Source organism: Lampetra fluviatilis, chromosome 21, assembly GCF_964198595.1.
Source record: "Lampetra fluviatilis chromosome 21, kcLamFluv1.1, whole genome shotgun sequence".
NCBI classification, from domain to species: Eukaryota; Metazoa; Chordata; class Hyperoartia; order Petromyzontiformes; family Petromyzontidae; genus Lampetra; species Lampetra fluviatilis.
This window is the reverse complement of record NC_136295.1, coordinates 4273816-4334763: the sequence shown is the minus strand read 5'-3', so window position 1 is coordinate 4334763 and position 60948 is coordinate 4273816. Positions and strand designations below refer to the sequence as shown.

The window sequence follows — 60948 nt, the reverse complement described above, 5'->3', positions numbered from 1 at the left end:
AGGCTATAGATTCAAGAACGTCGCCGGTGAAAGCCAGAATTGTCGGCCGAGGATTTTTCGATGATTCATTGGCTTTTTTGGTAACAAATGGCTCACTCATGAATGCCAGCGTAAAAGCTGTGCCATGTTTTGACATGAGCCTGATCTGTTGCCAAGATAAAATATCCACTCTTTTCTCTCACCCTGCGTTGTGTTTTTTTTAAACGTGCCCAATAATTTGTCAATGCAACATCATTGCATCTCAACTAAAATCAAAACCAACTTAATCCAAATACTGTCATACTTCTATTGAATCGTTGCCATCAAGTTCATGAGACATTTTACGTGAAGGGCGACAATTACAGTTTTTTTTTCATAATCAACCAGCTGCATAGCGCCGTGGTTGAAGCGCTTGACTAACAATCAGGAATATCAACAGTTCTAATCCCAGTTGGGTATCAACCAGTCTCGGGTCTTCGAGGCCAGACCTTGGCCTCAGCACTGGCTTGAGGACATTATCTCAACTCTCATCCCTGACCTTGGCTTTGTGGGTGCAGCCTCGTTCTGAGGACTCGTCCTCGAGGGTCAGGCACCGACTGGCCTTGACACTGGCCTCGTCCTCGAGGGTCTGGCCTTGACTGGTGTTGACTCTGGCCTCAACCTGAAAGGCTCCAAACCCTTTTATGCGGCTCGGCCTTGTTGCTCCTGGCCTTGAATACAATACTGCAGTCAACTAATATATATGTTGTAGGCGTCATAAAAATGAGTATTGTACCACGTTGTCCAAAAATGACTTGGACAGAATCGCTTCGTCCTTGAGAATGTGGAATTTCCAACATTGACTCAGGCATTCCACAGAAAGTGGAAAATGTTCAAAGCTCATTGAAGCAGGGAGACACTTTGACTTAACTCTTTCGATATTAATTGTTAACTCGACAATGTTATACACTTGACTGTGAATGCGATTGGATAAACAAAAATATCGGGTGTACACCTTTTTTCCATTAACTTGAATGTGGTTGGTGGATCACATTAAGATGGATACATCGTGTGTGAGAATCCCACATTCAGGGGTATCGAGGTGCATATGGCAGGCAATACAGAAAGTAGGTTGCTGTGTCTGTGCATATATTTTAAATATGTTAATTACGTGTTTGCATGAGGAAGGGAGGAATTGGTCAAACATTCAAATGGGATCGCTATCATACTTGACGTTCACCCTCTACTTAAAAAATACACCTACGTTAATGCGTGCATTTATTAGTGAGTGGACGTCTCATACAATGCATAAGAAGGTTAATTAATATTATAATGGGAAAGCAATGATAATGTATGTCTAATTGACTGCTGGAATGAGCCCTGATGAAATTCCATCCATTGCATGCAGTTAATCAATTAACTCACGTGTTAATTCCAATTAGCAACAGCGCTTGTGTGCATGAGCCTCAGATCCATCCACTGGCTCCAAATCCAATTCCAGACTCACTACGAAATTGCCCTCACTGTTTACGAAAACCACTCCCATCGAAGTTCCCCCTGCTTCAGCGATCGGGACTTCCCCTCGAATATGCCCTGCCAATTGCCAATCGATAGGCGGTTTCTCCTTCTCTGCTGCCCTACGATCTGGAATTCCCTCTCTTTGGCCATCCACACTAAGATCCCTACCTGCCTCCCAATAAGGAGTTGGCCACCTGGGAAATAGTTCCATGCCCAGCACACCACATTGAGCATACCCCTCGCTCTGGCTGTGACAGCCAGTCACGTGACATATGCTCCAGCCTACTGGCGACCTGGAAACTGTTGAGTGATCACAGCTTTCCTGCTCAGCTTGTGTCCCGTCGCTCTTGCGCAGCCTCTTGGGACGGGGTGCTGCTTTAGATGATCTATTAATCTACATTGTGTTGCATTTTGTTGTTGTATAGGTATACGGTATCTTTTCTGTAGGCATATTGGCATGCGGCTTTTCACTTTCAAGCTCCAAGGGTACTTCCACTTGCTCTCATTCATGTCTTAAGTTGTGGGTACCGTGGTGAAGAGATGTTAACTCCCTCACCTGGCATGCAGGATATTATGGGTTCGATCCCGACCCTGACACCTGTATATGTGGAGTTTGCATGTTCTCCCCGTGATCGCGCGGAATTCCTCCAGGTCCTCCGGTTTTCCCTCCGCATTTAGAAGCATGCATTTACAGTATTTGGCTGCTATACATTTTTACATGATAAGCCACTTCGTTGAGCCGTCATTTGTGGCCAGGTCGCATCTGAAAAAGAGCTATATAGCTCAGTGGGCCTTACCTGGTAAAATAAAAAGATAGTTTACTTGTAAAGTGTTTAATCGGTGTATGTGTAACTGCTTTGACGCATGAACTATCTTGCTCTTGTCCCAAAAGTCTGTTTAGACGATAAGGGGGGTATTTGCCTTTGTATGTAAACGAGATGCAAACAAATCATTGCCTCTGCTCCAAAAAGCATGGGGTGAATGCAGTGTTCGAAATTCCACATTATCATGGCAGGGAGCAAGAGCGTGTTAATACGTTTTTTTATATTTGCTGGTTTATTCCAGGATGTTTCTGTTACGCGTCGTCACTTTAAGATGTTCTGTGTTCATATTTTGTTTGTTGCGGTTGCACCCGACTTAAGAGCCGCATGGTTCACAGGGCTATACCTAAAAAATGAACTTGAACTTGAAGAGAGGTTATAGGAAAACTGTTGCCTTTCCTCAAACTGTTATTTATTGCATACATAAGAAATTGAAAAACGTTATCAATGGAACCGTGACATTTTTATTTTGTTTGTTTGTCTGTTTGTTTCAGCAGGTGAGGTTACGTAAGCCTGAAACCCAACTACTTGGCGGCAGGGTTGGCGGATCACACAGAGATGGAGGCATTCGGTGCATAAGACATCCACCTGTCAGATGCAATAATGCTGTTTTAGGAGGCGGTACAGCAAGTAGATTTCAGGCTTTGTCAAGTTCAAGCGTGGTTTTTCTTCATAGGTCCTCAGTGTTTCTCTCGCGTACAAGCGTTCTCAAGTTGTTGGCCAAATAACATGTGCACTTCTTGACTTGCATCATCAAAACTGTTGTCAAAGAGCAGATGGTGGGGGACGATGGGTTTCGTCCGTGGAGGTTGGGAGGCCCTGGAAATTATTCCATGAGGAATGAATCCCCGGTTTATTCCCACAAACAGTCGACACGCGCATTGATTGGAATGTCATCAGTACACTTTATTTTGGTCTTGTTGATGTACAGTTATAACGTGTATGTATCAACAGTGCTTAGCGAGTCTGTATTAGCCTCTTTCTGAAACAGTAAATAGTGCCTCGTACTTACAGAAGCAGAGCCGTACATGAAACTATGCACACAGCGCACGTGGGAGCCAAAGCATCGCCCTGCCCACGTGATCAGTGGGGCATCTCTCATCTGTGTAGGTGGCCCTGAACCAGCAGTGGAACATTCCACATTCCCATGGTAGGGACCAGTCCCGCTTATAAGACAACCACTCTTGGCTTGCCACAAAGTGGTACTCACTTTTTGGATTGTGTAAGAGGAGTCGATCCCTGACTGGGATTTCAACTCAGTGTTCAGTTTAGCCGGACAGATGCTCCCACAGCAATGCCATCTGGTCGGATGTGTTTCAACAATGAGACATATAGAACAGCAATCATGATTGTTGATATGGTGTATGCTTTCTTCGGCGAAGGTTGCAAGCCTGCGAATGTTTGTTCATGAACTATGAACTTTTTTTTTATTTCACCAGCTAAGGCCCGCTGAATTATATAGCTTTTTTTCAGAAGGAACCTGGCCACAAATGATTGCTCAACGAAGAGGCTTATGTGGAAATGTATAGCAGCCAAATACTCGAAATGCACGTTGATCCTAAATGTGGAGGGAAAAACGGGAGGATCCATAAAAAAAATTCACGCGACCACAGAGAGAACTAGATTTGAAGCTTTCGTGACTGCAATGATTCATATTCTCAGGTTTTTTCGGTAAAGTCACGTAGTTAAAAACATTAAAACTAATGAAAGTAAAATAAAACAAAACAAAATAAAATTCACGACGTTTCGGAGGCAACACAAGTCTCCGTCATCAGGTGGGACCGTCACAGCCGAATTAGCTGCATCAAGTGAAGCAATGATTCAAGATGTAATCCCTTATAAGCAAGTTGGAGGGAGGTGGAGAGGGGGGGAGAGCTTATCAGGCTGTGGTAGCCAATGAATGGAAACGTATCGGGAGGGAGGAGGAGCGGTGATCAAAGACTGCACGCAGTGCTCAACACAATGAATGGAGACGTGTCGGGACGGAGGGCGAGCGGCGATCAAAGACTGCACGCAGTGCTCAACACAATGAATGGAGACGCGCCGGGACGGAGGGCGAGCGGTGATCAAAGACATCACGTAGTGCTCAACACAATGAATGGAAACGTGGCGAGCGGTGATCAAAGAACAATGAAGAGATTACTGTTAAACACTGTGGATGTTAACACTCGGTGAAGTAAATTAAAATAGTGCCTGTCAGATAAGATGGTCCAAAAAGTGTAATTAAGTCTTTTTTGCGTGGTTAATAACATCTTTCCAGTGATTACTGAGTTTGTACCCATCATCACGGTTGAAATTATGTCTGTGTTTGTATATTTGTATGGCTTCGTGTACAAACCTTTGATGGTAGCCCGGAGGTTTGCAGAGAACCTTGGTCTCGGAAAAGACAATTTCATGAGAGCCCGCCGAGTTGTAGCAATGATCGGCAACGGCCGAAGAATCAGTTCTGCCGTGTTTCAGATCTGACTTGTGCTCGCGGACACGATCAGCAACATGACGTTTTGTTTCTCCAATGTAGCAATCACCACAAATGCAACTCAATTTGTAGACTCCAGGATACTGTAAGTCAGGAACGACATCCTTCACAGATGGAATCAGATCACGGATTTTATGCACTGTACTGAATCGGACTTGGATCTTATGTTTGTTTAGAATTTTGGAGATCTTTTTGGTCACGCCTGCTATGTATGGTAACGTGATAGTTTTGGTCAGAGTTTCATGTGGTTGTTTCTGTGTGGTGGGAGAGACAGCTTGGCGGATAGTGCGGTCAGAGTATCCGTTCATCCTGAGGGCCCGATGTACATGTCTTAATTCATCAACACCACCTGACTGATGAATTAAGACATGTACATCGGGCCCTCAGGATGAACGGATACTCTGACCGCACTATCCGCCAAGCTGTCTCTCCCACCACACAGAAACAACCACATGAAACTCTGACCAAAACTATCACGTTACCATACATAGCAGGCGTGACCAAAAAGATCTCCAAAATTCTAAACAAACATAAGATCCAAGTCCGATTCAGTACAGTGCATAAAATCCGTGATCTGATTCCATCTATGAAGGATGTCGTTCCTGACTTACAGTATCCTGGAGTCTACAAATTGAGTTGCATTTGTGGTGATTGCTACATTGGAGAAACAAAACGTCATGTTGCTGATCGTGTCCGCGAGCACAAGTCAGATCTGAAACACGGCAGAACTGATTCTTCGGCCGTTGCCGATCATTGCTACAACTCGGCGGGCTCTCATGAAATTGTCTTTTCCGAGACCAAGGTTCTCTGCAAACCTCCGGGCTACCATCAAAGGTTTGTACACGAAGCCATACAAATATACAAACACAGACATAATTTCAACCGTGATGATGGGTACAAACTCAGTAATCACTGGAAAGATGTTATTAACCACGCAAAAAAGACTTAATTACACTTTTTGGACCATCTTATCTGACAGGCACTATTTTAATTTACTTCACCGAGTGTTAACATCCACAGTGTTTAACAGTAATCTCTTCATTGTTCTTTGATCACCGCTCGCCACGTTTCCATTCATTGTGTTGAGCACTACGTGATGTCTTTGATCACCGCTCGCCCTCCGTCCCGGCGCGTCTCCATTCATTGTGTTGAGCACTGCGTGCAGTCTTTGATCGCCGCTCGCCCTCCGTCCCGACACGTCTCCATTCATTGTGTTGAGCACTGCGTGCAGTCTTTGATCACCGCTCCTCCTCCCTCCCGATACGTTTCCATTCATTGGCTACCACAGCCTGATAAGCTCTCCCCCCCTCTCCACCTCCCTCCAACTTGCTTATAAGGGATTACATCTTGAATCATTGCTTCACTTGATGCAGCTAATTCGGCTGTGACGGTCCCACCTGATGACGGAGACTTGTGTTGCCTCCGAAACGTCGTGAATTTTATTTTGTTTTGTTTTATTTTACTTTCATTAGTTTTAATGTTTTTAACTACGTGACTTTACCGAAAAAACCTGAGAACACAGAGAGAACGTTCAAACTACAAATATACAGGCGTCAGGGTCGGGATCGGGATCGGGATCGAACCCACAGTCTCCTGTGTACCAGGCGAGGTAGTTAACATCTCGCCACCGTGGCACCCCGGAGGGAGAGAGCCGAGAGAGCCATTCTAGAGGGCATTTTGGCCTACTCTTCCACAGTGGCCGAATGTGTTGGAAGAGTTGGGAGTATCCACACTTTAGCCCACCAGATACGCCCTGCCAATAAACTACGTAATTTTTACTGATGGGTGGAAAGTATTTAAAAAACTTGCAGCATCGTTTTGACTGCCACGTCGGAAGATCAAACCGGCGACCTCTGGATTGTCCATCTTCATCCTTCCATTGTGAGGTTAAACAGGCAACACCTCATGAAGAACGTCCCAATCAGTGAGTGGTAAGTCAACAGTGGCTGGGGCAATACCTTGGCTCTGCCATAGCAACATGGACATTGTATAACCAGCTTCGAACCAACAAGCGATGAGCACCACCCAATGCTTGGAATAGCACAAGAGGCGATGCATATCTTTTAAAAATACAAAAGTGCTTTTACAAAGCCCAGGAAGATCTTCTAAATACTACACTTACATATGTTAAATAATTTTTAATTTTAACTCGGTGATATTTCTTGATATACAAGTCATGCGCAAGTGCATTCAAAATGTTTTGTCATTTAATTCAAATATATTCGACTGTAAATGAATATCGATACATTGTGTAAACTCTACATAGCACTGCGAATGACTATGTATGAATGTTTAATCAAACACTTGGGTACACGTTATAAAAGATGCCTCCTGTACACGTTTTAAACTTAACGCTTCCCGACCTGCACGAATGCACAAAACCAGGGGATGCATTTGAGTTCAAGTCAAACGACGTACGATTAGCCCAACTCACTTGTCGACTGACACGATGAGACGAAATGTGATTGTATCTCGATACGCAACAAGCATGGGGACGGTGCGCATCTGTTGATGGCCGTTTCAAAGTAGTGTACATTAAATTCCACATTGCCAAGACGGAGAACAGTCGATATTCACAAAGGCAACACCTTGCGGACTTCCCACAAAGTGGTTACAGTACTCACTTTATCAAAAACAAAGCGATGATTATGATGGGCTGAGTCGAAAGCCAAACCGGGATTTGAACTTGCAACCTTGAGCCGATATCTCGAGCCACAATCGCCTCTCGTCAGATGCCAACTATTCTTTTTGTTCTCCGTGTGTCGCCGAGCTGTGACAGGGCCTACCGATTGTTGCAGAATGTGCACAGCTCCAATACAATGGCCGCCATGATAATAATTAATACAAGTATTAGACAACTTAGATGAACTAAAATGACTCGAATAAAAATTATATTTCGTTTCATCTGCTGCACAGCGGACGTTGAAGATCCACCGATGGCATTCGCATGAGTGGTCTATTTTTGCCACATTTAAAAAAAATTAACCCCTCAAACTACTCAATTGAGATTACACAAAGCATTGAGCGCCTCCCGCCATTACTGGCACATTAATGGCCCAGGTTACTCTCGCAAACGGCCTCTTGATTTTCTCACCCGGTTGAACAAAATCAACTTCCCAGTAAACATAGAACGTTGGTCGAACGGTTGCAACCGCGTACTAACGTTGACCCAACGTCGGCATGGCTACTGGGTCGAAACTTGAACTTCAAGCTGTGAATGAATTAAATACAATGTGGTGAAAGAGGCCAATACTGAACGTACATTTCGGGACTCACGGACACACATGCGCACACGCACACGCATGTCACTACATACACACTATAGTGCACATGTACTGAACACAACAGAGAATAGGATATTGTTTTGTACAGATGTGCTGCTTTTAAGATGGTTTTCTATTTACGTGACTTTACCGAAAGAACCAAGAATATGGTCTTTACATATATATATGTATTGCCGTTGTGGTCACGCAACCATTGTATTATCAAAGGCCGGATGGATTATATAGATTCATAGATTTCACACGGCGATGATTGTATTCATGACCAACGATGATGTTAATAGAGTAGTCTTAGATTGGTGGGGTGGGGGGGGTTGTTAACATCAACAATCACAAAAGCTAAATTTGACACCCTTCCAAACGCATCAGTTGTTCCAAACGAGCAAACCGTCCAGAACACATGGTTGTGAGCGCATTTACAAAGGCTAAATGAAAAAAAAAACCCACCGCACTCTTCCCGGTCACCCTCGTGATCACCGGTCATTCTCTATCTACTGTCGTGTGAAGAATGTCACCGCATAACGTGATCGATCATCATCATTCTCATCATTGTCTTCCTCATCATCATCATCATTCTCATCATTGTCTTCCTCATCATCATCATTCTCATCATTGTCTTCCTCATCATCATCATCATTCTCATCATTGTCTTCCTCATCATCATCATCATTCTCATCATTGTCTTCCTCATCATCATCATCATTCTCATCATTGTCTTCCTCATCATCATCATCATTCTCATCATTGTCTTCCTCATCATCATCATCATTCTCATCATTGTCTTCCTCATCATCATCATCATTCTCATCATTGTCTTCCTCATCATCATCATCATTCTCATCATTGTCTTCCTCATCATCATCATCATTACTCACTTAGAGTTCCCTCGAAATCCAGAAATTAGCAAAAAAAATCCAGCGTGAAGCTATGCACATTTAATTTGTACACACACGCACACACGCATCTGCATACACTCTACAGACATTCACTCTTGCTGCTGATCTGTCACCTCCCGGTCCTTTTGCCACTGCTACTATCGCCGTCTCTCAATACAGCCACTCACTGTCGATCTGATACCGCCTTTGTCTCTCTTGCTATCACCGCTGTCACTGCCGTTGCTTTCAGGCGCTGTATTCCCCCTAATTCCACATCCGATTTCGAGCTCTCGATCACCATCTCATCCACGCTGCGTTTGTTTGACCTTCACCAGTACAACGGGACATCTCTTCTCCTTCGTCGTTGCCTCGAACAGCTCTCGTGAACGTGAAGCGCAACCCGCTCGTCACGTAACCCGGCGCTGCCCATTGACCGCACTTACGCACGGAGGTGTGGACGCTATACACCAAGCAGCTGCGGGTGCCATCGACTGAATGAAGAGACGAACGAACCCAACTTGCAGTGAAAACGTTTGCCGTCGGTTGCTCTTCAAATGGCACAGGAAAGCGAGGGGCAGCTCTGCTCTGAGGCGCCCTCCTTTGAATCTCTCTTTGCAGCCTCATTTAATCTGACTCTTCCCAAGAATCTTCCCATCCTGGACTGGCACCAGGGGGCTGCTGGGGTTGGGCCCTGCACGACGCATGTCCCTTTGGTCCCTCAAACCAAGTTCACTCTCCTTAGCGGCGAACCACTGTTATGGTGACCCCCCCCCCCCGCCACACACGACTAAAACTATAAACTACTTTCTTTTTTACCAGGTAAGGCCCACTGAGCTATGTAGCTCTTTTTTTCAGAAGCAACCTGGCCACGAATGATAGCTCAACGAAGTGGCTTATCGTGTGGAAACTTAAAGCAGCCAAATAGTCGAAAAGCATGTTTGATACATGTGGAGGGAAAAACCGGAGAAGAATCCACGCGGACACTGGGAGAACATGCAAACTCCAAATATACAGACATCGTGGTCTGGATCAAACCCGAGACCTCATGTATACTAGGCGAGGGAGTTAACATCTCGCCACCGCGGCGCCCCAACAGCGCTACTGCCACACCCCCATCCGAGAGGAGTCGGAGCCGTGCCTGCTCCTGCTATGATGTAATATCCGTTCTCGAGCTCTATCCATTGCTATTCCCTTTGCATTGTGGGTATCCAGGTCGACTTCGAACTATATTTGAAGGTGTGTTGTGGGGGCAGCACATTGTCACCTGTTCGCATTATCCATTGAAGACGACGATGATGACGGATAGATATTGGGGGTTATTTTCAGATTTCATATTTTCATAGATTGAGATGTTGAGGCCCAACTTTATGTTTGAGCGTCATGAATACAATTCATAATTTGAGGGGAAAAATAAATGCAACATTTCATATTACAGCTATAATAATTATGTCATTCATGATGCAGTAGTTTGATACACATTTTGCATTGTAATGATGGTGCTGGTAATATCGTAGGTAAATATGAAAAAAATCAAAGTTGAACATTTGTGAATTGAATCTTGCACATTCAGTACACTCGCTGTCATGAGATTCCCATGCCCTTTGATTAACCGGCAGTGCGAGTGTGACTGGACTGAGATGTCTCCACTCCAATAACCTCAGTCAAACGCCGCCACCCAATTTCTAACCTGCACATCGGCAAACAAGACCGCATCACCACAATACTCTAACCCCTCCTTCAGCTCACGATCCAATCCCAGATCAATTTCGAACATCGCACTCACCGGCTTCAAGATCCTCCACGGACTCGCCCCTGCTCATCCTTCCCCTCCCATCTCACTCGACTCTGTCAACACTCTCTCTCCTACCTCTCCCCTCTCATCTCATTCTATTCCCTCAACTCTCTCTCTCCTACCTCTCCCCTCTCATCTCATTCTATTCCCTCAACACTCTCTCCTACCTCTCCCCTCTCATCTCATTCTATTCCCTCAACACTCTCTCTCCTACCTCTCCCCTCTCATCTCATTCTATTCCCTCAACACTCTCTCTCCTACCTCTCCCCTCTCAACTCACTCTACTCCCCTCCACACACTCTCCTACCTCTCCCCTCTCAACTCACTCTACTCCCCTCCACACACTCTCCTACCTCTCCCCTCTCACCTAACTCTATTCCCTCAACGCTCTCTCTCCTACCTCTCACCTCTCATCTCACTTTACTCCCATGTCAATAGATAGGTTGACGAGCAGCAAGGAGAGGCGGGTAGATAGGTAGGTGGGAGGGCAGAAAAGAGGTAGGTCTATAGGTCAGTCTGAGTGGTGGTTAGATAGGTAGGCATGCATGCAGGTGACCATAATCTAGAGGTAGCTATAGAGATTTGTAAGGGGTTTTGATTGGCAGGATGCTACGTGGGCACACGGGAAAGGTAGGTGACACAATAATATAGGTGCGGTAAGAAAGGTGCGTTGCTTCGATAAGGGTGTTGCTAGCGGTGTTGCTCAGAGTCTATATGCCAGAGTATAAATTGGTGACACCTGAGGTGGCAAATATTGAATAGTTCCAATGTATGAATACAGTTAGTACAAGTTAAATGTTTGATAACCCACTCATTCGAAATGGGTCATCACACACATCACTGTTTTCGGCCACATAATGAGATTGGGACCTCTAAAGTTGTGCCACTTCAGGTGGTAGCAACGAGCGATATTTCTTGTCTGGGCTCATGGACTAGGAGGCAAGGCATGTGAGTGGAAAGAAGCCACGGTAGGTGGATAGGTTAGTGAGCAGTAAAGATAGGCATGTATGCATGTAGGTCGATTTTGGAAGCGTAGGATAGATAGGTAAAAAGAGGGGAGCAATTATTCACCTGCCTGGCGTTTTTGGTGACTTATCGCGATGTAATAATTGAAAAAAATATTATATATTTTACTTTTTTGGTGAATTTAGCAGCCTCTAGTGACTGCAAGGGGTCACACGAACTGAGGAACGTCCATTCTTGCATACGTAATTTGATGCCTTTGCTGTGGCTTAAGAATGAAGTGTTCTTGTCGGACGCAGAATGATACTTCGAGTAGGTGGGTGAGCAAAACTAAAATAGACTGGGAATTTGGTGGACAGCTGTGCAACCAGCTAGACAAACAGGCAGGCAGGTACGTACGTTGAACTTCTTTCGCACCGTACGTAGCCAACCGCGCTCATCGGAGGTGCGGGGGACGGTTAACAAACTTAACTCAAAAAAGCAGATCTAAAGAAATTAGTTTTCAATATCGATTTAAAAGTGCCTAGCTCCCAGGGTCTTCCGAATATCGAAGGTAGGTAGTTGGGATGCGCTCCCAAAGTTCAGATCAATCCAAAAAGAATCGGAAAATTGATCGAGATACAACATTTGGGATGATTCGTTTCGGAGTGATCCATCAAGTAGGACATCACAGGAACTGAAACCCACTTACATTGCGTCGTGCCTGTGCTTTTCCTCACCAAAAGTGTCGTCACGTATCACCGAGTGACGTCACTTGTGCTCGCAAGAAGACGGGTTCAATGATCAGGTCATGAACACCTGAACAAAAGACCCTAAATTTAGTTGGACAATCTGAAAATGTTAAATTGTTCAGTCCAAAACCTATCCCCGGTTGGTATTTACAAAAGCAGTCAGGCATACAGGCATGTAGGTAGGTAGATACGTACGTATGTTGAACTTCTTTCGCACCGTACGTAGCCAACTGCGCTAATCGGAGGTGCGGGGGAAGGACAACAAACTAAGACACAAAATGCAATTGTGGTCGGTGCGTGTCCAGGTAGATTTGGTGGATGTGCAGGTCGACGTGCCCCTTCATTTAAGCCAGTCCGGAGCCCATGGAGACTACGCAACTATTTTGCAACGCAGACTCGCATTACCCTTTTCGCTTTTCTCCGGAGGAGTTTGGATTTGTTTTTTTCTTTCTTATTTCCTTGCTCATTACGGCTAATGGGCTGCTTTTGAACGCGTGGTTTGACGCCGTGAAAATCGCCAACAAGCAAACAAAACGGGGGGGAGGGGGGGGCAGAGGAATAAATAATGCTGACCGCTGCTTAAAATGAAGAGACACCGCTGAGGCTTTACAGAATCGTTCAGTGCCTCAAGGGTTTTCAGGTAGCCCTGGAAACCACTATATGTCATGATTTCTGGTGGTGGGGGACGTAAGCAGCGTTGTGTGAAGTGATTGTACTGTCTGCGTTCCCTACAAAGTGGCAAATGTGTGCATTGTTGAGTTATTGTGATATGCAGTACGTGTTACATTTCTGGAGGTAATTTGGAAATGTAGCGTGTGCGTAGCGTGTGCACAGGGCAGTGGGCGGAGGGGAGTAGTGGCGTCGTGGTTCCAACACTGCTCCGTGATTTTGGCCGCCTCTGACCTCTGGCTGTGATCTACAAACTTGAGCTGCGGGAGGAATGTGAGCCTGGCTTGGATCTCCCATAGGTTGACTCGGCCTCAAATAAATAAAAAGAGGCATGGCGAGTGATCACGATGGCGGCCAGGCATGATGCGGTGCCACGTGACCGGCTATCTGGACTGTGCCGGTGTTGAATTGGCGTTTTATAGCCCAGTTGACGTTTTACCGACTATGAGAATACATTGTTATCTTTATCTTCATGATTGTGTGTGTGTGTAATCAGGTGGCTAAGATACAGCAAGTTGGCAAGGTTGGGACATGTCGGTGGGGTGATTAGAATGGTGATGTATTTGCATCGCGCCGGTTGCCTGCATCGCTAGTTCTGCTGCCCGTGTGGTGATGCGTGGTCGATACAGGACGCTGCAGCTTGGACAGGTCTCATCAGCTAAGCAGGTTGTAGCCTCGTTGGTCCGTGGACTGGTGGCCACCAGGGCTTGCCGGGTGCCCTGGGTGTGGGGGCGGCGAGGCGTAGCCAACAAATTGCAAGTGCCGATTCTCACACCCGCTCAAGAAACGCGGTGGATTTTCTGCGGGTCCTCTGGTTTCCTCCGCATGACACCAAACTCTCATTAATGACACTGGTCGAACATGCCGAGATGGCAACCTCCCAAAAAAACGAGCCTTGACACTCGGTGAGGCATTAATGGCTGGGTAACCAAAGGGAAATTTGATTTATTACAATATGTTTTCTGTTTCAATGCAATTATCGTAGACCAGTTCAGCTGCAGGGGCTCAATATTATTATTGTATCGAGATGCCTCTCATTACACAGCATGGAAGAGAGAGAGCGTGCTGTTTAGTGTTAGATGAGAGAGTCATACTGGAGTGGCTCCGAAGTAGTTCTGCAGTGTCAACTTCATGAGCCGTGCCTTAACCGGAGTTCCAAAAGCGTGTTTAGTCACATCATAATATTTACTCCGATAGCACCCCTAGGGCCCAATAGGTGATGCAAGTTTGATGAGTCAGTGTCAAAGTGTCTGCCTGCGTAAGTTCACGAGGAGGAGCATGGGAAGGAGGTGGGGAGGAGGAGGGCTGGTCCCAGTTGGGAGCCGTGAGCCACTGGTGAAAATTCCACACCCGTTGGGACAACCAACTATCGATGTCATTCAGAGTGATGCTGATCGTATTGAAGCTGCGGGGACGATGGGCTGAGGTGACCCACGATCTACCAACCTTCCAATCGTGAGCCAAGTTTCCCCGACCACTGTAACAGCCGGTGTGGACACTCTTAGAGACCGTTTCAACTCACTTTGTCTTTGCTTTTACTTTTTAAAATGCTACCCAGATAAGGCCCACTGAGCTGCATGGCTTTTTTTCAGAAGCAATCTGGCCGCAAATGATAGCTCAACGAAGTGGCTTACCGTGTGGACATTTGTAGCAGCCAAATGCCCTAAGCGCATGTTTCTAAATGTGGAGGGAAAAACTGAAGAACCTGGAGAAAAATCCACGCGACCACGGGGAGAGAGACATGCAAACTCCAAATATACAGCAGGCGTCAGGGTCTGGATCGAAACCACGGCCTCCTACATACCAGGCGAGGTAATTAACATCTCGCCAACGCGGCGCTCAAACAGTAGTGCATAGACAATTGTTGCACAACAACAATGCACGATTGTTGTGTAAGTGGCAAAGCAGTTTTTCCTAACGTGCAGTTAGTTTTCCATTACACCACTCGCCATTTTGCTCACCCAATTACTCCACAACTGAGTAATTGGCACATAAAAAAATAACTTTGAAAAAAAAAGTCAATTTGGCCGTTTAAGTTTCCACAATGAACGTGTAAACGTAACAACAATTTTGACATATTGGTCCCTCGAATTGAATGTAATCAAATTAACAAGGTAATTGGGAAATTTTAGCGCTTGTTCACGCGGAATAACGCATGCTATAAGCCTGCCCAATTACTTGACTCTTTCGAGCGATCAGTATGGTTTTTTTTAAGTGTTTTTTTTTGCTTCGCCACTGTTAACCATTGTTACATAAACCAACACAGCAGTGTGGTACACAGTGCACGACTCGTCCGGTAGCCTGGTGCACCGTAAACGCATGGCACCGTCGAGGGCACTTGTACGGCACGTGCATGAAAAGGTAAAGGTGGAGGACCCTTCAAGCACTTGCTCACTCTGCTGTTAGCGGAAAGACCCGCAACTGGGTGATCGAACGGTCGACATCTGGATTGGCAAGTCCAGCATGCCAACGGTCTATACGTAGTGGCAGTGGTAGTAGTAACAATACGTTGGCTTTATGGTGTGTGGAGGATTTGTGCAGCGAGTCGTTACCTCAAGTGAGAAGCACTGCGGTAGTAGTACCCTCATTAAAATGGAATTGGCCAAGCATCGCCAATGCAAAAGGCCCTGCTGAAAAGAAGAAGAAAAAAAACCCCACAAACCTCTTGGGACTCAGTAAGGCTTTCTAGGGTGAATTAAGATTTGTCGTTTATTTGTTAATTAGTCGGCTTAAGTGGATAAAAATGGGTTTGTGTGTGTGTTTTTAATCGTCCATTGCAGGCTTTTGTTCTGTCCAACTGGGTTAAAATTCAAATGGGAAAAAGAAACTTTGCACATGAGCTGGTGATATGAGCAATGAATTCTGGAATGGGTTTTTCTTACAAAAATGCTGCTGCACTTGGAATAAAGTAAGCTCTTAAATGTGAAACCCTTGAAGCTGGGTGGCTAAGCGAAACGCGTAACATTTTCTCTGTCAAGCCAATCTGTGAAAAGAATGTACATATTATATAACAGGCACGATCTACCCCAACAGGAAACGAATTGTGAATTGTATAATAGACATTTGAAAACATAGCAAACCTTATTTGCCAAACTTAACTCACCGCTAATCAATGACGTATTGCCACAAATGGCAATCGGTTATCTTGTGAATTGCGTTGACTTTTTGTTGGGAAGGGATACTTTTGGAAAGTAAACTGATTACTAATTACTTGACATTCCGGAAGATATTGCAAAGACGCGTAAAGCAAACGTGTCTAAGCGGCTTGCGCAATGTCAAAGTTCATTGCACGTACAGTATGTACGTTGAAACTTCTTTCCCACCATACGTATCCAAACGTGCTAATCCGAGGCGTGGGAGACGGACAACAAGTTTCACTAATCGTCTGACAGTCTGTGAATGGGGAACGTGGGAAAAGTACCGAACGTGGCGAGTGAAGAGGCTCCTGCAAAATGTGACCCCAACACCGTCCAGAGGCAGGTGGACGTTGCTGAGGAAACAGAAGTGGAATATTCAGAGGGAATGTGTCCATCGTGGAGGTGAATGGGTTTGAAAGAGGAGGCGTCAGAAAAACTCATGCACATATTTTCCCTCGGTCGATCGCCTACGTCAAGCTGAAAATTGCAGGAGGCTGCAATTGTCACGGTGGAGGAGGTGGATGGGGAGGCCGGGGCCTAGAGCCTCGTTGTGCCGTCCATTTCATTGCACAATGCAGACACGTGGACAGTGCAGAATGTAATGTATTATGTTGAACTTCTTTCGCACTGTACGTAAACAACCGTGCTCATCAGAGGTGCGGGTGAAGCACAACAAACTGAAGACAAAAAGCAGTTCTAAAGAAATGAGTTGTCAATCTAGATCGAAGGAAGAGTTGAGGGGAGAAAAGTTGAGTCTCTGAGATGTCCGTGTTACGGGAAATATTCTGAATTTCGAGAAGAGTCGAGAGAGTATCGACATCAACAAGAAACTGGGAATAGATAGAGATGATGTAGATATCGTACAGCAGAGATGTCTCCTCTGCGCGATGTGGTCCGGACAGAGCAATGAGAGGTTCCCCGACACCTCCTCGTTTGGTCAAATCGATTGGACGAGGAGAAGGTGGACACAAGAGAGACTCAAGACTCGCCGGGGACAGGCAAGGGTGGAGTTTAAAAACAAACAAAAAATATCCTAAACTAAACTATTTTAATTTTACCAGGTCAGGCCCACTGAGCTATATAGATCTGTTTCAGAAGCGACCTGGCCACAAATGATCGCTCAACGAAGTGGCTTATCACGTGGAATTCTATAGCAGCAGCCAAAAAACCATGAACGCGTGTTGATGTTGATTCTAAATGTGGAGGGGAAAATTGGAGGACCCGGAGAAAAATCCATGCGACCACGGGGAGAACATGCAAACTCCAAATATACGGGCGTCAGGGTCGGGATCAGGATCGAACCCACGATCTCCTGTATACCAGGCGAGGTAGTTAACATCTCGCCACCGTGGTGCTCCCCCCCACGCCCCATAGTCCGTCCACAGTTTGGCTGTGGATGGGCTGCCAGAGCACGCAAATCCTTCGGTGTCACCTTAGGCATTAAGTGAAGTAAACGTAATCTCGTCGGATTCCTGGATCGCTTGTCTGATTATAATTAATTATTATGTTGTATTCATCTCAGGCTGATCTGACTTTAGTTATCGCAGCACTACAACTGCAGGCTACGTAGACAGGTACATATGTAACGGCCCTCTTGAGCCCCCCTCCCACACCACGTTGTGCCACGGTGGTTATTTGACCGCATTTCGCCATGCTGGCCAGCGCGTGGTTGGCGAATGTGGTGAGCGATAGCCATGGCAAGCTTACAAGTGCAGACCAAGTACACGCCAATGGATGTTGCTGTGCGTGCACTGTTTGGGCTCAACCCTGTTGAGGCTACTGAAAACTGACGAGGTCGCGGGTATTCCAAGTCTCTGTGTCGTGATCGGCACTTATCGGCTGCTGCTGCTGCAGCTGCTGTCCCTTGCACGAACCCCGGGCTGCTGGCGTGATACGTTTCCCCGTTCAATAGTTTTCCACGACATTTATCGAAGATGTAAAAATGAAAGTAATCGCGCGGACAAAGAAGTCACCGCCGTTAGCACTTGTTCACAATAACCTTGACTACGCCCTCAAAGTATGCATCATGGGATTGCCAGTAGTATCTCCTTGCGGTAAGCTGATCGCAAGCGTCCACGTTGTTTGTAACACATCATTCCCCCGAAAGTATAGATCCGTGGGCTTGGCCCCAAACCCATTCACCTTCATACGACGTTTTAGGCATCAGGGCTCGCAATGACCCCCAAGTTACCGTGGCTTAACCCCCCCCCACTACCCCAAAGCCCACCACACCCACCACCACACAATAACTTCACACGGGCCCCACGACTCGTTTCATCCAAACACATCAAGCGCCATCCCACCAACTTGTCACCCTGCGAGCAACATCATTGGTGGTGGATTCAACTCCTCACCCCCCAAACCCCCAACGACTCCGCGGCCGCACGAGCCCTCGAAAAAAATCCTCAACGCCCGGGACCGCAACGACGACCCCATCGGCAAGGACGCGACCTCCCCCCACTACCCCCCCCCCCACTAACACCCACCCCCCCATCGCCAAGCGCACGCAAAACCCATCGCCCGCAGGAAGCACCGACACCCGGCACGCGTCCAGCGGCTAACAGGAGGTGGACTGCGTCGGTATCGCCGATCTTGCTGACATTCGCCAATCAAATACAGGGGGGTTGTCACACGACTGCTCGGTCACAAATATCGATTGCCCATATGCGTCGATTGGCAATGGATCGCAGCGGATCGACCTTTCAACTTTGAGCCTGGTTGCCGCATGGACCGAGCCGAATCGATTGCGGTGAAAAAACTTTGATCCACGTTTCACAGTGACCGTGTGTGTGTAAAGACCTCCCCCTCCTCCTATCCACCACCCCCCCACCCCCGTTCGCCCCCCCCGCCGACTTTCTTCCATATACGGGGGGGGGCGGGGGAGGGGGGGGGCAAATCTCTGATCGGTGATGTCGCCGCGTGTCCGATTTCATCGCTCTGATTCCGGCGCTACGCTCGCAGCGAGCTACCAGCGCGCAACGGGGGAGAGTGGTGAACGGGGGAAGTTTGGGGGGAGGGGAGTAGGGGGGGGTAGGGGGGGTAGGGGGTAGGTGGGGGGGTGGGTGGGGGGGTTGATCGGCCGAGGCGGGCTGAGCTGGGGAGAATCACGCTGGGCCCGCTTGCGCGTGCACGCTGAACACGACGCGACTTGAGCTGCGGGGGGGGAGGGGGAGTTTTCTTTGTTTTTGGAGGGCTCCGATGGCGAGGTTTGCGTTGGGACAGGAGCGATGCGGGGGGTGGTGGGTGGGGTGGGGGGCATGGGGGGTGTTCGGGCTGTAGTTCTCCCTGCCCGGCCCCCCTCCTCCGGCTCAGTCCGCGTAGATGATGAAGCCTGAGAAGGTGGAGTACTTGTTGGTGTTGCCGCCGTGCGCCTTGCCGCCGTCCAGCTTCACGTAGACCTCGTCGCCTGCGTCCAGGTGCAGGATCACCGAGTTGCTCGCGTAGTCGTAGTTCTGGTCGGCGTCCTGCGCGATGGAGCTCGCACGCACCTGGGGGGGGGGGGGGACGCGTGGAGTGGGGGGGGGGCACACGCGGGGGGTGGGGGGGGGCACACACCCGGGTGTGGGGGGGGCACACAGGCGGGGGGTGGGGGGACACACGTGGGGGGGTGGGGGGGGCACACGTGGGGAGTGGGGGGGGCACACAGGCGGGGGGTGGGGGGGCACACACACGTGGGGGGTGGGGGGGGCACACACCCGGGGGGTGGGGGGGCAGACACGCGGTGGGGTGGGGGACATTTGGGGGGTGGGGGGGGTACACGCAATGGACACGGCCAATGAACGTCGAGCCGGGGATTTCTGCTCATTGAAGGAATCGTCAGGGTCGAGAGCGAACCCACGACCTCCTGTGCACCGGGCGAGGTAGTGAACGTCTCTGAATAGCTCGGCCAATCGGGTAGCGTGAAGGCGGTTTGGGGAACAAAATGTCCCGCCGATGACAATCGACGCGTGGCCGCTACATGGGCAGTATGCGGGTGCCAGCTTTATGACATCGTAGGCATCGGCCGTGGCACACTGAGCGTGCCTTCTCGGTGTTTTCCCACAGGATGTGGGCGTTAGTAGTGGGGAACCATTTTAAAATGGGTTCGTGTAATCGAAGGCAAAATGTAATCAACAAAAACATTTGAATTATTGGCCTCGATAACCAATGGTCCGAATTGTACGATAAAAAACCGAGCACAGAAAGTTACGCATTGTAATCCATAAACGTTACGTCCATGTTAACGATTGGAATTCGTGCCAACTTTGTGAAATCTACAAACGGTCACGCACCAAACAAGATCTGTAACTACAACTCTGTGTCCAACTTCTGTCTCTCTGTATCCTCTAAGACGATAGCGACCACTCACAGCAATACCTGACCGAGGCCTGTGGTCAGTGTTCACGTTTTCTTAAAGGAAGGCCCTGAACTCAGTGTGATGTAAGCACACGTTGCTTTCATCCGAACCACCCTCATCGTATGAGTAATGCTCATATCCCCCCCCCGCCACCCACGAATAACACGACACTGGGAAAGGCAACAGTGGTCGCCCAATGAAGAGTTTGGAATCCACCACGGAGCTCTCACCCACCCCGCAGTTCTCATCCACCCAGAGTTCTCATCCACCCAGAGTTCTCATCCACCCAGAGTTCTCATCCACCCAGAGTTCTCATCCACCCAGAGCTCTCACCCACCCCGCAGTTCTCATCCACCCAGAGTTCTCATCCACCCAGAGTTCTCATCCACCCAGAGCTCTCATCCACCCAGAGTTCTCATCTACCCAGAGTTCTCATCCACCCAGAGCTCTCACCCACCCAGAGTTCTCATCCACCCAGAGCTCTCACCCACCCAGAGTTCTCATCCACCCAGAGTTCTCATCCACCCAGAGTTCTCATCCACCCAGAGTTCTCATCCACCCGCAGTTCTCATCCACCCGCAGTTCTCATCCACCCAGAGTTATCATCCACCCAGAGTTCTCATCCACCCAGAGTTCTCATCCACCCACAGTTCTCATCCACCCAGAGTTCTCATCCACCCAGAGTTCTCATCCACCCGCAGTTCTCATCCACCCAGAGTTCTCATCCACCCAGAGTTCTCATCCACCCAGAGTTCTCATCCACCCAGAGTTCTCATCCACCCGCAGTTCTCATCCACCCAGAGTTCTCATCCACCCAGAGTTCTCATCCACCCAGAGCTCTCACCCACCCCGCAGTTCTCATCCACCGCAGTTCTCATCCACCCGCAGTTCTCATCCACCCAGAGTTCTCATCCACCCAGAGTTCTCATCCACCCAGAGTTCTCATCCACCCGCAGTTCTCATCCACCCAGAGTTCTCATCCACCCAGAGTTCTCATCCACCCAGAGCTCTCACCCACCCCGCAGTTCTCATCCACCCGCAGTTCTCACCCACCCGCAGTTCTCATCCACCCAGAGTTCTCATCCACCCGCAGTTCTCACCCACCCAGAGTTCTCATCCACCCAGAGTTCTCATCCACCCAGAGTTCTCATCCACCCAGAGTTCTCACCCACCCAGAGTTCTCATCCACCCAGAGTTCTCATCCACCCAGAGTTCTCATCCACCCAGAGTTCTCATCCACCCAGAGTTCTCATCCACCCGCAGTTCTCACCCACCCAGAGTTCTCATCCACCCGCAGTTCTCACCCACCCAGAGTTCTCATCCACCCGCAGTTCTCATCCACCCGCAGTTCTCATCCACCCGCAGTTCTCATCCACCCAGAGTTCTCATCCACCCGCAGTTCTCATCCACCCAGAGTTCTCATCTACCCGCAGTTCTCATCCACCCGCAGTTCTCATCCACCCAGAGTTCTCATCCACCCAGAGTTCTCATCCACCCAGAGTTCTCATCCATCCAGAGTTCTCATCCACCCAGAGTTCTCATCCACACAGAGTTCTCATCCACCCACAGTTCTCATCCACCCAGAGTTCTCATCCACCCAGAGTTCTCATCCACCCAGAGTTCTCATCCACCCACAGTTCTCATCCACCCAGAGTTCTCATCCACCCAGAGTTCTCATCCACCCAAAGTTCTCATCCACCCGCAGTTCTCACCCACCCAGAGTTCTCATCCACCCGCAGTTCTCATCCACCCAGAGTTCTCATCCACCCACAGTTCTCATCCACCCAGAGTTCTCATCCACCCAGAGTTCTCATCCACCCGCAGTTCTCATCCACCCAGAGTTCTCATCCACCCACAGTTCTCATCCACCCAGAGTTCTCATCCACCCACAGTTCTCATCCACCCAGAGTTCTCATCCACCCAGAGTTCTCATCCACCCGCAGTTCTCACCCACCCAGAGTTCTCATCCACCCGCAGTTCTCATCCACCCAGAGTTCTCATCCACCCACAGTTCTCATCCACCCAGAGTTCTCATCCACCCACAGTTCTCATCCACCCAGAGTTCTCATCCACCCAGAGTTCTCATCCACCCGCAGTTCTCATCCACCCAGAGTTCTCATCCACCCACAGTTCTCATCCACCCAGAGCTCTCATCCACCCAGAGTTCTCATCCACCCAGAGTTCTCATCCACCCACAGTTCTCATCCACCCAGAGTTCTCATCCACCCAGAGTTCTCATCCACCCACAGTTCTCATCCACCCAGAGTTCTCATCCACCCAGAGTTCTCATCCACCCAGAGTTCTCATCCACCCAGAGCTCTCATCTACCCAGAGTTCTCATCCACCCAGAGTTCTCATCCACCCAGAGCTCTCATCCACCCAGAGCTCTCATCCACCCACAGTTCTCATCCACCCAGAGTTCTCATCCACCCAGAGCTCTCATCCACCCAGAGTTCTCATCCACCCAGAGTTCTCATCCACCCAGAGCTCTCACCCACCCAGAGTTCTCATCCACCCAGAGCTCTCATCCACCCGCAGTTCTCACCCACCCAGAGTTCTCATCCACCCGCAGTTCTCACCCACCCAGAGTTCTCATCCACCCACAGTTCTCATCCACCCAGAGTTCTCATCCACCCAGAGTTCTCATCCACCCACAGTTCTCATCCACCCAGAGTTCTCATCCACCCAGAGTTCTCATCCACCCAGAGCTCTCACCCACCCAGAGTTCTCATCCACCCAGAGCTCTCATCCACCCGCAGTTCTCACCCACCCAGAGTTCTCATCCACCCGCAGTTCTCATCCACCCATAGTTCTCATCCACCCACAGTTCTCATCCACCCAGAGTTCTCATCCACCCAGAGTTCTCATCCACCCGCAGTTCTCATCCACCCAGAGTTCTCATCCACCCAGAGTTCTCATCCACCCAGAGTTCTCATCCACCCAGAGTTCTCATCCACCCAGAGCTCTCATCCACCCAGAGTTCTCATCCACCCAGAGTTCTCATCCACCCACAGTTCTCATCCACCCAGAGCTCTCATCGACCCAGAGCTCTCATCCACCCAGAGTTCTCATCCACCCAGAGTTCTCATCCACCCAGAGTTCTCATCCACCCAGAGTTCTCATCCACCCACAGTTCTCATCCACCCAGAGTTCTCATCCACCCAGAGTTCTCATCCACCCAGAGTTCTCATCCACCCAGAGTTCTCATCCACCCACAGTTCTCATCCACCCAGAGCTCTCATCAAACAACTTGAGGCCGTCGAGGGAGATGAGCGAGCGCCCAGCGCTGCTCGTTCGCGGCGCGGACAACGCTCTCTGGACTCGAAGAAGCTCAATATGCTTCTACATCGCAATCACGGAGCCTGCGGTCAATATTTCATTACTCGTTGATTTATTTTTCCCTGCCGAGTTTTTATTGTCTATTTGTACGAACGGCGTTCGTCCTGTCGCATGGAGCTCCTTCATTACCCACAGCGAAGTGATCACATTGATACGGGCCCACACACGCACACATATATATAGAGCAGAGAGAAACTTTCACTTATGCAACCACCAAAAGCTTCACAGCCTTAATTAGCCTATTAAGTTACTGCTACGAGGAGAGAACAATTTTCACATTTAAAGCAGTGTTGCTGCTGCTGCCTCTAGTTATAATTACAAGATAATGACCCACCTTTATATCTTGCCACACTGCTTGTCTATAAACCCCAGGGGTATTTTCCCATTTGGCAGCAGTTTTGTCTGGCTCATAGCTTGGCGGCGTATTTAGTTTGCACATTATTTTTCATTGTACCTCGGGTTGCTGCTTTCTACTACACCGTTGCACAGAATATGGGGAACGCGACTGGGAATTTTAGAGGTAACGAAAGATTCCCCCGTGGCACCTCGGTCACGTTTGCTTTGAGCATGCTTCGCCACATTTGGTCGGTGCAAATTTGCGAAGGGGGGCTCCAGATTGGTTCAGACGCCACTCGCCACGGGCAAATTTTGTGATCGGGAATAGAGCAGTGCGCTTGCCACCGCCGAACACCCAGAATTATACAATTGCAGCACTGCCCGATGAGCCGAATGACAGTTTTAACATGTAGGCTTAACACGTAGGCATTTTGCGACCAATATTATTTGTAGTTAAGTTTTTTATTCACAGCCATGGGTGATGTCAGTCAGTGGCAGACTGGCAGCAGTGTCAATGTGTACGTTTGTGTTATTTTATAACCAATGTGGCTAAGGAGTTTTTGTTGTTTGTGCTTTGGCAATCTAGGAATTGTTGCCATCCACGCGTGCTGTCTGATCAGTCTTTACGGCCGTATTTCATCTTTACTCGTAAAAAAAATTACATCCAGATCTCAGTCAATTTCCTTTGGATCTTCATTTACCATTATCATCATAACCTTCAGTTATCATTACCACCATTTAAAATCATATTTGATCATTATTTGTGATTATTTATTGTACGTATGTATAAGGCGCAGCGGACTCCCACAACGGGCTGCAGAGCACTGTACAGGATTTTTTTTTTAATAGTAATCACAAAATAAACTATCTCTAGTTTATCTCAAATAGCATTGGAAATAAGTTGATTTTTTAGAATATCAGTGATCAGGCGCAGTTCTTCAGGCGGAGCATTCAAAATCTGAGGGCCAAGGACTGAAACAGCCTGAGCTCCGAAACGTGTTTTTGCCAAAAGCGTGACTGACACAGGAGGATGGTGTGTGACGACCTCAAACTCCATCATCATCAGCATCATTATTATTATACTAAAATTTGTTACACATAGAGCAAAGCCGGCTTTGGCTTCGCGACACGTGCTACACCTTGGCGGAGGGTGCAGCAACTGTCATACACACACACGCGTGTTAGCCTGTGCGTGTTCATGTACGAGACGATTTCAGATGCCAATTGGTCGGCTGGGTCAGCTGTTGGGGCGAGCGTGATGATGTCAGCATGCACAGCTCTCTTCTCCCCAACCCTCCCCTCGACCACTGATTAGCTGCGGAAATGTGTGTACATCTGAGGCGCCACCAAATTCCGCGTGGCAAATCGGGCCCAATTTTTTTTTTAAAACGTTCCGCTGGAATTCCGCAAATAAAGTGTGGAAAACAAACTCCACGTGAATGGGGCCCGAATTGACTTTCCGCTCAAACGAGAGTGTGGTGGCAGCCATCTCCATCGCTGGCCTTGGGCCAATGGTGGTAATTTTGTATTACTTTGGCAAAGGCTGGTCTCTCTTTGTAAGACAATTACTGTTGGATTACCCCAAAGTGGCATTGATTTTATCGATCGCAGAGGAATAACGGTCTATGTTGGGGATTTTTGACTTGCGACGTGCCCGTTGTGAGTCGAGCACCTTCCCAGTGATGCTGCGCTGCCATCAATCATTAATCCCTTAACACCATACACAGGAGTATATTTGCACAAAAAGTTAAAAAAAGTGCTACCAGGCATCACGTATAAATCTATCCTGACGGCAACATCGCTAAGCACTCGACTGACGATTGGAAAGTTACTGTTCGTCATAGATTTTTGGGTCAGATCGCATCAGTGAAATGTATGCTGTAATCCCATCACCACCTGACACAGCCAAAGACTAAAGTTGTCACGTGAACAAACGTGGCGATGTATATTTTTACTGCTTCACCGCACTGGTGTGTTGGAGAGCAATCTCACAATCGTCGCCAAATACGTGAGAAGTTTCGCTAGATAGTCACAACCAACAATATCAGTCGGTTGCGAGGATTATTCGCGTGACAACTTTTCATTTTGTTGTGTCGGGTGGAGGAGGGTTTAGAACACACATCTTACTTCTGCGACTTGACCCAAGAAATCAATCACGAAAGCCGATGTGGAAAGATAAGGGTTGAAATTCCGGTCAGAGGTCAACTCAGCCCATCATGCTCCCAGAGCCATAAAATCAGAACCAATTTGTAAGAAGCCTAAAGTAGTCATCCTATATTTGGGCCCCCTCGATATAAATATGGAATTTCCATCACTTGTCTTGTGATGGATGTGCGGCACGCCCCTTGCTCGTTTGAGCGCGCCAACACTCTCGCTGTACTTAAGCACTGCACAGCACACCATCTGAACTTCTTTCACACCGTACGTAGACAACCCTGCTTATCGGAGGCGTGGAGGAAGGACAACACACTAATCACTAAAATTAGTTCGAAAGAAATTAGTTTTCAATCTAGATTTAAAGGTTCATAGCTTCAGTGGCTTCCTAATATCGGAAGGAAGAGCGTTCCAGACGGCCGCAGAAGCGCATCTGAAAGCACGCGATGCATTGAGCGTTGTGTCAGCTCCTCCGAGACAACAATGGAAATGCATTAGCGTACCGCGTTAATGGATTGCAAGTTAAGCACTTCATTAGCTGCATTCTTTACGTGTTAATTTCCACCCCGGCGGACAATCCACTAAATCTTGCCATATGGATTGTGTCTGACCGCTAGCTTACATGGGACAATAAGTTCTTCGGGTGAGAACGCGACGAGAAAGTATTTGCCTTATGAGCTTTCCACATGCGCATACGATAGCAGAGTGCGTGCGTGTGCATGTGCTCAAATGTGTGTCTGTTAAAGGCTTTGTTTATGTATGTGCAGGGAGTGGTGACAATGTTTAACATACCCGCGCGATGTACTTGATGACTTCAATTTCATTCACATCGATAGCGAACATCAGTGGCAAGTGGTAACAAAACTTGTGCTGACCATTTCTTAGGTCGACTCAGCCCCATGCTGCCCTGTTTAGATGCTCACTAACAGGGCTTGCCTCAACACTCTATATATCATTGTGTGTATGTTTGTGATGTGGATGTGACAATGGGGAGCGGTCGGGTAGCGGCTAGCGCACTGCACTACAAACCTGGCAACCCGAGTTCGATTCCTGCTCACTGCCAACGCCAGTAACAATTATCCGAACCAGACTTGGTTCTCCCCTTGGTCGACTCAAATGCGTATCCGGTGGGGTGTCCAAACATCGCCACTGGGGAGGCGAGCGTGCATAGTGTGGGCCACCCATCCCCTCGTGCGCCGTGCCGGCCTTCATAGGTGCTCACTAACAGCAACTTGCCCCAACAGTCTGTTGAGGCTACACGGGGGATATTTGTCTTTGTGTGTGTGTCTGACTGTGTGTGTTGGGTGATTATGGGGAGCGGTAGTGGAGCGGTTAGCGCGCTGCGCTATGAACCCGGCGACACGGGTTCGATTCCCGCTCAAGGCTAACACCAGTGACGATTATCTGAACCGGTCCTGGGCCTCCCCTAGGTCGACTCAACCTTAAATGAGTACCTGGTGCGGTGTGTAAACATCGCCACTGGGGAGACAAAGGCGGTCGGGCGTGGTGCTGGCCACTCACCCCCTCGTTCGTTTTCCGTTCCGGCCTTCATAGGTGCTCACTAACAGCACTTGCCCCTACAGTCTGTTAAGGCTATACGGGGGATCTTTATCTGTGTTGGGTGCTTATCACTGTCGGCAGCACTAAGCCAGTTGTGGAAATTCCACATTCCCAGCGTGGGGGAAGGGCTGTACATCGGATGACCACTGTTGAAATTCCCAGTAATTGGTACTCATTTTATTAACCCTAGACTGTATGTCATTGCACGTGTGATCTTTTGATTGTCGCGTGTGTGTGTGTGTGTGTTTTGTATGCATGTGCATATCCTATATCTGTGTGGAGCGACTTGTTGCGTAGTGGCTAACAAACGATTGAAATAATTTTGAGCCGAAGTTAAATCCCAGGCCATGTGGAAGGTGATATCTGCAACCAATTTAGCTTGACACCCCATTTTTATTGGCTCTAGAAGTTGACACTGCAGAACTACTTCTGGAGTCGCATCAACAAGGCATTGCTCACACAACGCTATGGACAGCGCTCCTCCATGTTCTGCTACAAGTGCTTTGCTGCATGCCAGTCGTGTAATAAAAATTTGAAACATTTTGCCAGAGCTTGTTTAGCTCAAGGAACGTGAACAAGAGGGTAATCAGTCCGTTTATTTGGGTAAGCCCCATTGAGCAAAGAAGCCCTTCTCCGTGTCTGAGTTAAAACACCGTAGCAGCACTCCTGATGTTCATGGGTTTGAACCCAGGTGTCGAGCCACTCGAGATCAAACCAGAGTCTCAAATGCAACGCTTTGGCACCCACGTGTCTTGTCACTGGTAACTCTCAGCGAAATATTTAGCTAGATTTTTGCAACAATTTTTTCTATATTCGAGATCTATTCTGAATGTTACAGCTGTAAAATCTTGCCACGTGACAGATACTCCTTAACAGGGCTGTTCAAAATCCAGACACACAGTGTGGATGAGAGATCTCTTGAAACGACTCCAAAAATACTTTCGTGACATCTTCATGCGCACCATTCCATGACATGATATAAGATGCTCCGCACGCCCAAGTTTATTTATCTCATCACAAGATGCCGATGCCGAAAACAATTGAGAATAATGAGCGAAGACTTAGCCCTCTATCTCTGAAACGTCGTTAACATCTTAGAAGCCTTTGTGATTCCACTGTTGGATGAAGGCCATCCCACACTCCGTTGATCAAGGGGGTTATTTGACAATATTTCCCCACGCTGTCGAGTGCAGGTCAGTGAAGGGTTCCTGTATAACTTGCCACTGATGTCCACACTGGCCAGAAAACAATCTCAGGTTGTCTGGGTCCATAGCCCAGTTGCACTAACCACTACATCGATGCTGCAATCCTTGGTGGATTTATGAAACGGGAATCACTGCGTAACATCGACAGAGGTCATTCTATGGATAAACTGGCCCCTGTCGTGGGAATATGAAGACACCTTGATGTTGACTCGTAAATATTTCCAGTCCAGTGGCATGGTGGCAGGTGCCTATACTCGATGGTGTGGCGAGTAGGAAGTTAATAATAAAATCAATAACCAACATAATTACCGCAAAGGGTGTTTTTGTAGTTGTGCTGTATGGCTCTCTGATGTGCTTCCTGATTGTTGTTCGGCACGATATCCGACGTTTATCTCCACGTGCTAGGAGCTTCTTCATTCATAATCTGGTATGAAACGTCGGATATAAATGTGCAGTTCAACGTGAAAATACATCGGAGAACCAAAACACAAGCCCTTCCTAAAGTAAGATTATTCCGCTTGGTGTCACTTTCGGCAGAGAAAACTATTGAAAAGTTACAAATTCAAAGCTTGATTGACGGTCAACCCAGCCGATAATTAACCCTGTCAGGGGCAATATATATGAGTGTAAGTTTTGCAGCACAAGTCAACATCGATTATAATTGTACAGAGTTACCGGACCCAGCAATGACAACGTTGAACATTCACCAGGGCAACCTGCTCTGTGCCCATTTGAGAAGGAGAAAACTTAGCGATTTCTAACTTTTGACCCTGCTTAGGCTTGACGGCTGCAGGGCCTGCGTTCTAACCATTACGTTCGGTGGTGGCACAAATATAAATGCTATAGGGGGGGCGGGGGGGGACAAGAATAACAGGGCATGGGGTGAGATTGTCAAAGTATTTTTTATTTTACCAGGTAAGGCCCACTGAGCTATATAGCTACTTTTCAGAAGCGACCTGGCCACAAATGATCACTCAACGCAGTGGCTTATCACGTGACAATCTATAGCAGCGAAATACTCGAAACGCATGTTAATTCTAAATGTGGAGGGACAAACTGGAGGACCCAGAGGAAAACCCGCGCGATCACGGGGAGAACATGCAAACTCCAAATATGCAGGCGTCAGGGTTGGGATCGAACCCACAACCTCCTGTATACCCGGCGAGGTAGTTAACATCTGGCCACCGTGGCATCCTATGGGACAACTTGCCCATATGATAAAATTGTAAAAAATGCTAAAAGCACGCCATCCCCACCTTGGAATCGAATCTGGGACCATGTAATTCAATAAAGGGCACCTAACCCCATCACACTATGGTAGCACTGGCCACTAATGGCTTCTTTCACCATATTTTACATTTACAGCACTGCATAGCAGAGGTGGGACAAAGTCATTGTTATGCAAGTCCAAGTCGAGTCGCAAGTCATCAAATTCATGACTCGAGTCTGACTCGAGTCCAAGTCACATGACTCGAGTCCACATCTCATAGGTGGGACAAAGTCATTGTTATGCAAGTCCAAGTCGAGTCGCAAGTCATCAAATTCATGACTCGAGTCTGACTCGAGTCCAAGTCACATGACTCGAGTCCACACCTCTGCTGCATAGTACAGTACAATCTCAACAGCTATTTTTTTTTTGCTGCTGCTGCTGCTGAGCGATCAGATCAAGGGGAGCGTGTTCGGAACTGGAATTGGATTTGAGTCACGATGGGCCACTGGCGTGATTTGGGTCTTGCAAGACCTGGCGCCACGCATCCTTGAACGCGTGGCCCTGAACCGCCTGCGAGCTGACATCACGTCACTGCCGGGCGCGAGAAGGTCGCCGCTGCGCCTTCCCGATCTCCCGTGACCATCGCGCGCCGACCGCTTGTGAGCGCGTGCACAATAAAAATACCTGCCCGTTCTTGCAAAGGTCGGCCCACATGCTGGTGCCGTCGCCGCCCCGCATGAGCACGTGGTAGGTGAAGAAGTACGTCCCCGAGATGGAGCACGTGAACTTGCCGCTGCCCGGGTCGTAGTGGTTGCCCAGGTTGGTGACGACGTCGTCGAAGTGCAGCACCTCGTAGCCCTCGTGCGGGTTGCGCAGCCCCGCGTAGAACGCGATCTTGGGCGCCGAGTAGTAGGTGGGCACGCTCACCGCGCCGCCTGCCCCCTGGCTCGACCCGGCGCCCCCCAGCGCGTGGCCCGGGATGCCGGGCCTCCCGGCGTCCCCCTTCTCGCCCTGGGGTCCCCGGGCACCCGGGGGACCCGGCTCTCCGGGCGGACCCCGGGGGCCCGGCCGCCCCAAGCGTCCCAGTTCCCCCTTGTGTCCCTGCGACAGCTGCATGGTGGTGGGCGGGGTGAAGGACGACGAGGACGAGGAGGAGGCGGCGGCGGCGCCCGAGGAGTCGGCCGAACCGTCGGCGTTGTCGCGTCCGTGCAGGTAGGGGTCACACACCATGCGGCAGGTGCCCAGCATCTCGTGCGTGACGGCGGCGTGCTTGGAGTAGACGAGCACGGGGATGGCGATGAGCAGCACCAGCACCATCACCACGCCCACGGCCGCGGTCACCAGCCACTTGCGCCGCAGGTTCACGAAGACGGGACGCGTGCCGCCGCTGGTGGTCTTCGTCGTGGGCACCGGGGTGGTGCTCTTAGCCTTGGCGGAGTGATGGAGGGATGATGGACGGAGAGATGGGTGGATGGATGGATTGATGCGATAGGTGGGTGGATGTATGGATGGGCGGGTTGATGGATGGATGGACGAACGGTTGACGGAAGGGTAGGATTGATGGATAGGTGGGCGGATGAATGGACATATAGATGGGTGAGCGGGTTAATGGATGGATGGAGGGTTTATGTATGGGTGGTGAGTGGATGAATGGACAGATTTATGGGTGGGTGAGTTGATTGGTGGATGGACAGGTGTATATTCGGATGAACAGATGGATGTGTTGACATGTGGGTGAACAGATCAATATAAGTGTGGGTGAGTGTACAGATGGTTGGATGGATGGACACGTGGATGAACAGATAGGTGGACAGACAGATGAGTGGGTGAACAGAATGATTGGCAGATGCATGGACAGGCCGACAAATAGATGAATGGATGGCAGGTGGATAGATGGATGAGAGGAATAGAAGGGAGGCAGGCAGGAGGGCAGTTCGAGAGACAGACATGAACGTATGCACATCATTGAACAGATTGTTGAATAGCCAACTTTCACATATAATCTCAATGTAATTCCATTGCACCAATATACACTGCGGATAAGCCACCGTGGTGTAATGGGCCACGCACTGGATTTGCAATTCGGAGGTTTAGGCGTGATTTATTTTATACCTACGTGACTTTACCGACAGAATCAAAGAGTATGGATCCCTGCAGTCACGAAAACTTCAAATCTAGATTGAACCGCCTCTACGGGGAGGGTTTCCACACATCTGTTATAGTTGTGGTTGTCCCACCTGGTGACGGATGCGTGTGTTGCGCCCGAAACGTCGTGATTTATTTTATACCTACGTGACTTTACCGACAGAACCAAAGAGTAGGTTTAGGCAGTTGAAAAAAACGGTGCAAGTTTCTTTAACCCCCCACCTCTGTCCACCCAGCAGTATTCTGTAAATGGGTGAACCACATTTAGTCGACAGGCCAGATGTGGTGGGGTAAAGTGTGGGTACTCACACCTCTTCCAACATGTCTACGCATGTATGTTGAACTTCTTTCGCGCCGTACATAGCCAACGGTGCTCAATGGAGGTGCATAACACATCTGGTCGGCGCAGGAAGAGTAGACCAATCGCCACTCTGGCGATCGCTCTCGTGGAGGCCCTGCTGCCAGCAGTGGCATGAACACGCAATTGTTGGGGCCGCACCCTATATACAATAATAACATTATTCATTTCGATTTAAAGCTTTCGTGACTGCAGGGATTCATCTTCTTGGTTCTTTCGGTAAAGTCACGTAGAAGGGAAATAATAAAATAAGAAAAATAAAACATTCTTTTTTTTATTTCCCTTCTACGTGACTTTACCGAAATAACCAAGAAGATGAACATTATTCATTGTTACGGTAATAGACATTGGAACGCAGGTGGAAGACCACCTGTGAACGGTGAACCACTACTCGAGTTGGCCACGTTCGAGAGCCCGAGCCCAGAATGTGGCTCCTGAATCGTGTTTTAAATCTCTACGTTGGAAGTGGAGGACACTGGAGCAGATCCGGAGCCTAAAGCCCGAACTGGAGCTCTGGATTTGGATCCAGTATTTTTCTACCTTTGCGACGACACAGGACAATCCTGGCTGCTTCACCTCGCCCTGAATGTTGGTGCAATCCGCCTGTTTCTGCTGTCGCCACCTCCCCCCGCGCGTTCCCATCAACTGGAACTGGAGCTGAGCTTACCGGAGCTAGAGCCAGAGTGGCACCGCGGAGACATTAATTGCCTCACCGGGTATTCAGGAGATCGTGGGTTTGATCCAGACCCTGACGCCTGCATATTTGGAGTTTGTATGTCTCTCTCCCCATGGTTACGTGGATTTTTCTTCGGGTCCTCCAGTTTTTCCCTCCACATTTAGAATCAACATGCGTTTAGAATATTTGGCTGCTGTACATTTCCACGTGATAAGCCACTCTGTTGAGCTATCATTTGTGGATAGGTCGCTTCTGAAAAAGAGCAATATAGCTCAGTGGACCTTACCTGGTAAAATAAAAATAGTTTAGTTTTCATATCTTAGTTTTCATATTATAGTTTAGAACCTGCCCCACGTGTTGAAAGTAACATTGAGTGAGCAGTTACGCAATTGCTCAAGTTGTGCGTTTGGTTTAAACGCCAGACTCACAAACGCTCGGTACCTCGCATAAATAGCCACGCAGAAGGCGCCCTGAGCTATAAATAGAGCCCTGAGTTGATGTAGGTTGATGTGTCAAGTTGTGTGTATGGCTAAACGGGAGCTCTTTGTCCTTGCAGGCGAGTGCTATGTATCTGGGGTGCGGTAGTGTAGCGATTAGCGCACTACACTACTAACCTCAAATTCAATTCCTGGCCACAATTGAGTACCTGGTTCGGTGTGTAAACATCGTCACTGGAGAGACAAAGGCAGTCGGACGTGGTGTTGACCACTCATTGCCTTGTACGCCGTGCCGGCCTTCATAGGTGCTCGCTAACAACACTTGCCCCAACAGTCTGTTAATGCTATTCGTGCGTGAGTGTGTGTCCATGTGCATTATTTCTGAGGTTTGTGCCCTTTGATACAATCCTGCAGAGGCTGGGTTCGATTCCTTACCATAGTTAACACCAGCGGCAAGATATATTTTAACCCATCATGGGGCCTCCCCTAGGTCTACTCAGCCTTAAATAGCTGGTGTTGTGTGTGTGTGTATATTGGCACCACGGAAACAAAGGTTCTGGGCACACCACCCCTTCAAACACCCTGCTGGCTTTAATAGGCGTTCGCTATTAGCACTTTTGCCAAACAGGTTAAAGGTCATAAGGGGGTGTTTAGTCTTTTTTGCATGTGTATGCATATTAGCATAACCGTGTTAGTGTGTTGCATTGATGCATATATAAATCTACGCGTGCAAGTTAGTGATCTGACTAAGCGTGCATATGTTGTTGTTGTGTGTTGTCTTCGTGTGCACGAGTACATACGTGTCTGTGTGTGATTGCATTGTGTAACTGTACAAGTACACGTGTGTGCGTGTTAGCATGTATGTACGATCACAAATCGCTCTTTAATTCCATCAAAAAAGTAACTTGCAGCGCCACACCTATTAACATCATTAGGGGAAAGTACGGTGATCCATTCTCTGACCCTCAGGAACAGGTTTTCAGATTTGCAGAGCATTTCTGTGAGGTCCTGGGGGAGGGGAAATCCCTCAGCCTTGAAAACATGATAGGGCAAAGTGGGAATTACTCTGCTGAGGCTGCTGTGCCTCAAATATGGGAGGAAGAAGTCACCCCCTGTGAGTGGCTGGCTGAGGTGCCATCTGTTGATGAAGTACTGAAGGCGATCCAGAGTCTGAGACCAGGAAAGGCACCGGGCAGAGATGATCTCCCAAGCGAAATGCTGAGGGAGAGTGGCGATTGTGCAGACTGCCCTACATGACATAACAACAGTGTGGACCACTGGACGGGTTCCGCAGGATCGGAGGGATGCTCTGGCAGTCCCTCTCTTTAAAAAGAGGGACCGCACAGACTGTAGCAACTACAGGGGCATCTCACTCCTCAGTGTGCCGGGAAAGGTCCTGGCAAGGATTATTCAACATCGCCTTGTCAGGCAAGCTGAGGAGCGGCTTGTGGAGCCCTAATTAGGTTTCAGGAAACGGCGGTCCTGCGCATATGCCTTATTTTCTGTCCATCTGCGACATCAGAGGTGGAGCGAATTCCAACAAGACCTACATCTCTGCTTTATTGACCTGATCAAGGTCTATGATACCATCAGTAGGCCTGAGCTCTTGGTTCTTCGTGCTTTCGGAGTCCCTGACTATCTGCTCACGAGCATTCAGGACCTACATGATGGTGAGCCGGCCCGGCTAAAACTACGTGGCCGGGAGTCGAAGCCATTCCATGTTCACCTTGGGGTGCGACAGGGATGTTCGCTGGCTCCCACATTATTCAACATCTATTTCGACCACGTAGTTTATGAAGCCTTCGATTACTGTACCGGAAGAATTTCCATCTGGTACAGATACAATGGGAGGCTGATTGATGCCAGGTGCGGTCAAGGGATGGCTCCCCATTGGTCAACCATGTTACGTATGCCGATGATCTGGTAGGTGGAGGTGCTGCTGCTGAACCTGGAGCGTGCCACTAAGAGGTGGGGCCTTACCGTCAGCTCCACCAAAACTAAGCACCTGCCTGGATATTTTGTACCATCGGACACTCCACCCCCAAAACTCCCAATAAGTGATGGGGCAGTTGTGGAGAGAGTGGAGAGTTTCCCGTACCTGGGCAGTGTGCTCATGAGCGGCTACAGTTTGACAGGAGAGGTCTCACTCCGAATCAGTCAAGTGGCATTATCTTATCATCGGTTGCGTTACGTTGTGTGAAAGCTACCTGGTCTGTCGCTCCACACAAAGCTTCAGGTCTTCTCGGCCACAGTCATGCCCTCCCTTCACTATGCTTGCGAAACGTGGACCCCCTGAATGGAACATCTTCGCCAGTTAGAAACATTTAGGCTGGCCTGCCTATGATCCATCTTGGGTTTAAACAGGCTGGATTGTGTGAAGTGCTCACATATCCTTGAAAGATCTGGACAAAGTCCCATCGGTGAGCTCCTCCAGCATGCAAGGCTGCGTTGGCTGGGTCATATAGCCCGCATGCTAAACGGGTGCGGCACGGGCTGGAGAAGAGATGGAGTGATGTGGTACAGGAGGATATGGAGCTGAGTGGACTTGCCGATGACTGGTACCAGCGGTGTCATTATCAGCCTCTGTGGAGGAGGCTCGTGAAGGATGCTACTAGGCAGTTGGAGGCAGTCGCCCTCCAACAACAACGGAGGGCGGAGGAGCGATGCCCACAACAATGAGCGGAGTGCTGAGTGGCTACAGCACAGCAAGTTGGCACAGTAGGGGGCACAGGTGACGCATCGGCCACTCATCTCAGTCAGTCGACCCGTGGCACCTGGGTCTGCCCCGTGACCTCCTGCCAATGAGCGTCCAACACTTCCCGTGGATTTAACATGCACATAACCTGGCACAAGCGCCGTGGTGACGTCACCGCCACTTAGTGGCGAATGGCGGTTGTTGTTGTTTGTACGACTCCGCCTCAACTAATTACCTGGTGCGGTGTGTAAACGTCAGCACTGGGGAAACCAAGGCGGCCGGGCGTGGTGTTGACCACCCACCCCCTCGTGTGCCGTGCCAGCCTTCATAGGTGCTCGCTAATAGCACTTGACCCAACCGTATGTTTAGGATATACAGGGGATGTTCGTCTTTGCGCACAAATGAGTAATGTGTCAATCAAAGAGCCCGAGCCATCAGTGTCATTGCCATATTGCCGTTGCTCCACAGTCACCACCCCTATTGACATCCCACAAATTAGTAGCCATTTTATCGACCCCAGGGAATAAGGTTGATTGACTCGGGTCAATTCAACTGGGAATTGAACTGGCAACCTTCCAGTTGTAAATCATAATCTCGTACACGGTCCCACCCAGCGCAATTCAAACAGAGTAATGACTCACAGACACTACTTACCAAGGAGCAGCAACAGCAGGAATCAAACCATGACCTTCGTTACAAAGTGGCTCGGACCAAAGGACATGGTTATGACAGGATAAGCAATGGGTGCCAGGAGACATATACATTCTAACCCAACCCCCCAACCTCTCCCCATCCTTCCATCGACCTAACCGTTTTTTTTCTCGTAATTACCACTTCGATGTTGTATGTTCAACAAGGTTAGCAACGCGTGCATTGTAACAAAAAACGGCCCTGCCAATTAGCGGAGCTGTACGCGGCTGAAAGAAAGGAACTTTCCCTTCACTGAGATTAATTTAGTAGCAGCCTCTGCTGCTCAAGGGGCCATTGCTGCCCGATTTAACATTTGGATGAAATGAGACGAGACAGCTCGAAGTTCATGGGGGCATTTGCTCTGGATAAGGGGGTCCGATGCAAAGTGACAAAACAAAATGATTGTGACGAACATTTAAGTTACGTACGTGCGCGGACACGCGTGTACGCGCACGAACGTGACGTGTGTACACAGAAGGTATGTGCGGTAAATTGTTTTAAATGTGTAGCGATGAATTTATTGGCATGTAGACGAGAGACGGTGAAAGTGTCTCCCTTGCTCAAATGAGCATCACATGGTGCTCATCGTCGGTTATGATCCAGTGTTTGACATTCCACATTCCTATGGCAGGGTCTTCACTATACAAAACTATGCAGCGGTCTCGCGAGGTCATGAACCACTGTGCTAATCTCATTGGGATTATGATGCAGATTATGATCATAAATTAAGATGATGCAGAGTAACCATGTTTGACTAATCAACATACACTCGTGGCCTAACTGGTAGTGAGGTGTTCTACCCAGAAAGCCACTGGGCCAGTGGCATTTCTACCACGGGCTGAGAGCATGGAGATCTGTTAATATTTTAAAAATCAATGTATTAATCTGACAACATTGCAAGTGCAATTGCATATCGAATGAATTACGCATCTTCTACGTATTCACTTTAGCTTATACTGTACGTACCATATATAGATGTGCCGCAGTTCGCATAAATTGCTTCAGCAGACAATTGTTTAACCGCCTGCGGCTCAATTATGACTGCTAAGGACAAGGATTATGTCAAAAGATTATATTGTGTTGCACAAATGTGTGAGATATTGGCCTCAGAGACAACGTGATCGAAAAAGCCAAACGATTGTTTTCATTTTACTTTCACAGAGCCGATACAAAGTCGAATTGTCTCCATGCTGAAATGTACATTGCCGACCCTGTGCTGGAAATTCCACATTCCTCTTCTCATGCGACTGGTTCTCTTTTCCTTGGGATGACCACTTGAAATCAACACGAGGCGGCGGTTTCATTCACCACGGAGGGATCGTTTTCTAAGTCGACCCATGGCCAGGATTACAACATCCTGCAATTCTGATTGTCGGTTGAGTGATCTCATCAAAGAACCACCCAGGTAAGTTCTAAGGCAGCTGCAGTTCAATAAACTGTAGTAAAAAAAATGTGTACGCAAACGATTTTTTTCACACGCGTACCTTATTGGTAAGTTTGTAAGCAGTTTGCAAGCAGTAGCAACTTTTAAATGCAAAGTCAATGCCTGCCAAACTCGAATGAGCATCGGGCAATGTTCACGTCCATTGACAGCCCTGAGCCAGTGGTGTAATTGCCACATTGCTATGACTCCAGGATATTAATGTCTTGGTATTTTACAAGTGTGATTACATAAGGTCAATCCTGAGTACTTGTTGAGGCTCTATAGGAAACTCAATTTGCACACTCCAACAGGGAATTCCCTGTTGGACCCAACTGCCATGGGAATTAATCAGTACTTGGCATCTGCAGATGACGAAATACGAGTTCATTTCACTTGCCACTGAGCCAAATTTGTTTTCAGTGAATGGGTGCAAAGTTCCATTCCTAGCAGAGCCCTGCCAATAAAATGTGGCGCTAATTACCAAAGTGCTCCATCTGCCGTAGAGTAGAAGTTAAAGATCCTGTGTGAGCAAAATGCAACATCTTAGAATTGCCTGCAATTTTTGTTTTATTTCAATCTACCCAGAGAGTAGATATTTGCTATTAATTTGAAACCAGAAATCATCAATTGTCATGGTCTCTCACATGGTTTACTTGGTGGAAGGGTTGAACAACGGTTAGCGAGCTGCCACTACGAAAGCAGCGACATCCGAACCAGTCCCCATTCACCAACCCGCACTGACCAAGGCATGGTGAAGAATGGTACAACAGTGCCTCGCGTCCGACACGCTATAGGAAGCCCTTCGTCCAGCAGTGCATTGAGAAAGGGTCGTACATTATGTCACTATTAATGCCACATTGCAAGAAAACACTTTGTGCTTTTGATATTTTCCAGTCCCATCAACAGCATGAGGCATTTGAGCATCACGTGGTACACATTAAGTGCCTGTGTTCCTTATAAAACTGCGGTTCCCTAGATGCCGATTGTAACATAGAAGTCATCAATCTTGGAGCTCACGTGGCTAAAGAAAGGACATTTGCTATGCGTATGGTATTACCGTACAACGCCACTGCTATAATACGTGATATGTAATAACTCTCTGCCACTTTGCAATATTTACCAAAACACAACGCTGTGTGTAGACCCTGTAAAAAGCCTGCTTCCATATCACATCAATCGTAACAACAAAGATATTACACATCACGTCACCTGTTTAAACATAGGCAGTGTACTCTGCACAACAAGTCAAAGTGATTCGCTACTCAAAGAACGCATGGGACAGGGCGGTGCACATCACCGTCAGCAACCCAGATACTGTCGTGTAGATTCCACATTCCTATGACGAGGCCAGTCTCGCACCATACGACAGGCACACTCGTATACATACATACACACACACACAGAGACAAAGTCCTGTAGTGGAAATTGTAAAATTCCTCTTTTGCTGGACCAGTTTCACGCAATACGATAGGCACTCGATTATACCGTACGTGCCAAACCACGCACGGCAAACACAGACAAACACGCACGCACCTGGGCAGGCGGAGGAGCGAGTCGCGGCTGGGTGGATGGATGTCTTTGGCTGGATATTCTTTCTTTAGGCACTCCTTGCTGTGTCTGAGCCCTTTGTACTTGCTGCTGCTGCTGCTGGGACAAGGGAGGCTGCGACCGGCCCAACATGGGGAGCAGCTTTCCTTAACAAAAAGGCCACCTTTATGAGAGAGAAAAAATGAAAAGAAGAATAAGTGTGAGTGGGGATAGAGGATTGTTGTGGTGGTGGTGGGGGGGGGATGAATAACCCGGTAACAACGGTGCAGTGGCTCTCTGCTAGACTGGAGTGTGAGTGTGTGTGCGCGTCTCTGATAGACGCTGGTGTGGGGGTCTCCTCTTAACCCTTCACCAGCCTTGACAATTCGCCGACATCACCACCACCACCACTGACTCCTCTCTCTGTGCGCCCACGCCTCTGCGTGTCTGTCTGTGGAGGGGCTGCGCTGGTTTTCGCACTCCGTTCTGCCTTGTTGCAAGTTTGCGTTCAGGGATTGAACTGCACGTTTCCTCTGGTTGTCTCTCCGGCGCAGCGTCTTGTCGGGAGTGACTTGTCTGTGTAAGCTGTCGGTGTTGTTGTGTTTTAACGCTAGGTGTACATAATTGAATACATATAAGTAGACCCACATGCGATATATTCATGTTCCACTGCTGTGCGCTGTTAAAAGTTACGCTAGGATTTAAGAATGTTAACTCGTGCTGTTATTTTACTTGGTATCTATTTAAAATATTTACGTCAACCGTGAACTTTATACTGTGTGTGTATATATAGTGTGAAGTTTATTTATTTATTTCTGGTTCATAATTGTTTATTTTTTGTGGTTAGCTTGTGTTGCAAAGGCCCTCCACCACCCCACAATCGCTTTATTTGGTTTCGACAACAGCACTACAATTTGTATTTGATGTCGGGTGGTGGACGGTCGTGACGACACATATTTTGCCCAGATCATTACGTGGTCTAGCGAAAAAAAATCGTCAATCAAAACCAATTATGAATCATAAAATTGACTGCGAAAACATACGTGTTAATTTCGATTTAAAGCTTTCGTGACTACAGGGATTCATATTCTTGGTTATTTCGGTAAAGTCACGTAGAAAGAAAATAAGAAAATAATTTTTAAAAACGCCACTTTTTTCAGATTTTCTTGCTGTGGTTTTCACACCTGATGATGATTGCTTGTGTTGCAATCCAAACGCCGTGATAATTTTATTGGTTTATTTTTTATTATTTTACTATTTCCATTCTACGTGACTTTACCGAAAGAACCAAGAACATACGTGTTAATGTTTTCCATTTCCACGTTTGTATTTTGTTAGAAGTGATGTTTGTCTCTTGGTTACTCCTTCACGTGTCTGTGAGTTAGGTATGTGTTACTATTATATCAGCGCGTACATATATTTCCCCATCGATATCTATGCACAATATGTGAGAGCTGGGTAATTTATGACATCATGTTACTTACAGTGATTGAACTGCTGCAGCGGAGAACTGGGTCAAACAGAGATGGCAATTTTCAAACCGCAACTGTTATAAATCAACGGCGTCTGATAAATATTCTAACGTGCAACATAAATTGAACGCACAGAGTGAAACGGATGTAACCACAAAGCAAAAAAAACGCGATAAAATTATCATGTCAATCTAATGCAAAACAGCATTTTCGAGAAAAGCGGAGTGAAAATAAACTGCAATTGTAGGCTTGGAAATGATGAAGCATGCTGCGTGTAAGAACGACTATTCTGGACGTGTGACCCATTGATAATTGACATTTACCACAAGCGTACTGGTTCATAAAGTCCAAATGGTGTATTGTGTATCTGCTTATGTGTGTGCCTGCAAATCTCACTCCATTCCTCTGTCGGTATATGGACCGGTATTGCCTGGAGCTCTGTGGAATGCAGGAGGTCTCGTGGACTGGTTCTGGCTCCAGTCACCATGGGGGGCAGACATTCCTCCACGCGGGGCAGGAAACTGCAAAACAACAGGGAGTGGCATTGCTTCTAAACAAAAAAATTAAGGGGATGTGGAAGCGTGGAAGCGAGGTGTGGTAGGTTGTGAGTCCTAGGCTGCTTTGTGCTCGCCTCTACATCAACAAGAGGCGAGGAATGGTGGTAGTGGTTGTTTACGCCACCTCCAAAGATGAACATCAGTGGAGAGTTGCAGTCCGACGTCTTCTATAACCTAAAGTGGCCCCTCGGGATAGTCATCCTGTTGGGTGACTTTAAGGCCCGAAGTGGGTCATAACGCAGACACCTGGGCCAGAGTGATTGGAAGGCATGAGCCAGATCAGCTCAATAATAACAATGGCAGAAGGCTGCTAGACTTCTGTGCAGCCTATGGGTTTGTATTACCAACATGCTGTTTTGGCATCGGTGCATTCACACAAAATCATGTATGCTACCCGGGTCCAAGCTTGAACATCTGGTAGACTATATAGTCACAGAACAGAAGATGTGGGCCCATGTCCTTAACACCATAGGACCTACCATTGAACTGATCTGCCAACTGACCATCGGCTTGTCATTTGTAAGATGTGCCTGCCATTCTTGGACTCCAGTGGTGGGTGTCCACCCAAGACCCCATTCAAACCCACAGTCGCTTGAACTCAGCTAGCTGGTGATAGTCGCAAGCAGAAATTTCAACATCGCTTGCAGCTGGGGTTGGCATAATCCCCTCCTCCTCCTCCTGATGCTGAGGGGAGATGAGTGAGGTTTATCTGTGCCGATTTGAAACTTTCAGGCTGGCCTGTCTACGATCAATCCTGGGTTTAAGCAGGCTGAATTTTGTGAGCAGCTCACAAATCCTTGAAATATTTGGATACATTCCCATTAGTGAGCTCTTCCGGCGGGCGAGGCTGCAGTGGCTGGGTCATGTAGACCGCATTCCCAGCCACCGCATGCCCAAGCAGCTTCTGTTTGGCCGAATAGACGGGCATGGCATGGGCTAGAGAAGAGATGGAGTTATGCGTTCCAGGAGGATGTAGAGCTGAGTGGACTTGCCGAAGACTAGTATCAGCTGTGTCAAAATCGGCCTCGATGGAGGAGGCTCGTGAAGGACGCTATTGGGCAGTTGGCGGCTGTCGTCTTCCAAAACAACGGAGGTTAGAGGAGCGACGCTCACAACAACAAGCGGAGCGTCTGGCGGATAAAATACAGCAAGTTGGCACAGTGGGGGGGGGGGGGGGGGGCACAGGTGGTGCATCTGCGAGTCATCGCAGTCACTCATCCCATGGCACCTGGGTCTGACCCGTGACCTCCTGTAAGCGAACCTGCAACACTGCATCTGGCCTGGTACAAGAGCCGCGGTGACATCACCGCAACTTCGTGGCGTATTGCGGCTCTTATTGTTTTCATATCTACGCATGTGTACGTACGTTTATATCCACCAGTGTATCTGTGTGTCTTCATCTGTATCCAATACATGTATGGCAGCCTCTGTACATGCATAAAAATGCGTCTATGTGCGTATATTTGTGATTTGTATGTAACATCTGTTCATGATTAAATTTTTTAAGTTGCCACAATCAGGTTATCTACCATTTTTATTCACTCCCATTATGTGCTTGTAGTCTGATGAGTTCATTGTTATCGCATGTGTTCATTGTTTTCATTATGTTGCATTGTCTTTGAGGACATCATTGGCGTTGTCTCTGTTCGTATGTAGTCATGATTTATGTCTGCCCTTGCTTCTTGAAATGTTAGTTTTTTTCACATTTCTACATCTTCATGTATGTACAGTTCTAGCACCTACGGTTTGTTCCATACACGTCTCATCTCTCTGCATCTCTTCCCATACTTCTGTGCGTAGTTACAAGTTCTGTTGGTATCGTCCATCTTGTTCAGCTCTGTATGCCATATCTGTTGTGCAGCCCCATACGCTTGTGTATATCTTCTCTTCACAAACGTATCTGTGCCGTTATAAGCTTTGCTAGGTCGTGTTTCGTGCTCTTCATTGATCTAAATATCAGTAGCAATCAGGGTCAATCCACTGCTGGATGGAGGCCTTTGCTACAAGCTGCTGCCATTTCTCGCGATGCTGTGATGCGATCATCCCACGTGGCACCTGTACATGAGCTGATTTCATCGCTCCATCTGCTCGGTGGACGACCTCTTGGGCACGTTTGCCTAACATCTCGGTGACGAGATGTGAACTCCCTCACCTGGTATACAGAAGGTCGTGGGTTCGATCACGACCCTGACGCTTGTTGTATATTTGGAGTTTGCGTGTCTCTTTCCCCGTGGCCGCCTCCTCCGGTTTTTCCCTCCACATTTATTAAACATGCGGTTAGACTATTTGGCTGCTGTAAGTTTCCACATGATAAGCCACTTTGTGGAGCTATCGTTTGTAGCCAGGTCGATTCTGAAAAAGAGCTATGTAGCTCAATGGGCCTTACCTGATAAGATTAGTTTATAGTTTACCCTTGGCTGCCATGTGTCCCATACTCTTCATTAATACAATAATCAACCACGGTCAATCGTATCTATACTCGCTATGCATGCCACGTGTGTGTGCTTGAACCCATATTTAGGAATTAATTTTGTCTAAACAGATGCACTGCAGGTGGTGTCTCGGTGTCTTTTGTCAAAAACTTTGCTAAAACGCAGTTTTTGTGAAATATATAGACTCACCGTATGCGTGGGCACACAGAAGAACACAGAAGCCTACGGTCGTGTTTCGGGTACCCGCACTACGAGTAAAAATAAAGCAAATCAAATCATCTTCCTGATGAATTTTTTCACCTCCAATGAGAATGATCATTTTCATATATATATTTTGGCTATCAAAGCATTGCCTTAATTGTACTCTGCATTTATGACACTTTAGCTTGAATTACCTGCGAGAACATCATTAGAATATACAGTCTGTTCTCCTATAACGCATCTTCTCAGAACTCTAATTGGATATAACGCGATTGAGTGAACAAAATAACGCCCCCCCCCACATAGTGTCACACGAGTCGGGATGCTGCTGGATGTTTCCAGATGCGCCTCAGTCTTTGTTCGGCCTGCATACGCATTTTACGTGTTCTCGCGGACTGTACTTTACCCCTACATTACATATTATATAATGATAACGCAATTTTCCCACAACGCGGTGTTCTTTAGGAACGCAACTACTGTACCGCGTCTCCTGTACCGCGTTATAGGAGAACAGACTGCATGTCGGTTTCCCTCAATATTACCCGTTTAATTAAAATGCTACACAATGCGACATTAATTGTACATGCCTTCGTGACAGTGTGGCAATTGTTGTGTGAGACATGTTCAATGTACAACATGCAAAATAATTTTCAATTTATTATTGTAAAAAAAAGTATTTTGCAATATTTTAATTTTTTTTATTGTGCGTTTTTTGCTTTTATTATTTTCAATTTATTATTGTAATTTTTTTAATCTACAATACTTTACCGAAAGAGCCAAGAATATAAACATACAAAAAATAGGAATTTACATCAGAAACAATCCTCTCCATGTATTGTGTTACTTTCAGGCGTCTCTGTGTGCATTCATCAATAACACTGCCTTTACAAAGCATAGTACGGTATATCATAGGTGACGTTTTAGGCGATGGCCCTTCTTCATAGCCCATACTTTTAAGGCTACAGTGTCATTGACAAATTGTGTGATGATTTTTTGTTGTTGTTATTTTTTCCTGGTGCACCACTGCCAACGCAACATCACCAAAACAGTGTACTGTATGTGTCTGTGTACATATATCTCAAACTAGCTTTACTACCCGGCTTCGTCTCGAGACTTGGATTCTTGTCTTGGATTAATACACGGCCTACGCGGAGGGTGGGGGGGGGATGCGTGACGTCAGCAGGCACACAGCGTGACGCTGCCGCGTGCGGGTGACATCACAGATGTGACGTCACCGCTCACTTGCCGTGCAAAATATAACCATTATTGCGCCCTCCCCCCCCCACCCCAAAATACAAAAGTCTATTTTTATACGTTTTGCATTGTGTACAGTCTGGAAGCTACCCACATGCCAAATTTCAAGTTTGTTGCATGTTGGGAAGTACGCTAAACATTTCGAACAGACACACATATTCACAAATTTCCCTTTTATATATATATAGATAATCAATAAATTGCAGCCCTTTGTCAATCCACTGCTGGATAAAGGCCTCCCCCCACACCGTGACGGTCATGGGAGTTAATTGACCATATGCTCGTCGGTTGACATACTTTTGAAATTTGTGTTAATCCACTTTATTTGAATTTATGTTAGTGACTTGCTTACCTTTCCTACACTTTGTACTCCTGTCGGCGTTTGTATGATTTTTTGCTGTTGTAGCTTTCTGACCCGCCCCTACTGGACATCTGTGAAAAAGAGCTTCATAGCTCATGGGATTCCTCCTGCAGTCTCAACAATGATTATGATTCTGAGTTGGAATCGGTGAAGGCCTGGGGCCCCAGGACCGGTTCAGGTATCACACGCCACTCACGTGGCTGCGTCCGGGTTCACGAGATATCGCGTTCAGCGATATTGCCACACGAATCCCATCGAGCGTCGCCAACACAGCACGCCAGGCTTTGATGGTCCGAACATAGGCAGGTGACTTTCCCAATTAAAAATCACATATTCAACTAGGCACCAGTAATACAGGATGCTTCAAAAAAATGTTAGCACTTGTATGGGACTATCGTTATTAATGTGTAATGAGTCCAACTGAGTTGCAGACGTTGTCTTGGGAGCAACACTATTTATTACATCAACACAACATAACACAACCTACACTTGGGTGTTGAATGCCCATCTCGCCACGCTACGGCAAAACTAGACACGGTTCGCTATCCCGGCCCGGACCACGAGCTGGGTCCTGGACCACGTGGCTAGAGGCTTCTTCAACCCGACGTGGATCTTCTTCACCAGCAACACGAAGAACCCCGCGTCCTTCACGGGGCCCTCGTTATATCGGCCTGGGCTGGGGCTGGCTCCGCCCCTCACCCCGCCCACCTTCTAGATCTCTCGAGCTCTTTCCCGAAGGCTCCCGAGAGCTCCTTTATACCACGTGACCGCAAGTTTCAATAAATATAAACAACACGTTCTACTTAAATAGACTTTTGAATAAATGTTTCCTACTACAACATCAGAGTGCAGCGCCACATTAAATGACAATATTTTAAAGCGATTTGAAGCATGTTTTGTTTGGGGGGGGGGGGGGGTCTGACTTTTTGTGACGTCGTGTGACGAAGGGGGGGGGGTCAAAAATCGTCCAAAATCGCGTCACGTCATTTATGGACGGCCCCAAAGGCGGCCATACGTGGTACTGACCACCCACCCCCTCGTGTGCCGTTCCAGCCTTAATAGCTGCTCGCTAACATCCCCTGCCCAAACAGTCTGTTAAGGCTATACGGGGGACATTTGTCTTTGTACACAAATGAGCAATGTGTCGATGGAAGACCCTGAGCCAGGAGTGACAATCCCACATTCACGTTGCGCCACAGTCACCAACCCTCTTGGCATCCCACAAATTAGTTTATTAGTTTATCGACCCGCTATCCTGTCTGTCCCACTGCCTCGCGTCTGCCCAAACTTTCTCCGGCGATATTGCAGAAGCTCTGCCTACGAAACCCCTCTAACCCCGGGCGCCATCCCATTTTCCTCCTCCACCCTACGTACACCCGCCCCACCTCCACGGCAGCCGTTTATCACTCAAGCGCTAACCGCTCGCAACAGCAATAATATTCATACCACGTCATCCGTGGCGGGCGTGCAATTCATCACGACGGCGATGCTGCGCGTGGCACAGCAGCGTTAATCACACCCTGTAGAGCAATGCACGTGCACATGATGCAAGCCGCACGTGCGCGCATGCAACGCTTCCGCGCGCGTGTGCGTGTGCGTGCGCTCGTGCCCGAGATTGACATCATGCCTAACATGCCACACGTTGGCCTATACCAGGGGGTCGGCAATCTGCTGCTCCGCAGTGAAGGCTGCTTCGTGACGCGTTGTTGTCTCAGTGACCACCACCACGCGTTGCATTGTGGCTCTTGAACTATTGAATTGTTGTTCTTGTTTGTTCGATGAATTCGAAATAAAAACGACCACCCTTGTTGTTGTTGTTTTGGTTACCGATCGCTGGCCTATACCGTAGCACGCTTCCGCGGTGGTTTTAATTGTTAGCACATCGCGGACTTGCAATGCAGAGGTCACCGGTTTGGTTCGATTTCCCGGCGTAGCAGTGATGATAATCCATGGGGGTTCGTTTCTTCAATCACCCGGTCCCCCCAGACTCGGAGCCAGCTGTGTTCTACCCCCCTCAAGTAGAAATGTGTGCAGTGAGAGTTAAGTCCCTCGGTAGGTCTCGCGCGGTGGGGTGCAGTGTGGGTACTCCAATCCCTTCCAAGATGTATGTCCAACGTGGAACAGTAGACCAAAATACCCCGTAGAGAGGGCTCTGTTCAGCTCTCTAACTCTGGTGGAGGTGATTCTGCCAGCAGAAGCTTGAGCAAGCAATTGCAGGGCTGCACCTTTACAATGTTTCCACATCCATGCACTACATTTGCATTACACCTACATTCTCGACATAGGCGTACCATATAGACATTCATACCTGCAATATATTACGGAACATTGAATTCAAATACGGTGCATTTACATACCAACACATCGTGTTTCACAATATAATTTCAGTGGCAACAAAGAACTGCAATTTGCCAATCCGCTGTTGGACGACGGCTTCCTGATGCCGTGTCGGGTTCGTGGGGGTTATTTCACCGGACTCAAGCCCTGCTGGTAAGTGGAGGTTGATGAATGTTGGGGGTACCGTGTTTGGGAAGTTGGTGAACGCCCCAAGAACGATTCAGATATCAATTACCCCACCGGTGTCAACCACGTAGCAGGAACTCAGGCGAGCAGGTTAATTGCCTAAACCATGATTGAGTAACCCCGCACGGCACGCGGAGGCCTTCATGCAGTCGTGGACTACACGAGCACATCACATCTACACGTGGCGAGGCGAGCCATCGTAAGAGAGAAACCGGAGCACAAAAAATGCCTGCGAATTATACACACACGAGAGCAGTATGAATATGTTGATTGCATTACATACTGTGCAATGCGTGTGTTTCATATATATATGCATGCATGAAACGTATGCTACGATACATCACAATTCAAATATTCAAAACGTGTACACAATACATGCATGCATACATACATACATATTTGTATTGTCTCATCTACATCTGTTTGACCAGTCGCCCTATAGTCGCGAAGCAATCCTATAATCTCGTACATATGCATTACTCAACAAACTGCCAATTAGGGCTGTAGTCGTATTATAAACAGAAGTGTGTAAAAGCAGTGCTTCATTGGATCACATCCAACGGTGCGCGTGTGTCTACGCAATTCTTCACAAGAACATTCCAGGTGGATCAGTCCCTCTTGTAAATTTGGACGGAATGAGTGCCTGTGTGACTGCACGTGTCATTTTATTCCGACGTGTAGAGCTGCTTGTCCCACTTTAAAAAAAATATATATCACAATAAAGACTACACCGTGTCAAACGTCTTGCCGTACAAGGCGAGGTAGGAACACTGTTGTCAAGCCTCCGGTGCTTCCGCTCGTTCTGAGCTGAATCTGCGCTAACAGAAGCCAACATGTTGCACCACGATGTGGAACAAAAAAATATTCTCCACAAACTCTGCTTTTGTGACCAGGACAGTGATATTTTGAAATTGACCTATTTTCAATGAGAAAACGTGGTGTACATTTGGGTCATTCCTTCACATAAAGTCCTGGTCACAAAACTAAAGTTTGTGGGGAATAATAGCCATTTTCTATACTTTGAGGCATGAGCAATTAGGAAATAACACTTACTACCCAAGAACAAAAATTGTGTTACATCGTGAATTGTTCTCCGCGGTGGCGAGATGTTAACTACCTCGCCTGGTATGCAGGAGGTTCGTGGGCTCGATCCCGATCGTGACGCCTGCATATTTGGAGTTTGCATGTTCTCTCTCCTTGTGGTCTCGCGGATTTTTCTCCGGATCCTCCCGTTTTTTCCCCACCGCATTTAGAATCAACGGGCGTTTAGAGTATCTTGCTGCGATACATTTCCACACGATGAGCCACTTCAGTTGAGCTATCATTTGCGGCCAGGTCGCTTCTGAAAAACACCTATGCAGCTTAGTGGGCCTTACCGGGTAAAATGAAAACTTTTGTTTAGTTGAGGGATGTCACCCATCTCTTGCCACGTCATTGTCCGATTCGCTGCCACTGCTGTATCTAAGTTACCACGGTAATTCTTCCCGTGAACATTGATACTTAAACCGATGTCAAATATCTGTTCCGCTAGATTGACCGTGTCCCCACATATACACTGTGTTCAACTGCCATTCAGCTCAATTTTGTATTGCGATCCCAGATATTGCTTATACTTCTAAATGCTAGAAACATATTTCCCGAAATGCTGTCAATAGTATTGCTTGATAGCCACTTTGCTTCATATGCCTTTGGGCGTGTGCTCAGTATTCACGATGGAACCTTTCCAACTGCTGTATTAGACATTCGACGTATGAGAAGATCAAAGAGTGGGAGCGATTCCCATTTTCAGTCGCAGAAATTGTACATGACCAGGGATGGAAGGAATGTCTCCATGGCAGCAGCAAATCCGACCACAAAGTTACGCTTTTGTTATCTACCCCAGAGAAATTATAAAGTAAATGAACCATGTCGCCCCATTGGGTCGGGGAATGGCTACAGGGGGCCGAAGACTCGGGGCCCCCCTTCTAAATGTTCAGAGTCAATTAATCCGTGCGAGTTTGCAGCCTTTTCTCATGTAAACAGGGGGTGGGAGCTAGAACCCGATGCATGATGGCCAGAAGCAGATTGGATCGTCACGCAATCTGGCATTTCAACTTTGCTTAATGTTGAACATTGACTCTGTCGTGCCCTGAGTTATCATATGCCCCCCCTCCCCTCATACACAAGTAAACAATGTCACACTACAGGAGCAATACAAATCATCAATGCGAGTTCAACCCCGATGAAGCTAGGAGAGCTGAATACGGGGTTCGAAAGGACTCCCAAACAAACACCTTGTGAAAGACCCAACGCAGAAGATCCCTTGGGCGTGATCTTCCAGGAGGCTCATGGTCCACCCAGAACCGGCCCTAGACCTTTGGGGGCCCTAAGCAAAATTTGGTTGGAGGCCCCTTTGATGTATGATTTTTTTCACCCACTAGCTAGCAGTGAATCTAGGGGGCCCTCTGCTGGCCACGGGGCCCTTTGCAATTGCAAGGGTGGCTTAGTGGCTGGGCCGGCTCTGGGTCCACCCTAAATCGCATCTGCACAAACCATGGCAGATGCGGATACTTGACGCACAAATAAAAAATTAAAATCTCCCCAGTGTGCGACTGTGGTCATCCAGAACAGATCGTACAACGTATAACGACGCAATGCCCCGATCCACAAATACGAATGAGACATCGCACCGATACAACTTCGCTGCTCCAGACGCGGTTCTCTGCTGCCTTGACCCACCTGAATGTGAAATTGTAGTTGATGCTCTGCATTTGCATCAGCAGCCGTACGGAGGAAGAAGAAAGTAAGCCGCTGACTGGAGCCAACTTCGCTAGAATATTTCATTTGTCGGAAACAAGTTTTCACACCTCGCCTTGAACTACTGCACGTAGTAATACAAGTAAACTTTTTTCTTCCTGGTTCTTTCGGTAAAGTCACGTAGAATGAAAATAATAAAATAATAAAAATAAAACATAATAAAATAATTCTCACGACCGTATTGGTTCTTTCGGTAAAGTCACGTAGAAGGGAAGTAATAAAATAATAAAAATAAAACATAATAAAATTATTCTCACGACGTTTCGGCCACAACGCAAGCAGCCGTCTCCAGGTGAGAACGGGTCTGTCGAGAAGACAGAGTCTGACTTCAGACAGGTCTGTCGAGAAGACAGAGTCTGACTTCAGACTCGGTCTTCTCGACAGACCTGTTCTTCACCTGAGGACCGCTGCTTGCGTTGTGGCCGAAACGTCGTGAGAATAATTTTATTATGTTTGATTTTTATTATTTTATTATTTCCATTCTACGTGACTTTACAGAAAGAACCAAGAAGATGAATCCCTGCAGTCACAAAAGCTTTAAATCGACAAGTAAACTTTGTTTTTAAATAATTAATACAAAAGAACAGGTTCATAGGTTTTAATCATGCTTCGCTGATTTTGGCAGATAAAACGTGTTTTTTTTTTACCCAAACTTTCCCTGCGGTCAAAAGAAATAGTCATCAGCTGGGGAAAAGTTGATGTCAAACTTGTTGGAAGAGCCACTCTGGGCGTCTCACACGACCGCAAGTGTGACTCGTGTTGCAGAACTCGGAGCAGTCTGGCTTCATTCAATACTTTGACAATAATTCGCACGCATTATTCGTGTGGCTTTGCCTCCATCACAGTGTATACCCTCATTATAATTGTGCTAATTAAATTCCAAGTCAAAGTGTCTCCATGCTCAGTTGAGCAAATGAGCAGCACTTATCGCCACTGGTGGCCCTGATCCAGTGTTGGATATTCCTCGTTTCCACGCGCTGGGCTGATTCTCTCCATAGAACCACAACACCTGCATCTCACAAAGTGAAACTCAATTTTACTACAGCAGGAAACAACAGTGTAAATCAACCACCAACCGAGATTTAACCTTTAGATCGTTAGTTAAGCTCTCTGACCAGCTGGATGAAGGTTAAGAGGTGAGTACGTCCAACGTTGATGCTGCTGCTATATAAACCACAACTGTGGCAAAGTTGGCACGTGACCTAAAAGGTCTGCTCTTAGAATCCCATTTTCGCATCCATCTCACTTTAGGTCTTCTCCTTGGATGCCGACCTCTGGGTGCCACTGCAATGCTGGTCTCCGTCGCCTGCCCATTCTCTATCCTCCGATTAGCACGGTACGAAAGAAGTTAAACGTGCATACATGCATACATCTTGCACATGTGTCCCACGCAATGCAACGCTTCATACCGATTACATTCATAACGCTTTTATTTCCATGTTCTATGCTCAACTTACACGTTGCTTACCCATTTCTAACCAGAAATGTCGAGTATCCTCCACACGCACCTAATGCTCTCAATGACCCGGTGTTTATTTTCCCAGTGCATTCTTAAATCCAATTTCTTGGATTGCAGTGTTGTTACCCAGAAAGAGAAAATTGCTAACTGTTTGGTTTCCACTCCAGCTCGATTTTCCCCTTCCTGGAACAAGCATCTTAACCACTCCTACAAATATATTGAAGCATTACATCTTTCATTTATCAACAGCAAATGGATCATCAATGCCAAGTGGAATATTGATTGACCTTTGCTGGTTGACACTTAAAGTCGTGCGGTGCCACAGCCAATGTGAGCGACACATGCATCGAAGCAACATGACCATCACCACCACCACCACCACCAAATGTATGTATGTTAAACTTCGGAGGTGCAGGGAAGGACAACAAACTAAACACAAAAAGCAGTACTAAAGAAATTAATTTTCAACCTGGATTTCAAAGTGCACAGATCCAGTGGCTTCCTAATATCGGAAGGAAGAACATTCCAGACGGCCCCATAAGCGCATCCGAGAGCGCGCGATGCGGTTGCAAGAGAGCGCGCGAAGGAAGCTACACGAGGAATGTATTTTGCTTCAACAAAACTGATCAGGGGTGATTGCATTGCCGGGTGATCGAACGGATTGTCCCAACTGCGGCTGCTTCCCTTGTTTAGCATGAGAACATTGCGCTCCGTGTGTGAGTGCGTGTGTGTGTGCGCGTGTGTGTGTGCGCGCGTGTGCGCGTGCGTGTGTGTGTGTGTGCGTGTGTGTGTGCGTGTGCGCGTGTGTGTGTGTGTGTGCGTTGGTGTGTGTGTGCGTGTGCGTGCGCGTGTGTGTGTGTGCGCGCGTGTGTGTGTGTGCGTGTGTGTGTGCGTGTGTGTGCGCGTGTGTGTGCGCGTGCGTGCGTGTGTGTGCGCGCGAGTGTGCGCGTGCGTGTGTGTGTGTGCTTGCACGCGCTTGGTGGCTGCTGTCTCTCAATGATGGTGAGTGAAACAGAGGGGCGGGGAGGGGAAAGGGCAAAGTGGTGGGTAAGTGGAGACAATTCTCTGCGGCAGGCTGTGTGGGAGCGAACAGCCTGCAGATGTAGGTGTTGCAGTCGTGCGATACGGCGGTTAGTTGTAAGTCGCCCTGAAAGATGCCTTATCAATGCAACGCGCTACACACGCCCACAACGTACCATTATACACAAATAACATGAACATGCACACCAATACAGTTACGCACGAAACGTATATACGATTATTATTTTCTACTATAACCGTATTGAGTGTTGGGACAAGTGCTGTTAGCGAGCACCAATTAAGGCCAGCACACCACACAAGAGGACGGTTTATCCAGAACCATGCCCAATCACATTAGTCTACCCAGTGCTGATGTTCAAGCACCGCACCAGGTACTCATTTGAGGTTGATTCGACCTAGAGGAGGGCCCAGTTCAGACGATCGTCACTGGGGTCGTAGCGCAGCGAGCAAACCGTTGCACTCGCGCTCCCCACACACAAGACAAAGATGCATATACCCATAATCGCACGTGCACATAATTCGTTGATGTGGCCCAATCCTCCTGTAATGGCCTACGTCACGTTTGCGTGTATGTATTGCGCGAGTGCACATTTGTTTCTTGCCGGCATTGAGAGGTGCCTGCCAATTGCACTTACCTCTGCAGTCTGTGCAACCAACACAACGCACCTGCTAGTTTCGTGTGTTTCACTGTTCAAATGTTTTGTTTTATGACGATTTGAAATTTCACCGCAAGATGCCTGTCTGCACATGCCTGGTAATTCATGTGGCCAATTACCAAAGTGCCGTCTGAAGCAAAGTGGCCATCTGACAAATAATGGCACCTTTTTTCCAAATGCAAAAGAGATAATGCATTGCAATTTGCTCCAAGTTCCGTCGAATGACTGGCCCACGCCATAAGAATGTGGAATTTCAACGACGAGCTCAGGACTACCAATGAAGATGAGCACTGCCAGACATGTTTGGCACATTGGAAACACAGACTCAACGCCAATCCAAATAGACGCAATTACTTTTTTTAGTATACACAGAATATTGGAGCGAAAGCTGTTCGTGAGCACCTATAAGGACCTGGACATTACACTTGTGGATTTTGGGTATGGCTATTGGATAGTATTAACGTTGAAAAAAATTATAGCGGTTCACCATTTGTTGTTTTTGTCTCGGTTGATCTATGGGGAAGTTCAAACCAGGTTCTTAAAACACTTTCCGCTGGTAAAGTGCAATGCTAGAAATTGGACCAAGTTTACCGAAATCAAATGCGAGTGTGTTCGGTCCTCACTGCACTGGGGCATTTTATGAACGACGCACACACGCGCACGTGCACAACAACAATAATGGCTGCGGTTCGTCACCCGGTGGCACTGACATCACCGTGATGCATGTGTCAGGTAAGGTGGACTTCGAGACCATGTGCATTGGCAAAGGCTTTCCAGCGAGAGGTCACGGTGAAAGGGGCCCAGATGTTACGGGTTAACTGGCTAGGCTGCTGGCAAAACGCACCACCTTCATTCCTCATCATGCCAACTCGTGTTTTAGCTGCTCTGTTCGCTGTTGTTCAGCGTCACTTCTTGACCTTCCGTTATTGCTGAAGGGGCAGTCGCTACCAACTCCCCAGCAGCATCATTCTCAGGCTGAACAGATGCCGCTTGGACATGCAGTCGCTCGCTATGTGGGTCTACGTGACCAGGCCACCACATCCTCGCATGCTGGAGGAGCATGCTGATGGGCCTTTGTGTACAAAATCTTTCAAACATATTTGAGCTCCTCATAGAAACCAACCAGGTAAAAAGAAAGAAAAACCCCCAGGATAGATCGCAGGCAAGCTGACTTCAATGTTTAAAGCAAACGAATGTTTCATTCGCGAACATACGGCATTGTCGTGGCTGAAAAGACGCAGAGCTTTGGTATGCAGCATCAAGCCATGCAGCTTCGACGAACAAAAATGGACAAAGATCTCCGCCCCCCCCCCTCCTCACGTGCAACCCTGAGAGATCAGAGACAAATTCTGTTAGCAACACCATCGCTAAAACTGTTGTGTTATGCTGCGTGTGTGCGAGAACGCTTGGCCTGTAGGGAGCGGTGGCACAGTGGTGAGCGCACTGTGCTAAGAACCTGGCGCACAAGGACAATTTCCGCTCGCTACCAATAACAGTGGCGAATATTTGAACCGGTCCTGGGCCTCCTCTAGGTTGACTTAAACGAGTACCTGGTGCGGTCTGAAAATGCGGCTGGGCATGGTGCTGGCCACCCACCCCCTCGTGTGCCGTGCCTCGCTAACAGCGCTGACCCCAACGACGAAGGCGATGTCTTTGGATATTTGGTCACCACATTTGGGGGCCGTCCATAAATGACGTCACGCGATTTTTGACGATTTATGACCCCCACCCCCCGTCGTCACACGGCGTCACAAAAAGTCTGACCCCCCTCCACAAATATGACGTCACCAAGCTCTGCCCCCCCCCTCCCCCCCAAAAAAAACATGCTTCAAATCGCTTTAAACTATTGTCATTGTAGTGCGTATAATGTTGTAGGAGAAAAAAAAATATGTAAAAGTCTATTTAATTAAGTATAACGTGTTGTCTATATTTATTTATAGTTGCGCATTTTGATGTGACGTCACATTTCTCAACCCCCCCCCCCCCTCGTCACACATCGTCACAAATGTCTGACCCCCCCCCCCTAGGTGCGTGACGTCATTTATGGACGGCCCCTTACACATCGCACCGGGTGCTCATTTGAGGCTGAGTCGACCTATGGGAGGGAGCCCCAGGGCCGGTTCAGATAACCGTCACTGGGTGTTGGCCGTGAGCGGGGGAATCGAACCCCAGGTGGCCTTGGCTCGTAGCGGCGAGCGCAGCTAACCACTACACTACCGCCCCCCCCCCTACAATGATAAAGACACACACCAGACCATGAGCGCGGCGGGCCCACAGCTGTCCGCGTGAGTGAGCGCGTGTGTACATCACGGCGCAAAGCGAGAGCGGGTTATGAGTGATGTTCAGCGCCGGTTATTATTGGTTCGACTTAACGCACGGAAAGAGGCGCGCTTATTGGGGCTGCTGCTGCTGCTGTTGCTGCTGCTGCTGGGGCCGCCTTGCCCGACAGCCCAGACAGACGAGCGGGACGATCTTAATCGGTGGGCGCGCGGATCACGGCTAACGAGGCAGCATGACAAATGTCGAAAGGCGCGCGCGCGCGCCGTGGCCACTGGGACGACGGGCGCGCGCGCGTCCGTGCAAGTGTGTAAACACAGATCTGTACGATGTGTGTGTGTGTCTGTGTGTTTGTATTCGTGTGTGTGTAGGGGGGGGGGGTAGTGGAGCGGTGAGCACGCTGCGCTACGAACCCGTCGGATCCCGAGTTCGATTCTCGCTCACGGCCAACAACACCGGTGACGATTATCCGAAACGGTCCTGGGCCTCCCCTAGGTCGACTCAGACTCAAGCGAGTACCTGGTGCGGTGTGTTAACATCGCCACTGGGGAGACAAAGGCGGCCGGGCGTGTTGTTGGCAACCCACCCCCTCGTGTGCCTTGCCGGCCTTCAAAGGTGCTCGCTAACAGCACTTGCCCTTACAGTCTGTTGAGGCTCTACGGGGGATATTTGTCTTTGTGCGTTGTCTGTCTATCGGAGCAGTAGTGGAGCGGTGAGCGCGCTGCACTACGAACCCGGCGAATCCGAGTTCGATTCCCGCTCACGGACCAACACCCGTGGCGATCATATGTACCGGTCCTGGGCCTCCCCTAGGTCGACTCGGCCACAAATGAGTACCTGGTGAGATGTGTAAGCATCGCCACTGGGGCGACAAAGGCGGCCGGACGTGGTGTTGGCCACCAACACACGAGTTTGCCCTGCCGACCTTTTAATAGGTGCTCGCTAACGGCACTGCCTCTAACAGTATGTTAAGGCTATATAGGGGATCTTTATATGTTTATTAAATTAGCATTTCCCTGCTAAGGTGACAATCACCTTTGTTAGCAAGCCAGATCCCAGTGCTGAAAATTCCTATTTTGTGGGCCAGTCCCTCCACTGGATGACCACTTGTTGTGTTCACGTACAATAATCATTGTCAGGAAAGCATCTCTGAGTCTCAAAACTGTTCCAGGAGGGTCCTGCATTAATATGTTTGGCCAATTCTATGACTGAATGAGTATTTTACACGTATAAATGAATGAATGAATTTGTGTGAATGCAATATTACTTTCCCTGCATTTAATCCGCTGAATGGCATGGAGATTCATTACCATTTTTTTGCAAAGGGACATTGAGGTCAATATGTTACAGATGTTTGATGTGCGCGTGTGTGTGTGTGTATTCGGAGAGGTATAAATTGAAAATAATCCGCCATGCATCTTCCTGCGCCAGTGAAATTTGGGGCAGTACTCATCTCCTTTGGCGACCCTCTGGCGAGCGGTGTAAATTCCAGATTCCCATGGCATGGTGATTTCCTATAGAAAGAACCACGTAAAAAGACCACTATTGTGTTCCCACACATTGGTAGTTACTTTTATTGATCCTGGAGTGATAATAGATTACATCACATCTATATAACTTAATTCAGCATTGTATTACATTATTTCTATAACCTTGAGTAATCAGTAATCTGAAACTGACTACTGTTTAATGCAGCATAACATCTTGAAATTAATGCATAAGCAAGTACATGCACTGGGCAGCCTAATACCCATGCGCTCAATATGTGACCCCGTCACACGCGATATTGGTTGCCACTAAAAGGGAAAGTTATCACTTATAGACACTCTATCACTCTGCCATTACAGAACCTGAGTTATGGCCTTTATAAACTCGCTTGACCCGCACGCATGTGTGAACGTAGGTGAGCCCTACTACGGCAAGCCCACACAGCTCCTGTTCGGCCAGACACGGAGGGTTTCACAGATGCAGCATGGGCTAAACGAGGGTTATAGGCCTCATGTCTGTCGAGTTGGTTGGCACGACCCGAGGTGGCAAATGTCGCCGGAATGTCCCATGGATAGTGTCCACCATGGGAAGAGCACTTGGTGTAAATGCGCTGTTTCATAGGCACACTTCATTTTTTTTGTTAATCTTCTGTAGAAGTTTAATGTGACATTATTATTCTTTCCCCACCTCCCCCCAAAATGATATTCACTCTAAAACATTATGGTACCCTCCTTTGATGGCGTTCATCATAAAAAAAAAAGTTACCACAGTAGTCATGCTGTCATACACATTTGTGGTCGAGAGCTAATATTCTTAAACAACCTAATTGTTAGCATTTGCCACCCTTAGTGGTACCAGAAAGCCATTTTTTATTCAGGCCAATGGCTCAAGGCAGATGTAGCGACTACGCAGGCAAATCTGGAGCTGAGTCACCTTTCCAAAGACTGGGGGCGGTGTGTATATTCAAGATGCAACAACTTAATTTGCATTTCAATGACGATTGGCAGATGTCAAATTACAGACTGTAGTTCGCACGTTGACTGGAATTATTTTTTTATATGATTGGCACAGAATGGGAAAAAAACAACACTAATGAATGATGATTCAGAAGGTTCGGATTGTCCAAGTGTTCATTTCATTTTCTTAGGTTTTTTCGGTAAAGTCACCATGTAGGTAAAATAAATAAATTAAAAGTTAATAAAAGTAATAATGGAAATAAAATAAAATAATAAATCACGACGTTTCGGAGGCAACACAAGCCTCCGTCATCAGGTGGGACCGTCACAGCTAAAATGTACTGCATCACTTGATTACTGCATCGCTTGATGCAGTAAATTTAGCTGTGACGGTCCCACCTGATGACGGAGGCTTGTGTTGCCTCCGAAACGTCGTGATTTATTATTTTATTTTATTTCCATTATTATTTTTATTAACTTTTAACTTTATTTTTTACCTACGTGACTTCACCGAAAAAAACCTTAGAGTATGAATCCTTGCAGTCACGAAAGCTTCAAATCTGTTGATTTCATTGACAGACGTCAACATTCTCTAAAGCGAAGACCATCTCTCTGCATTCAGGGAATGTAAAATGGGCAATTAATTGAGTTTACTTCTTTTTTAAAGCACTTTCTGTCCAGTTGTAGCCATCCTCCTACAACACTCGAATAATTACAGCACGCTAATGAAATTGTCGTCAATGCAAGGCCTCTTATTTAAGCACAACGAGATTCATTATGCTCTTGCAAGGGTCACCTAATCTCATCCCTCGTGCATTAGCAGCATACGCCACTTTGGAGGAGTACAGAGGTCAGCTTTAATCTCAAGTCGCAGGTAACAGTGTCTGTGTTGCTGTACGATTCAAGAGAGCCAGACATTAACACAGCAAAGAAAGCAAACGAAGCTAGTGGCCATTCAACCCAAGAAAACGCTCGGCTGGTTTGCGACATTCATTCTTTGAACCAATGCTGCTGAGGTTATGCACTCCGAGAAGGCCCTGTAGCTGATGGGATGTGTAAAGACTACTTTAATAGTTTTTAATGTGGAGGGGTAGATATGCAAAGGGCGTGTATTGTACGCGTATTTATTGTGTTTCTTATGTTCGCTCTATAACCGGGCTAAT

General features: G+C 47.7%; 1 protein-coding gene across 1 annotated transcript; it reads right to left on the bottom strand.

The window, feature by feature from the left end:
* Positions 1-19529: 19529 nt before the first annotated feature.
* LOC144938041 (C1q-related factor-like) lies at positions 19530-40465 on the bottom strand. The gene is made up of 3 exons (XM_078865732.1): positions 40319-40465; positions 31046-31789; positions 19530-19709 (listed from the first exon to the last, which is right to left on the bottom strand). Exons 1-3 carry the CDS (start codon positions 40463-40465, stop codon positions 19530-19532), a joined length of 1071 nt encoding a protein of 356 aa, XP_078721858.1.
* Between the last annotated feature and the right edge of the window lie 20483 nt (positions 40466-60948).

What these genes read in the sequence shown, in the direction of transcription:
- LOC144938041 (XM_078865732.1), bottom strand. Translation starts at nt 40,465, where the DNA reads ATGTTGGGCCGGTCGCAGCCTCCCTTGTCCCAGCAGCAGCAGCAGCAA. An exon ending in TCGCTCCTCCGCCTGCCCAG is followed by an intron (nt 31,790 to 40,318) that starts GTGCGTGCGTGT and finishes CACTCCGCCAAG; the next exon opens with GCTAAGAGCACCACCCCGGT. An exon ending in ACCTTTGCAAGAACGGGCAG is followed by an intron (nt 19,710 to 31,045) that starts GTATTTTTATTG and finishes CCCCCCCCCCAG; the next exon opens with GTGCGTGCGAGCTCCATCGC.